At 37.0% G+C, this 61,907-nt stretch overlaps 2 protein-coding genes and 1 long non-coding RNA gene across 9 annotated transcripts; all 3 read right to left on the reverse strand.

Moving 5' to 3' along the window:
- Window positions 1-1,835: 1,835 nt before the first annotated feature.
- On the reverse strand, window positions 1,836-11,688 carry LOC133710901 (uncharacterized). 7 transcript variants are annotated; one of them, XR_009846956.1, is made up of 11 exons: window positions 11,464-11,688; window positions 10,301-10,812; window positions 9,972-10,197; window positions 8,427-9,882; window positions 7,770-8,120; window positions 6,394-7,680; window positions 5,231-5,742; window positions 4,902-5,127; window positions 3,357-4,812; window positions 2,700-3,050; window positions 1,836-2,610 (listed from the first exon to the last, which is right to left on the reverse strand). XR_009846956.1 is itself a non-coding variant. In XM_062137038.1 (6 exons), exons 4-6 carry the CDS (start codon window positions 3,928-3,930, stop codon window positions 2,095-2,097), a joined length of 1,329 nt encoding a protein of 442 aa, XP_061993022.1. In that variant the 5' UTR covers window positions 3,931-4,812; window positions 4,902-5,127; window positions 5,231-5,742; window positions 6,394-6,614; the 3' UTR covers window positions 1,836-2,094. The 7 variants fall into 7 exon arrangements, 3 of the variants coding, with proteins under 3 accessions (XP_061993022.1, XP_061993023.1, XP_061993024.1); XR_009846954.1 differs by having other exon boundaries at window positions 8,539-9,882; window positions 11,464-11,672; XR_009846957.1 differs by lacking the exons at window positions 8,427-9,882; window positions 9,972-10,197; window positions 10,301-10,812.
- Window positions 11,689-36,689: 25,001 nt separating this feature from the next.
- Window positions 36,690-38,031, reverse strand: LOC133709524 (uncharacterized). Its single transcript, XR_009846313.1, has 3 exons — window positions 37,972-38,031; window positions 36,969-37,064; window positions 36,690-36,788 (listed from the first exon to the last, which is right to left on the reverse strand). It is a non-coding gene; the product is annotated as an uncharacterized LOC133709524 (long non-coding RNA).
- A 13,610-nt stretch (window positions 38,032-51,641) lies between these two features.
- Window positions 51,642-53,071, reverse strand: LOC133711802 (cyclic nucleotide-gated ion channel 1-like). Its single transcript, XM_062137895.1, has 4 exons — window positions 52,937-53,071; window positions 52,092-52,542; window positions 51,805-51,999; window positions 51,642-51,695 (listed from the first exon to the last, which is right to left on the reverse strand). Exons 1-4 carry the CDS (start codon window positions 52,975-52,977, stop codon window positions 51,642-51,644), a joined length of 741 nt encoding a protein of 246 aa, XP_061993879.1. The 5' UTR covers window positions 52,978-53,071.
- Window positions 53,072-61,907: the final 8,836 nt, after the last annotated feature.

Here is a 61,907-nt window from a genome sequence, read left to right on the forward strand (position 1 = left end):
TTGTCTTTGTCGCGCCGTCGCATCTCAAGAAACAGAGTGAGCTCTTCGTCTCTGTCGCTGACATTGACCACCTTCCCAAAGCTTCTTTCTATTTCAGTCTAATCAATCCAAGCAAGCAATCAACACAGAAGTAGGAGAAGAGGACACGAGCTCCTTAATTATTCGGTGAGCTAGAATTTCAGAAGGCCGGTAATCTAATTTCACACCGGAACTGCCTCGATCCTCACCGCTTTGCTTCTGCTCTTCCTCACCATCGTGAACTGACGGGACCCTCAAACTCGCGGCGGCGATGGCAACATATAAATCAAGATCAGAAACCTTGAAAACCAAGACCCACAATCAATCAATCAAGCAAGCAAAACCCTAAGAAATTGAGTATGCGAAATTTGGGATTCACCTTTTGAGAATCAACTGTGAATCAGCGGTTTTCGCCAGCGCCTGAGATTTCTTCAACGGACCAGTGCATGTGGCCCCTGGGACGTTGTCTTGGTTCACAGAAACCATCGCCGTCTGAGATCTTAGAGAGAGAGAAGAGAAAGAGATGGGAGAGAGGGTTGAGGGTTGGGTTTAAAAAACTGCGGGTTTGGGTTGGTGACGGACCTCTTCACCTTCTCATCTTCGATCCATGGTTTCCCGACCCAGAAAACCAAAGCAAAAAAAAAATAACTTTCTAAAGGTGAATAGTCAAGTGACAGCTTTACCCTTCAAAATATGTGAGGTGGCATGCCAACTAATGGAGTTATTGACGGCGTGTACCAAAAGTGGGTCGGGATTTATAGTCCAGGTACCAAAATGTAATTAGTGTAAAGTGAGGAACGTTAATTCACAGTGACATTTAGTACAGGTACTGTACAAAAAATTCTCCCTTAATAATAATAAGAAAGAAAAAAAAATATTTAGATTTAATTATCTAACCCAATATTTAAATTTACTTATCTAACCCAATTTCATTTCTCAAAACACGTATCCTCATCCTCTCAAAAAGAAAAATAAAACACGCACCCTCATATGAAATCTCTATTGAGAAATAATTAATTATATAAAAGTTTTCCAACAAACGAGAATATGATTTATTGTTTTTCATTTTCTTTTTCACTTCCAATGTTTGGCTATTTTAATCTAAATAAATTTGAAAGTAAAAAAATTAAAATCAACGAAAAAGATGATAATTTTTTGGTTCTTCAAACAGGACGATTTCTCACACAGTCACACCAAATGAACTAAATTCAGATTTCGGTTGAGTCTGGAGAAGAAGATTAACAATATTGTCCAATAAAAAAAAAATTGAGTAGTCTTTAATTAAAAACTATCAAATGGCAGGACGTTTATCTAAATTTCTGCAAACACAAGGCTTCACGCTACAGGTGATTGTTTAGTTATTTGGGAGACATCAAAGTTAAACAAGTGATCTCTTCAAAAAAAGTTAAACAAGTGATCGAATCAGGTGATTTCTGTTTCATTTTCGATGAGGTTACATCAAACCATGCGTATTTTTGTGACGAACGGTAGCATAATACGAGTTGACATCGTAAAAGCTAAACGGATAAGCAGCTCGGTCCAAAATAAAAAAACTGGTAGGTCCCCATGTTGCGTCAGTTGAACAATTAATACAGGAAATAATTAAACCTCAAGGCTATGTTTGTTACATGGGACTATTATCCCCAAGCTTATTTCATATAATAGTCCAGGACTCTTCTAGCCTGGGATATGCTATGTTAATACATGACCCATGTTTGGTACTGCTTAGGACTAAAGAGCAGAATAGTGAAAATAGTCATATCCCATGTTTGTTAGTGTATTGGACTAAAAGTTGGTAATTTGCAGCAAAGTTCACATACAGCAAAATAATCATAGATTGAGAAGAGCAACCACAATCTACATACTTTGTAGTTAGTTTTTACACATCAACAAGTCCACCTATTAATACAACACAGTGATACACTGATTTAACATTCCACATGCTAATAATGTTCCATCTAGCAATTACAAAAATGAATGTTAATCTAGCAAAAGAAGGAACTTGTCCAACATGTGTTAAGGCAGCAACTGTTGTAGTTGTCCAAACAAAAAAAAGAACATATCTTGCAACAGCAGCTAGGTAGATCCTCTAGCAGTGCCCGCAAGCAAGTTCTCGACATACACTTTCCTCACTTCATCATCTAAGGACATGAACACAGATATGTTTTGGGGCTTATCCAAAATGATTTTCAATGCCTCAATTTGGTCTAGAACAGAAAGTCCCATTTTCTTAAGTTCCTTAGCAATATCAGATCGATCTTCATTACCTTTCACTATGGCATCAGTCACTGCTTGCATTCTTTTTCCAGATTCTTCAAACAATTTATCCAATGCAAGCATAATTTTATCTTCATCATTTCTTTTCCTCTTTTTCTGACTGACCTGAGATTGTCCAGTGCTATCTTGCCTCATTGACATGGGGCTTGTGTCATTCCCAATGCCTATATCATCTTCATTGTTGCTCTGCTCCTCCATCATATCAGCAGGGACCTCAGCCCCATTTCCAGTAGCACGGTCACTCCCAAAGATGGTAGCTAGTCTATCAAATAATGGATACTTCTTGTTTCTCCATCCCTTTGCCTTTTTGTTGTGCTATGACAGAAACAGAAAATGAATCGATCAAAGTGCAGCAATGAAATAAGTTAGCTTAAAAATCAAACTCAATGAAACTTCCTCATTACCTGCAAATACGTTTCCCATACTTCATTACTATCAACTTCAATGCACTTTTTGATATCATTCCATGCAAATCCACTCTTGTTCATCATGTCATAGATTATGCTATAATCTTTCTTAAGTTTCTTCAACTTTGACTCAATATGTGGACTTGCCTTCAGATTGGAATTGGGACATAAAAGATTTAAAGCATTCTCTATTTTGATTAAAGTACCAGATTTGAAACTACCAGTGTCGCAGCGTTGTCCTCCAGCAATAATTCCGTCAAGAACATTCAACAAAGACTCTTCTTCAAAGCTGGTCCATACACGTCTTGACTTCCCTTGCTCTGTATTTTCATCACCACTTTCCATTTTCTAAAAAAATCAACATGACATGGTCAAGGAAACATAAACATGATTATCTAAAGAGCATAAGTGGTAAATGGCTGTGTCTAGGTTCCTCTTAGGTAAGAAAAAGGATTGTAACAAAAACTTCGTCAAGAACTAATTGATTTAATTCTTACCACCAAAATCAAATCCTTCTGAATTTGCATTTTCAGTACAGTTACTAAAGAAGGATTTGTGCATCAATTCAAAATGTGGAAATTAGAAGATCAATATTGAGATTTTTCTTGCCTAAGTCGAGACACAGCAATTCACATCAACTTGGACATCACATACCTACAGAAAAGCTATATCTCATACGCATATAGACTCAAATAATACACTCATACGCATATAGACTCAAAGCTTAGAGTAGCATCTATTATTGTAAAGCATAGTACAAGCACACATTGTCTCTAGGCTCCCCGTCTTGCTCCACCAATAAGAGCAACATAATTTGCCTTCGATCCATATCTAAGATTTCACAGTAACATCCAAAATCAATGAAAACAACCAGAAGAAGTTTTTTGGAGCAAGTTTTCACAGTAGCATCTGTTATTGTAAAGCAATTAATATGCGTAGAAAAAACATATAGAGGAAAGGGAAAAGGAAGACAACAAAAGGTAAAAGGGAGACAGCAAAAGGAGAAAGGAGAAAAGCAAAAGAGGAAAAAGAGGGAAGCAAAACGGAAAAGAGGGAAAAGAAGGAGACAGCAAAAAGGAGAAAGGAGAAAAACAAAAGAGGAAAAAGAGGGAAGTAAAACGGAAAAGAGGGAAAAGAAGGAGACAGCAAAAAGGAGAAAGTGCAAAAAGAGTGGTTGCACTGCATCCATTCGAACAATCCACAATATAGAAATGCAATCACTCCCCATTATGCAGCATAGTAGATTCCCAAACAATTGAACACGCAGATTGTTTCTCTCTTTACAGAAGATAACAATAACATCACCAAGCTACATATCACGAGAGTAGATTTACAAAAGAAACTCAATAAACAAACCCATGTTTATTCTCAAGTAGAAAAACACTCAACAGATGGTTGAAGCAACTGGAATTGATCCTTAGTACTTAGTAGAAAAACACTCCTAAGAATTAAAATGCATTAGTGTTCACAACAAATCAAAAACTATATAAATAATGATCCTTAGTACTTATTAGATGTATTTAAAGCATTCCGTCAATGATTTATTCTCTTGAAGCTCTTGCATCCCTTGCAGCCCTTGCATCCCTTGCATCCCTTGCAGCTCTTGCATCCCTTGCAGCCCTTGCAGCAGCACCTGAAACCCCTGTATCTCCGGCAGCCCTTACAACCCTTCTTCCCGTCCATTCATTATGCATTTGTGAAGCTAATTCATTCCTCCAAGTAGTCCATTGATTAGACGCTTCAACCGTGCCAACTACATCAACTTCTTCCCCATTTTGAGCATCTAATTCACATACTGCATACTCCATCGGATCAATGGACATTTCTCTTCTAATAAAATTATGTAAAAGACAACAAACCGTAATTATGCGGCATTGTGTCTTTATTGGATAAAATGATGGACTCCTTAGTATTCCCCACCTTCCTTTTAGCATTCCAAAACACCGTTCTATGACATTTCTTGCCTTCGAATGCTTCATGTTAAAATATTCCACATGATCCCTAGGCATATTTCTTTCATCCCATTCTGATAAATGATACCTTGTTCCTCTATATGGTGCAAGAAATCCTTCACCATTTGTGTAACCCCCATCTACAAGGTAATAATAACCTAATAGCCAAAATAAAAATTCCTATTAGTGTGTGAAAGGCACATAAACTGCATTAATTTAATCTACACAACTAATCCAATAGCCTTACCAGTGGGAACTCTTAATCCATTCGGCCTAGTCACTGCATCGTGAAGAACTCTAGAGTCCGATGCCGATCCCTCCCAACCCGGTAAGACAAATATGAACTGCATATCACGAGAACAAGCAGCTAACACATTTGTAGCAACTTCACCCTTTCTTGTACGGTATCTTGGCTTGTCAATTGCAGGTACACGCACTCTAATGTAAGTTCCATCTAGTGCCCCCAAGCAATTCTATTACAAAATATATATATTCATGAAGTTTATAAACTGCATATATAGAGATGAACCTTTAACAATCAGAAAAGGCATAACTGGAGTCCCTAAAAAAACTAACCTTAAAGCACTTCCATCTACGATCTGTGCAGTCAGCAAGTACCGGATCAGGTACCCTCAACAAACTACCTTGCAATCGTAAAACACCTTGTAGTATAGAATGGAAATACCTACTAATAGTCTCTCCAGATCGAAAAAATCTACCTCTAATAGTACGATTCTTCACATGATGTGAAAGTATATGTAAAAACATACATACTTGCTCTTCCACAGACACCAAACCATCACTCTTTATCTTTCCATCTGTGCGAAGCAGTTCACACAAAAGGCCAAAAGCCCTTCTATCCATTCTTAATTCGTGTACACATTCAGTGTCACTATTACCTATAATACTATCTAGATAACTCAAACGAGTCTCACGTCTAACGAATGAACGATTATTTAGAGCATGTCTTTCAGCACGTCTTCGTCTCAAATTAAACATCAGTAGCACAAGCATAGTACAAGCACACATTGTCTCTAGGTGCCACAACTCCACCAATAAGAGCAACATAATTTGCCTTCGATCCATATCTAAGATTTCACAGTAACATCCAAAATCAATGAAAACAACCAACCAAAGAAGAAGTTTTTTGGAGCAAGTTTTCACAGTAGCGTCTGTTATTGTAAAGCAATTAATATGTGTAGAAAATACATATCTGATGGAGCAAGTTTTTCCTTCTTTTATCTGAATTAAATTAATCTTTTACAAGAAGGAGAAAACATATAGACGGAAGGGAAAAGGAAGACAACAAAAGGTAAAAGGGAGACAACAAAAGGAGAAAGGAGAAAAACAAAAGAGGAAAAAGAGGGAAGCAAAACGGAAAAGAGGGAAAAGAAGGAGACAGCAAAAAGGAGAGAAAAACAAAAGAGGAAAAAGAGGGAAGCAAAACGGAAAAGAGGGAAAAGAAGAAGGCAGCAAAAAGGAGAAAGGAGAAAAATAAAACACAGACGTTGTTAAAAGAAGAAGAAAAAACCAGTCTTGAAATTGATCAATTCTTAGCAAATCAAGCTACCCAGACACCAATTGTTAGAACCCATAAACAATTGTTCATAGAAAATCAATCCATAGTTTTCAATTTAACAAATCACAGTAGATACACAAGAAGAAGAAGCTAGAAGGGGTCGAAGGGAAGAGGGAATCAGAATCAAAGCAAAAGGAGCATGAGAGAGAAGAAATTGAACCTGGATGAGCAGTTCAAGGAGGATGAAGCTTGATCGAGAGTGAAGAGATGAGGCTGAAGCGCGAAAGAGATGGAGAGGCGAGGCTGAAGCGCGCGAAAGGGATGGAGAGACTAATGAGCGTTGTTGAAGCCCTTGCTTCCACAGTCCGGTGAGATTTGGGGGTTCTATGTAAGAAGGTTGGGAGCTGATGCGGGGACTCCACAATCTCATTTAATTGGGTCCTCATGTGTGCCAAACATGGGATAAGTCTTACTTAATAAAATAAGCTACTCCAATCCAGTCCAATCCCACGTAACAAACATAGCCAAGGCTATGTTTGTTACATGGGACTATTATCCCCAAGCTTATTTCATATAATAGTCCAGGACTCTTCTAGCCTGGGATATGCTATGTTAATACATGACCCATGTTTGGTACTGCTTAGGACTAAAGAGCAGAATAGTGAAAATAGTCATATCCCATGTTTGTTAGTGTATTGGACTAAAAGTTGGTAATTTGCAGCAAAGTTCACATACAGCAAAATAATCATAGATTGAGAAGAGCAACCACAATCTACATACTTTGTAGTTAGTTTTTACACATCAACAAGTCCACCTATTAATACAACACAGTGATACACTGATTTAACATTCCACATGCTAATAATGTTCCATCTAGCAATTACAAAAATGAATGTTAATCTAGCAAAAGAAGGAACTTGTCCAACATGTGTTAAGGCAGCAACTGTTGTAGTTGTCCAAACAAAAAAAAGAACATATCTTGCAACAGCAGCTAGGTAGATCCTCTAGCAGTGCCCGCAAGCAAGTTCTCGACATACACTTTCCTCACTTCATCATCTAAGGACATGAACACAGATATGTTTTGGGGCTTATCCAAAATGATTTTCAATGCCTCAATTTGGTCTAGAACAGAAAGTCCCATTTTCTTAAGTTCCTTAGCAATATCAGATCGATCTTCATTACCTTTCACTATGGCATCAGTCACTGCTTGCATTCTTTTTCCAGATTCTTCAAACAATTTATCCAATGCAAGCATAATTTTATCTTCATCATTTCTTTTCCTCTTTTTCTGACTGACCTGAGATTGTCCAGTGCTATCTTGCCTCATTGACATGGGGCTTGTGTCATTCCCAATGCCTATATCATCTTCATTGTTGCTCTGCTCCTCCATCATATCAGCAGGGACCTCAGCCCCATTTCCAGTAGCACGGTCACTCCCAAAGATGGTAGCTAGTCTATCAAATAATGGATACTTCTTGTTTCTCCATCCCTTTGCCTTTTTGTTGTGCTATGACAGAAACAGAAAATGAATCGATCAAAGTGCAGCAATGAAATAAGTTAGCTTAAAAATCAAACTCAATGAAACTTCCTCATTACCTGCAAATACGTTTCCCATACTTCATTACTATCAACTTCAATGCACTTTTTGATATCATTCCATGCAAATCCACTCTTGTTCATCATGTCATAGATTATGCTATAATCTTTCTTAAGTTTCTTCAACTTTGACTCAATATGTGGACTTGCCTTCAGATTGGAATTGGGACATAAAAGATTTAAAGCATTCTCTATTTTGATTAAAGTACCAGATTTGAAACTACCAGTGTCGCAGCGTTGTCCTCCAGCAATAATTCCGTCAAGAACATTCAACAAAGACTCTTCTTCAAAGCTGGTCCATACACGTCTTGACTTCCCTTGCTCTGTATTTTCATCACCACTTTCCATTTTCTAAAAAAATCAACATGACATGGTCAAGGAAACATAAACATGATTATCTAAAGAGCATAAGTGGTAAATGGCTGTGTCTAGGTTCCTCTTAGGTAAGAAAAAGGATTGTAACAAAAACTTCGTCAAGAACTAATTGATTTAATTCTTACCACCAAAATCAAATCCTTCTGAATTTGCATTTTCAGTACAGTTACTAAAGAAGGATTTGTGCATCAATTCAAAATGTGGAAATTAGAAGATCAATATTGAGATTTTTCTTGCCTAAGTCGAGACACAGCAATTCACATCAACTTGGACATCACATACCTACAGAAAAGCTATATCTCATACGCATATAGACTCAAATAATACACTCATACGCATATAGACTCAAAGCTTAGAGTAGCATCTATTATTGTAAAGCATAGTACAAGCACACATTGTCTCTAGGCTCCCCGTCTTGCTCCACCAATAAGAGCAACATAATTTGCCTTCGATCCATATCTAAGATTTCACAGTAACATCCAAAATCAATGAAAACAACCAGAAGAAGTTTTTTGGAGCAAGTTTTCACAGTAGCATCTGTTATTGTAAAGCAATTAATATGCGTAGAAAAAACATATAGAGGAAAGGGAAAAGGAAGACAACAAAAGGTAAAAGGGAGACAGCAAAAGGAGAAAGGAGAAAAGCAAAAGAGGAAAAAGAGGGAAGCAAAACGGAAAAGAGGGAAAAGAAGGAGACAGCAAAAAGGAGAAAGGAGAAAAACAAAAGAGGAAAAAGAGGGAAGTAAAACGGAAAAGAGGGAAAAGAAGGAGACAGCAAAAAGGAGAAAGTGCAAAAAGAGTGGTTGCACTGCATCCATTCGAACAATCCACAATATAGAAATGCAATCACTCCCCATTATGCAGCATAGTAGATTCCCAAACAATTGAACACGCAGATTGTTTCTCTCTTTACAGAAGATAACAATAACATCACCAAGCTACATATCACGAGAGTAGATTTACAAAAGAAACTCAATAAACAAACCCATGTTTATTCTCAAGTAGAAAAACACTCAACAGATGGTTGAAGCAACTGGAATTGATCCTTAGTACTTAGTAGAAAAACACTCCTAAGAATTAAAATGCATTAGTGTTCACAACAAATCAAAAACTATATAAATAATGATCCTTAGTACTTATTAGATGTATTTAAAGCATTCCGTCAATGATTTATTCTCTTGAAGCTCTTGCATCCCTTGCAGCCCTTGCATCCCTTGCATCCCTTGCAGCTCTTGCATCCCTTGCAGCCCTTGCAGCAGCACCTGAAACCCCTGTATCTCCGGCAGCCCTTACAACCCTTCTTCCCGTCCATTCATTATGCATTTGTGAAGCTAATTCATTCCTCCAAGTAGTCCATTGATTAGACGCTTCAACCGTGCCAACTACATCAACTTCTTCCCCATTTTGAGCATCTAATTCACATACTGCATACTCCATCGGATCAATGGACATTTCTCTTCTAATAAAATTATGTAAAAGACAACAAACCGTAATTATGCGGCATTGTGTCTTTATTGGATAAAATGATGGACTCCTTAGTATTCCCCACCTTCCTTTTAGCATTCCAAAACACCGTTCTATGACATTTCTTGCCTTCGAATGCTTCATGTTAAAATATTCCACATGATCCCTAGGCATATTTCTTTCATCCCATTCTGATAAATGATACCTTGTTCCTCTATATGGTGCAAGAAATCCTTCACCATTTGTGTAACCCCCATCTACAAGGTAATAATAACCTAATAGCCAAAATAAAAATTCCTATTAGTGTGTGAAAGGCACATAAACTGCATTAATTTAATCTACACAACTAATCCAATAGCCTTACCAGTGGGAACTCTTAATCCATTCGGCCTAGTCACTGCATCGTGAAGAACTCTAGAGTCCGATGCCGATCCCTCCCAACCCGGTAAGACAAATATGAACTGCATATCACGAGAACAAGCAGCTAACACATTTGTAGCAACTTCACCCTTTCTTGTACGGTATCTTGGCTTGTCAATTGCAGGTACACGCACTCTAATGTAAGTTCCATCTAGTGCCCCCAAGCAATTCTATTACAAAATATATATATTCATGAAGTTTATAAACTGCATATATAGAGATGAACCTTTAACAATCAGAAAAGGCATAACTGGAGTCCCTAAAAAAACTAACCTTAAAGCACTTCCATCTACGATCTGTGCAGTCAGCAAGTACCGGATCAGGTACCCTCAACAAACTACCTTGCAATCGTAAAACACCTTGTAGTATAGAATGGAAATACCTACTAATAGTCTCTCCAGATCGAAAAAATCTACCTCTAATAGTACGATTCTTCACATGATGTGAAAGTATATGTAAAAACATACATACTTGCTCTTCCACAGACACCAAACCATCACTCTTTATCTTTCCATCTGTGCGAAGCAGTTCACACAAAAGGCCAAAAGCCCTTCTATCCATTCTTAATTCGTGTACACATTCAGTGTCACTATTACCTATAATACTATCTAGATAACTCAAACGAGTCTCACGTCTAACGAATGAACGATTATTTAGAGCATGTCTTTCAGCACGTCTTCGTCTCAAATTAAACATCAGTAGCACAAGCATAGTACAAGCACACATTGTCTCTAGGTGCCACAACTCCACCAATAAGAGCAACATAATTTGCCTTCGATCCATATCTAAGATTTCACAGTAACATCCAAAATCAATGAAAACAACCAACCAAAGAAGAAGTTTTTTGGAGCAAGTTTTCACAGTAGCGTCTGTTATTGTAAAGCAATTAATATGTGTAGAAAATACATATCTGATGGAGCAAGTTTTTCCTTCTTTTATCTGAATTAAATTAATCTTTTACAAGAAGGAGAAAACATATAGACGGAAGGGAAAAGGAAGACAACAAAAGGTAAAAGGGAGACAACAAAAGGAGAAAGGAGAAAAACAAAAGAGGAAAAAGAGGGAAGCAAAACGGAAAAGAGGGAAAAGAAGGAGACAGCAAAAAGGAGAGAAAAACAAAAGAGGAAAAAGAGGGAAGCAAAACGGAAAAGAGGGAAAAGAAGAAGGCAGCAAAAAGGAGAAAGGAGAAAAATAAAACACAGACGTTGTTAAAAGAAGAAGAAAAAACCAGTCTTGAAATTGATCAATTCTTAGCAAATCAAGCTACCCAGACACCAATTGTTAGAACCCATAAACAATTGTTCATAGAAAATCAATCCATAGTTTTCAATTTAACAAATCACAGTAGATACACAAGAAGAAGAAGCTAGAAGGGGTCGAAGGGAAGAGGGAATCAGAATCAAAGCAAAAGGAGCATGAGAGAGAAGAAATTGAACCTGGATGAGCAGTTCAAGGAGGATGAAGCTTGATCGAGAGTGAAGAGATGAGGCTGAAGCGCGAAAGAGATGGAGAGGCGAGGCTGAAGCGCGCGAAAGGGATGGAGAGACTAATGAGCGTTGTTGAAGCCCTTGCTTCCACAGTCCGGTGAGATTTGGGGGTTCTATGTAAGAAGGTTGGGAGCTGATGCGGGGACTCCACAATCTCATTTAATTGGGTCCTCATGTGTGCCAAACATGGGATAAGTCTTACTTAATAAAATAAGCTACTCCAATCCAGTCCAATCCCACGTAACAAACATAGCCCAAGTGTACTGTGTACGTGTAAGAATTAATTACAACTGAATCATGCAAGTTGCTAATTGACTATAATCAATACTACATTTAAGAGAAGAGTATTGGGTATGAAATTAGATATAGATCCTTACATCATATATTCATTTGAAATTATATTTAAAAATTAAGGAATAAGAAGATAAATAACAAAATTAAAATTAAAAAAGCAAAGAAAAAGATTTCACTTCTCTACGGGCAACTTCCATTATCTGCAGTAACTCTACATGCACTTTTTGTGATAAGTTTTCTCACATTCATTTAATTAGTTATCCACACCCATCCGATGCGTTCTTTTGTACAAGAATGAAAGGTGGGAGTTGAGTCCACCAAATCAAGCTCATAGAAATAGAACTAAAATTCTCTAATGCATCTTCAATTTGATTTACACTTAAGAAATTTGTGTGAGAAGAACAAAAATTGATTTAAGAAATACAATAAAACAATTACGTCACTCAATGCAAAATGATTATGAAACTAAATTAGGACAGCAAAGAAAATTAAGAATGAGGAAAAAGTCCACTTCCAACAAAATACTTAACTACCAGCTGATTGTGAAATGGAATATGCTATAGTCATTTCATATTCCTAAACACGCAAAAGATTGCTGCTAATGTTGAGTGTCTGTTCTATATTCTGAATATATAAACTTGTATATATATCCTTATATAGAATAACTTTTCGGTGCATTTGATTTCATTGACTCCAGTTAGAGAGTTATATAAAACAATGCACGACCATCTCAACTATAAAATTTCTAGAAAGAGGGCATGCTTATGGACGCTACTGCTGATCGATGTTTGCTTGTAGCCATGTAAAGCTAATTTAATTATCTGGGAGTTGTTATATATTAACGGCTATTTGCTGTACTGTTTCTATTTTGTTGAAGAGTAAATTCTTGGATTTCCAACGAAGTCGTTAGCAGGGACGTAGCCAGGAATCGAAAATGGGTTGGGTTAGTTTAAGCTATATAAAAATTTTGCGAGTTTCCAACACTACCACCGTCTGCATTACAAAAGCAAGGTATTCAATTAGCCAACCTTACGACCTCATTAACAAAATTTTTTAGCATGTTTTGGAACTATTAAAACAGATTGATACCATTGTGGGCACAAGTCAACAAAAACAATCATAAAAGGAACAAACTCTTATTTTCATGTAAAGCTAGTACAGCTTTCAGGGCTAATCAGGCTTAGAGGAATGAGGTCGTAGAAACTGGAGGAATCGATGAAGGTATTCAATAGTTCAATTAATGTATTCAATTCGTCTAAACCTAAGGTACAGGGTAAACCCACAAAACTCAAAACTAAATGGGAAGCCAAAAAGACAAAGAGCGAAACGAGAAGATCATACGAAGGTTGATCAAATGGTAAACCCACAAACTCGAAATGAAATCTGAACCTGTAACTCGAAACGAAAACGGAAAACAATCGAATTAAGAAGACCTTGATGGCACAGCTCAATGGTTTCTTCCTTGATTAATGTAAAGAGATCATGATCTTATCCTTAATTCCTTATGAGTTATGAAAACTAAACAGAGCACTTGTGATTCGACATATACAAGAAAAAGAAAGCAAGAACATCTACATAATCTGAACTTCTGAAGTTGATTGTACCTGAGATTCTAGTTGTGGCTTTGGCTGGAGTAGTAGAATTGAAACAAACTGAGATTCTAGTTGCTGGCAATGGTAGTGAACAACCCAACAACTGAACTGCGGCGGCGGCGAGACTGCGGGAGTGATTCAGACGGTGCGAGTGTGAGACTCTCAGATCCATATATTCTCCTTGATGGACTAACTGATCATTAATGAATGTGGGAGTGGTCAAATTCTGCTGGGCCCGCAATTAAAGCGATTAATTCCGTAGTTAGTATGACGTTAAATTTCAGTCATGAATGCGGCGATTATTAAGACAATAACTACGCACAATGATTATGATTATAAGTGCGCAATGAATGACTATCATAAATACGCAATGAATGACGGTCATAAGTACACAATGATTAACTGTTATTAGTGCAGCAATAATTGTCATCATAAAATGTGTAAATAAATGCAGCCATAAAATCCGGAATAATGACGGCTTGCTCCCTAAGTAAGTCATCGCCTATATAAAGGAGGCTCGACGTCCAGGTAATCCATCGAATTCCAATTCTCTCTGCTCCATTACTAAGAAACATACTGACTTAGGCATCAGAGAGTTTTCTGCAGGTACCCCCCCTTCTCCTCGAGCCGACGGTCAAACTCCAGGTCAACGCTCGAGGGAAGCTTCTCGATCGTTCCCGGTCAGCTCCCACTCCAGTCCGCATTCATTGGTGAGTCAAACTCCTCTACGGAATTTTTCTGCACCAACAATGAACTTGGTATAATTTTTTTTTTTTGGGCTGATACCTATGCTGGGCAATTTTTTAGCCCAAATCTCCCTTAGGCTATAGCCCAAGTAGCCTTGGCTGTAGCTAAGTCCCTGGTCGTTAGAAACGAGTTGCCAAGTGGACCAAGTGATAAAGTAATCTGGGGTTCACATCCAAAATCAATTGGCAATTGATAGAGTGGCCCAAACTCTTACAAACCCACAAGCAATGTCCCATTTTTCCCATGTGGGATGTTTATATTCTCAACACGCCCCTGCACGTGTGGCGAATTTTCAAGTCATACATGTGGACAACTTTGGGTGACATGGAGCCCGTGTGGCCATGAGGCATGCACACGTGGATAACCCGCTCTGATACCATGATAAAGTAATTTGGATTTCACATCCAAAACAAATTGGCAATGGATAGAGTGACCCAAACTCTTATAAACCCACAAGCAAGGTCCCATTCAGAGCCGGCCCTGAAGGTTGCAACCTGAGGCAATCGGCTCAGGCCACCGATCTCCGGCAGGGCTCCGATCTAGATTTTTCTTAATTTGGCAACACTATTATATCTAATTTCTTCCCCTAATACAACATTTGCGGAACTTGCTTAGTGGTTAATTTGGCGTCTTAGAATTCCCAAGTTCGATTCTCGCTGGTGTATTTTGCATTTTGACTTGTTTTCTTCTATTTCTTTTGGTAGTTGACCCCTTGTATTCTTCTTTTTACATATTTTATTTTTTTTTATTACATTGCTTACTTGTTTTTTTTTTTTTTTTTTCTCTTTTCCTTTTGGTATTTGAGACTTTTTATTCTCATTATTTTCAACCTTTTTGATAAATTTTATGAGAAATTTTAAATACACACTCCAAACTACTTAATACACATCCCTATTATTTTATATTTCAAATCAGATTTTATAGGCAGATTAAATTACCAAAATAGACATCTCTGTATTAGAACAAAAATAATAATAATCATATCTTCCTTATATTATTCTATAATTATAAACACAATGAATTTCTATTCATGGCATCCTCATTTAAAACAAAAATAAAGTTAGAAACCATCTAACTTAAATTTTCCTTAAATAAATTGTAATTAAATGGGGTGATAGACCATATAATTTAGAATTTCAAAATCAATGGCATTAAATGTTTTTAAACATATTTCTTTACTCCCACTTTTTAGTTAATTTTTTTCTTTCTAAAAGTTATGATTAGTCAATTTATTATCTAATATAAAACATCACAGGTATAAAACTTTGTAATTGTTAATTTGTTTGACCATCCAATGACAACTTCGTAGTTCCACCATTATGGAGAAACAACTGATACAGTTTTGGTTGAATGTTCGACTCAAAATTTTTTACTTGATCAATAGGGTGTTTGGTGAATGAGAACTCAAATAATACAAAACCTATTTCTAAGCATCTATTTGAAGGGAACAATAATGAATGCTTATGAATTTCCCAATAACTAACACAAATAATCAATATGGTCAATTATATATAGTAATCAAATTAAATAGTAGCCTTAATGTAGTTAAATAATAGTGTATTTCATGGTTTTTTAGTTTAAGGATATTTTAGGTAATTTGGGTTGTGTATTTAGTAAAATATTATAATAAAAAATTAAATGGGAGGTGTATTGAGTAAGGAGTGTGTATTAAGTAATTAGGGGTGTGTATCTAAAACTTCTCAAATTTTATATGTAGTTATTTAGAAAACGTAATTCTAAATAGTAGTTTTTAGTTTCATGTGAAGCTACATTTTCATTGTGTGCCTCATGCCTCTAAAAAGTCAGGACCGACGCTAGTCCTATTTTTCCCATGTGGGATGTTGAGAATCACCAAGTGCATCAACAAATATTTTCTATCTATCAACAACTACGAAGTCAAATTCGTGCGATGCCTTGGCGGCTTAAATCTTGGTATTGATTTCAATAGGATGGCCTAAATTTTGGGTTGCACATAAGCTCTCATGTAGGCATTACTAGCAAAACAAGCATTACATACATATTTTTTTGACACTGACTTTCATACAGGAGGCACTCCTGAGCCTACATACAGGAGATCAAATCCTCACTACAAAACCTCTCTTTTGAAAAGTAAACCTAGTCGCCTAGAGACCGCAATTGGTGTACAACTAGAGAGAACTAAGAAGCAAGTAGTAAAAGACGCAAAGTCAAGTACTTGGCAAGGAGACCCGGGAACCAAAAGCTTCCCATGCCCTTGTCTCGAGAATCCTTCGTCGTAACGACTCAAGAGGATTTGCTAGAGGCACGAAAGTGCGTAGTTCCCTAACAAAACTAGAGAGTAATACAAACCTAGGATTCCCAAAGCAAGGAAAGACTAAAGAAAGCTAGATAAAAGGCAGGGCCCACAGACCCCAACCCAAACTTCAGCCCTTAATAGGCCCACAGCCACTGCCAAAGCCCAGAGAAAGCAAACCCAGAAGATGGCCATCCCCAACCCTTCCCGGCCCTAGACCAGCCTCGCCGCACCTCCACCCTGTCTCCACCACTGATGTCGGACAGAAAGACGTCGTCACCGCCGGACCACCAGCGAGAAACACCACCAATCTGTTAGAATATACATAAAGTTGTCACAAGATCATTCACAAGAATATAGACACAATTGTATATACATCCATGATAAATAAATTAAAATTGATACATGTACCTGTATGATCGATTGAACTGATTGAAGCAGCCACGAGCACAAGTCTTCTACAATTCTCTAGGTTTGAGCTTCTTATGAATGGGGCAAGAACTTATGCTCTTAGTCATAGAGGTTGCAGGGACTTATACATCCTTATATATGAGTTAGGTTTAGCCTTGAACCCCTCCCATAAAGGAAGTTCAATAGGACTCAACCTTCACTCTTAAGAATCCTTATGATATCATATCTTTGTAATTAAGTTAATAATCCAATAAATAGATTTCTATCCCTTACCAATAGATATACACATTGATTAGGTTACTAGAATTGAGTTCTATTTCCATATTCATATTATTTAGTCTAAATCATTTATCAATTGTTGTTTACTCTAATAAACATGTGATATGTCCATAAATTTTCTTACACAATCATCATTCCAATCCCACACCAGGCCGCACCCTGAACTCTGCGCTATAACCAAGCCGGCAACCCGATCACCGTCGACAACCAGTCAAGCCAACATCTGAAACAATCCGTCGAAGTGGCCCTCCGAATGCCGACCGTCACCCAAAGCCACTACTCCCCAGCAGAGCCCCGAGTCCACTCCGATCCAATCTGCAACCACGGCTCGACTACACCATCCACCGAGAAGGGAGGGTAGGACATCCCCGGATCTCCTCCTCCAAGCCTGAAGCACAGCCTTAATTACCTGTCCGGCCGCACCCAACATGCGTTGGCTAGGCCAGAAGCCGTCGCCATTACCGGGGCGTAGCCGGACAGGCGCTAGCACAGTTGTCAGCGGCTAGAGTGACAGAATAGCCGCTAGGGTTTCTAGATAGAGTAGTGAGTACTCAAAGAAGGATTTTTTTTTTAAAGAAGAGGTCGAGCAAGTAATGCAGTTATATAATTTTTTTTTTTAATGATTGAAACAATAACATTTTATTTAAGTATATTCTTTATTAAAGAAAAAACAACAAACATAGAGTTTGAGGTCGAAGCAACCCGAACTTAGAGAGGGAAAATGATATTCAAAGTTAAATAAAATGTCCATGAAATATTTTTACTTCATATTTTTGTAATTAATGTAGTTTGTTTATTTATGTATTTCGAAGTCTAAGTATCGTAGTTTATTAAAAAAAAAAAAAAGATAAACACAAAACAAAATAAAAAAAAATTAAAAACTAATATGTATTTTGAGGTCTTTTTAAAATATTGTAATTATGAAAAAAAAAAAAAAAGAAGAAGAAGATTCCGACGTTGTCGTAGTTCGAACCCACATCAGGTAGTGCATGATTATGTGCATCTACCGTTGTACCAAATACAGTTGAAGAGAAATATTGCTTCCTTTCCATATATAACGCAGCTCTCTGATTATCAGATTCCACGATGCCCAGAAATACCCAGGAACTTTTCCTCTCTTCTTCGACGACTTCCTTCAACTTGAAGGTCCATGGGACAAGTTATACTGCTCCGATCTGAATATCAGTGGGATTGAATTGCGATTGTTGTCATCATCGCCTTGACCGCCGCCAGCTCCGACTAAGTCTGCGGCCCATGATAGCAATCCCGCCATAATTCACTCTCTCTGTGAATTTGCAGTGTTGGGTTTTTGAAATTGAAACCAGAAAGAGAGCAATTCGTGCATTCCCAAAACCTCAAATATAATGATATCACCGGTCGACTGTTCTACTCCCTCTCTGTTGGTTTAATTCGCCGTCGACGGTCGACCCACTGTTCTACTCCTCTCTCTCTCTGTTGGTTTCAAGCCAAAACTTACCATAGTTTTTACTCTTTCGATAAATTTTACCTTCTTGACTTTTATTTTTATTTTTTATTCAATCTTAGCAAAGTTAACATCTGTTAGTAAAAATTTTGCGTGTATAGACGGCTCAGATTACATAGATAACCGAGCCTGCAATTGAATGGCTGTGATTATTTTTTAATATTAAAATATTCGTCAGTGCAAGTGCACTGTCGGTGCATAGAATCCTCTTCCTAGTTCACACAGCTATCCATGTGATTACCTTATGTTATCGAAATCTGTTTGCAATGTTTTGATAAAAAGTTGCATTGATAATTGCAAAAATGCAATTGACATAGATAACAGTGTCTTTTTCAGTCCGCACGGACATCTGTGTTTATGTCAATATACAAATGACACTGTAAAATGTATGAATTGAAAACTGATCTCAATATAACTTAAACTTGTAAAATAAATTCATTCTCAGCTGAACTTCCTATGGATTTTCTCTCTTGAGTTCTCTGTTCTCCGATCTTCGACAACTCACCCATCTTTAGATCTTGGTCTCCTCTTCCAAGAGTTTAGACAGCAACTCCGGGTGATTGTCATATGGATATATGATTTGGGTGTTTCTTATGAATATTCTTTTTCACTTTCAGGATTCAGATTGCTTTTTTTCGTTTTTTTAACTTAAAACTTTGTCAAATTGATTTACTAACACCCAAGGTACTAGTGCTTTACTCTGGAATCTTCAAGATTAGTTAGTTCATGAGAACCATATCACGAAGCTAACTATATATCTCTTTCATCGACAACAGAGACGACATCGCTGCTAGAAGTCATTGCCGGAGCCTCGGAATCCGACTTGGGAGTGGATCGATTTGGAGTCGACGGCGGCGTTGTCGGGTTCTATTCCGGCGCTTCAATATAGATGAAGTTGAGGTGGTCGACGACTGGAAGTCGCTGGGTCTGGTTTGACTTGGTTTTGGTTCAAGTCCAATCTCTTGTCGGAATGGAATTTGGGTTGAATGTCAACCGTGTTTGAAGAATTTGGTTCGTTGATGTCGGCGTTTGAAGATGGTTCACGATCTGCTCTGATGCATCGACGAGATCTGGATAATAGTACTCATCGGCCTTTGATGAGGAGCTTGATGTTTAGGTTGGCTTCTGGACCTATATCCTCTTCAAATTCAACCATGTCTTCCTGACACAGTGTTCTCGTCTATTCCCATAAAAGCTGTAAGTTTCTGTTTACAATAGCAGATCTGCACCTTCTACTGAGTTTTTATTATGGTTTAATTGCTTTAGGCAATGTTTGGATAGGGGATTTGAAGGTCCCAAGGAATTTCAAGGTGATGGGATTTTAAGGTGAAGGGATTATGAGATGATGAGATCTTGAAGTGAAGGGATATAAGTGGTGGATTATACAAATGACTTGTTTGAGTAATTTTTTTTAGGGATTTTGTCCATTTACCCCATTTCTAGGGATTTTTTTCCCACTTACCCCATTAAGTTTTTTTAATTCCCTCTTACCCAAAACACTCTAAGGGGTCTTCCCTAATACCCCATTAAGTTTTTTTTTTTGTTTTTCATTTTTTTTAAATACCATTTTACCGTCACCTCTTTGTTACTTAAAGAGAGAGAGAGAGAGAAAATGGAAAAGAGAGAAACCATAGGAGACTTCGCCGGAGCCGGTCACCCGCCGCCGGATTTCGATCACCGGCTGCCACCCACCGGACTTTTCTAAAAACCTCTATTGCCCCCAATAGACGACTATTGTCGCCCAATAGAGGGCCAATAGACGTCTATTGCATATGTAAGATCTCGGAAATTTGTTATTAATTCCTAAATGTTTCCTGAGATTAGTAAGGTGTTCGTTTGTACGATTTTGTGGCTCGAGGGTGGAGTGGAATTATTTTCGGACGAATAATTATTCGAAGTGCACGTTTTAGGGGGGTTATGAAGTTTGACTTTTTATACGTTTAGATTCTGTGAGAACTTCCTTCATGAAAGTTGTAGAGCGCGTCGATACGAGTTCGTGAACATGTGGAACGCGAGAATCGGAGTTCGTATGAAGAAGTTATCAGTGATTAAAATTTGGGGAAATTTATATAAATATGAGAAAATTCCGGATTTTTCATTAAATCCCAAAAGTTTCCTTTTTCTCATTTTCCTCCCCAAACTCTCCGTTCTCTCTCCTCTCCCACGCGGCAGACCCGCTCGACCCGACCCGACCCGACGCCAGCGGCGCAGTCGCGTGTCCTCCGGCCGCGGACCCGGCACAGACCGACTCGGCTCGGCCTGTTGGTCCTCTCTGTGGTGTCAGCTCACCCCGCCGCCTCCCCCAGACAGAGATCGAAGCTACCCAAACGCGGGATCGGGACCCGACCGGTTTTGCGTGCTCCGGCGACTTCCCGGCGGATTTCTTCACGGTTTTGGGTTGTCCTCCTTCTCCTGATCATCCCCATATAGGCCTTGCATCAAGATTTTGAGTGTGGAGCGAAAGATCAAGGTTTGAAATTTTGGACGTCCCTGATTCGATCTAGGATCTGATCAGACGCACGAGATTAATCCAACTTCCAAGCTTGATCTAGGACGATCTAGACCGAATCTCACTTAGCTCCATGTATGAAAGTGGCTCATCTCTTCATTTTGAACATGTTTTTAGTTGGTCACTTTGCCATCGGAGGTGGCTGACCCGGCGTTGACCGCCTGCTGACCCGTCGCTTGTGGTGGCGCGTCAGACCATATTTTTGTGTTCTGTTTTCAGTTTATGCATCTACGCATCGATATGGTCATTTTGATATATTATAAGGTTATTTTGGAGAAAGTTGATGCATGTTAGGGTTTTAGGGTTTTCGATTCGTTTCGGTTTTTGATCAGTGAACATTTGGCCGTCCGATCGACTTGTAGTTTTGATTTGTTGATCGTAGAGCTGTTTCGATGACTTTGTGTGGTCACGGATGAGGATCCAACCGTTGGATCGTCGTTTAAGTGTGTTTATTGAATCAATTGCTAAGTTAGGATCGTATTTTGATTAGGTGATTGATGGAGTGTGTTCAGTACTTTATCTCTGCTGTAAGAGAAGACGCAGCGGGATTTGGAGGTGAGTAAATCTCACGTGGTTCATTTACGAACGGATTTATTTATTACTCGGAATTACTTGTTTAATTGTTAAATCATTTTCGAAACAAATTATTTGTTTTAAAATATATGAACTTGATCGACAACGGTTTATGGGTAGGTGAAAACAATGTTTTGATATAAAATGATTTTCGAGTAGTTAATTTATAAAACTATAGTTGGTATTAGTGGTCATTCCTGCGTGAATGACTACGTATATATATATTTACGTGGAATATATATATGGATGGAGTGGCTTTGTGATATGTATATGTTTGATGGTTATATTGTTGAAAGAGTGAATTGAAAATGTGTTGTGACATGAATAGTGAACTGTCTGGTATTGTCTTTACTCGAAATCTTCATATGGATCTTGACTATCTTGGTAATCAGCCCATTTGACTGGTTTACCAGGAGTGCCTGGATGACTGTGATGACTGCGAGATGAGGATGAGGAGAAGGAAGAGACTTCTTCTTCTTCTTCTTCTTCTTCATCGTTACTGAGGTTAGCAGCTTGTTTTAAGAGTTTCTTGGCTAACTCTTTCAATTCTTCTGATTTGGAGGATGTATCGGATTTCGCTTTCCCCTTGGATTTTGAAGAGGAAGGTAACTTGTGCGATTGTGGCTTTGGCTGAGAAGTGGATTCCAGTTGAGTTGGCATTGGAGTGACTGGGGATCTTGACTGAGAAGGTTGTGCTGGAGTGACTGGAAATTCTTCATTGAATTGGGAAAGAATTCTGTCTGTTTTGAATTTATCCCACCATTTGACTAGGAGATGTCTGGATGCTACCTGTTCTTTGACTTCATAATGCCATTTAAAGATCCAGGGGAGTTTGTATTTGGACATGAAATGAAGTGTGACTGGGAAGTTCAAATCATAATTTGTGAACTTCATGACTGTTGAGAAACAGGTACTGCATTTTTTAATTCTTGTGGGAGGATATCAAATGGGCATCCATGTGACCTCCACCATCCAAGAAACCATAGTGAGAATTGTCGATTGAATACTTTATCAAAATTTAGGAACCAGGAGTGACTGGAATCTTCAGTTTGGTGAAGGAATATTGTATTCCATGCTTCTTTATAATCATAATAATTAAATGATAAGTTTCCCATTTGGTGATAGGTATATGGAGGATCACCCCATTGGGAGAGAGAAATAATGCGTACTATATATAGAGAATGATATAAGATCTTGGTTGGATCTTTTGTGTCCGGAATGGGTTTAATGGTGACTGATTTGGTGTCAAAGAGAATATCTCTATAAAATTTCAATGACTTGGTAGGGTGACTAGGTAAAAAGTGAAAACCAGGAGGGTAATAGGCTTTGACTAGGGACATTGGATTTTTTAGGTGACTCATGGTTGGTTCAATATAGAAGAGTTCATAATGAAATTGCTGGATATAGCCATATAGGGAGAGGTCTTTTTGTAATGTGTTTGAGATTCAGTTTTGAATGGGTCATATTGATTGACTAGGGCTGACTGGTAATTGGGACGATTAGTACCAAGGGTGCTACCAATGGTATTGAATCTATTATTGGGTGGTAATGGTAGTGGTGGATGTCCAGCATATGGGACAAGACTAGAGGATGACTCTTGTTTGACTGGGGTTGAGGATTCTGTTTTGACTGAATTTTTTGGTGCACCTGGGCAAATATCAAAAGGATCTTCTGTATTTGAGGGATTTCTCCCTATGGATGATCGAGTCTTCATGTTTTGGAACCCTGTAGAAATTCTCTGGTTAGAAAGTCTGGAATGTGATTGTCACTGCCTTTAATGAATGCAATTTCAAAATCAAAAATACTTAAAATTGCTTGCCATCTGGCAAAGATTTGTTTACTAGCAATATTTTGAACATCTTTTTCTAGAACATCTTTTGCACTTTTGCAATCAACTCGAACTAAAAATTTTTGATTTAATAAATCATCTTGAAATTTACTAATACATAAAACAATAGATAAAATTTCTTTTTTGATAGTACTGTAATTGCTTTGTGATTGGTTCCAAACTCCGGAATAGTATCTAACGATTTGCTCAGGATGAGTAGGAGAGATTTGTTGTTTTAAGACACCTCCATAACCAACTTCAGAAGCATCGGTTTCAACAATTTTGAAGGAATTGGCGAGGGGAATGCCTAGACATGGAAGGGTTTTGACATAACTTTTGATTTCTTTGACTAAAGAAGTATGAACTGGTGACCAAGGAGGGGGGTTGGTTTGTAACCTATCAAATAAAGGTTTGCATTTTTTCCTTAGATTTTGGTAGAAGTCTGCCACATAATTTAATGATCCTAAGAACCTTTGCAATTGATTTTTGTCTAGGATGACATCAGGGAATTTGTCAGCAAACTGGATTACTCGATCTATTGGACTAATTTGGAGATGATGGATATTGAATCCTAAAAATCTAATATTAGTTTGAAAGAGTTTAATTTTGGAAGCAGAGACTACTAGACCATTGTTTTTTATGATGGTGAAGAATTGGTGCAAATGTTTCCAATGTTGATCGATTGATTGTGAGAAAATAAGGACATCATCAATGTAGACTATGGAAAAATGACTATATGGATTGAAAATGTCATTCATAATATTTTGGAATTCACTGGGGGCATTTTTAAGACCGAATGGCATGACATTCCATTCATAATGACCGAAAGGGGTGACAAAAGCAGTTTTGTATTTGTCTTCTTCACTAATTTGTATTTGCCAGAAACCAGATTTCATATCAAATTTGGAGAAAATGACAGCATTATTTAATCTGTTAATGAGATCTCGTTTATTGGGGATAGGATATCGAATCCATTCTAAAACTGTATTGAGAGGTTTGTAATTGAAGACTAAGTGTGGAGTTCCTCTTTCTAATTCGGCATTTTTCTGCACATAGAAGGCAGGACATGACCATGGGGATTTACTTTGTCTTATGATTCCTTTGTGAAGTAAATCTTTAATTTCTGTTTTGCAGAATTCCATGACTTCTTGATTCATTTGAATTGGACGGGCTTTGGTAGGAATGTTTTTCTCATTGAATCCCTTAACATAAGGGAGAGTGACAATATGTTTTTTCCTATGCCAAAAGGCAGTAGGAATATCTGAACATAATTCGTTATGTTATAAAGTAGGAAGAATATGAAGAGAGAATAGTTGGGAGGAAGTAGAAGTGTTATCCTTCAGTCTCATTAGCCTCATTTATATAGAGGTAGGGTTTACATCAAAGTACATAACTAATGAGTATTTACATGGACATCCACATAGATAATAATATTTACAACACTCTCCTTTGGATGTCCACCAATGAATGATGGTATTTGACGCGCTTATTGTTGCCTCGTTAAAAACCTTGCCAGGTAACAAAAACCCAGTGGGACAAAAATAACTCTGGTCGAAGGACAAAAAGAGTACAACGCGCATATGTCCTAGGTAGCATGCTTCTGGATGCTCCCCCTAATGAGAATCTCCCCCTGATTGTTGCAAGCCTCATTCATGTATGCGATAAGCTACATGTACCATGTATAGTAGTTTGATGTGTCTATCACTGAAGTGAGACCATGTGTGCTTTGCATATAGGAGCTCATCACAAAATTTCATACCTGCAAAGTTAAAGCAATACTAACAAAGCTGGACGATTTTCAATAAGCCTTACCTCATATAATAAGGTTAGAAAACAATCTCATATGCTCAAAATCATACACAAAGTAATAGCTAAACAATATAAAGAAATTGACACATTTAAATTTGTATAGTTTAAAACATTGAAAAATCATCATGGCATACCTAGCCATACACATCAATATCTTTGTGTATTGATATGTCTCATATAAGCTCTTCAAGAGCTCTAAGTAATTCATAACTTTGCGAAAGATAGAATATGTTGCAACATTATATTCATAATTCAAATTCGATAGTAGTCTCTTCATAGTACTCATTAAGGCAATTTAGATCTCGTTGACTAGAACGAAATGAGTACATATGAGCTACCTTAAGACTCTTTGATTCCATGAGTGAGCTTCAGGCTCTTTCGACCTTTCATGGACTTGTATTTGAATTATTCATGTATTTGAATCCCTTGAGGATTTGATAAGCAATACGCTTACAATGACACTTTACTTTTGAGATTTTGCTTTTAGCAATGTGTCTTTAAGATCTTCATAATATATGATGACAAAATGCCATAAATCTCTCGTCAATATAACAGCTATATGTAACACTGTACTTATAGAAAATTGTCATTCGTATAAGGGAAGATATTCATAATCTCATGTCTCGATAAATAGACATTGTGTCATAGTGATTTTTCTTCACTTTTGATAAATACCCTTTTGTACCATGTAGGGTTAAAGGTCCAAGTATTTCATCACGTTTAAAGATTCATTTCATTGGAATTGCCTCTTTCCAATTTGGCCAATAATATACTTTGTCGACATTCATAATGAAACGTGGTATAGCATCAATACAGCCCTTAATGATTTTTGGTAGCTACCATATGTAAATTATCATCGATGATCATTAATCATAGATCCCACACATTCTTATATGCATGCATTAGCTATAATGAGCTTATTGATATTTGGTACCCATGCCACTTCTGGGGCATACGTTGTCACTTCCAGGACAATCATCTCTCATAGATGAATTATGTAGAATGTGGATTTTTTTACGTATAATCTCATGTCGAGCACTATAGGGCTTGTATGATCTTCCCTTTTTGGGAACTTAAAACTTTTAGACCTGGTGGGTATAATCCACATAAATTCACACCGTTATTCAAATGACAGTACTCTTTCCTCCCCCTAATGGCGGGAAAACTGTCTTATTTTGACCATGCTTAAAAGATGCGTTCAAAAATCTATCACTTTCTTTGGAGTAAAGATGTTCATTGGCTGGTGGCGAACCCAAACCAAGTTTTAGGTCAAAAATGTTTTGTCCATTAGCATCAACCATATTGATTTATTATTGTATCACTAAGACATCATTTCCTAATGGCGTTCTTACATCCTTTGTATGTGTAGCCATATTAGGAGCTTTGATATTGTTTAATGACATTCTCTTCCGGAGAACCATGTCACTTGGATATACATGCATCCCACAAATCAAATGAGGTCTAGATTGTTTGTGCTAATATGGTTGGTTTTAGGGACTTTAACCCAAGCAAGCATATGCCTTTGCATTAAGCATATAATTGTCACTTTGTTTTATCAATTCACTAACTTAGGTATTTCTCAAAATCAAAATGAGACGGTGGATAAATATCTCACACAAATTCATATCGTTCTTCAGGAACAATATTTTTCCCTCTCATTGCAGGAGGATTATCTCATTAAAGTGACAAATCAAAAATATGCAGTAAATAAACAATTTGCTTGTGAGTAAGGTTAGCAGTCATCAAAACTTGTAAGTGATTCCATGCAACATGGTCAACAAAAGATGACGTAACCGGTCAAGCCAAAATAGTTTATTTGGTTCAATGAACTTCTGATTCATGACATTATATGCTTAAATTTACTGTATAAATTTGACACAGTATATATCAGATAGCAAAAAAAATCTTCTCCAACCATATTTAAGGTACTTTGTACATCAATATTTCAAATTTGGTAACATGATAGTAGCTCATTCGGAGCGATAAATCAAGATCTACAACTCTTGATATAAATGTTACCTTACCTTTAGTAAACATCAATTGTGAAATATTGATAATTGGAATGGACCAAATTCATTTTGACTGCTGGTCAGAATGATATACTCAAAATTTTGAGTTGAAGACTACAATCCATAATAAAAGAATAACTTTATCACGTGGAGAACCTCAAGTTCACTGTCACGTATATATTTGTGTAGTCATAAAGAGGAGGGACTTCAGGCCCTCATACAATTGGAGATCCAAGAAACTTGATGTTTCAATTTTTTCAATTTATAACCTCTTAAGGAACATCAGGTTCCTAGATAATCAGACTAAGAAACATTTAGTTTCAATGGGAACTCAAGAGGTTACAATAAATCTGAGGAATAACACAATAGTACTTTCAACTTTGCTTATTATAAGCAAAAGACGTCAGGCATGTGAGATGAATCTCAATGTTCTTATTAGTCAATGCAATTTAATATGAACAATGCCTTTTTGAAAGTGGCTTGAGAAAAATCCACCATATAGTATACCATAGACACACGCCCATTTCTCAATTTCCTCACATGTGTGAATGCTAGGGCAGTATTTGCATTGACTCATGATTTCTCTCTTGCCATGATCCACTTCTGGTGGCATTTCATGGTGTAGCCATGTCAATCGGCTTTCTCACCATACAATGAGATCCATGAGAGGGAGAGATTATACATCTCTGGTAATATTGGAGGCACAGGATGCAAAGAGACAATAATATGTGCTCTTCTGGAGCCATCAATCAGATATGTAAGATCTGAGATGTTGTTATATTAGCCTCATAAGCATAAGCCTTAATAATATTTTCTGGACACCATGGATAAAATTGCATTGCCTGAAAGTCACTCAAAACATAAATTTGAAGATGACACAAATCAAATTTGTAAGAATTGAACAGTGGATCTCGTAGGATATACACGAAGCTTTTGGTCCGTGTTATACAGGTAAAACATGACGTTCAATTATTGTATTGTTGTTTGATGTAGATTAACATCAAATGCATTTTGAACTTCTGGCCAAAATAATATACTCAAAATGTCGAGTTTAAACTTCATGACCAAATTAAGCTTATGAGTGAAGGACTTTAGATGGTCATCTAGTTAGTATGATCATTGAGGAACTTCAGGTCCTCATGTAATTAAGGATCAAGGAACTACAAGTTCTGATCTCTTTTAATTACAAAAGTCACGATCACAAATTTTGGGGTATACTCATATGCATTCGTCATAAACCAACAGATAAATATCTGCTTACTTTTAAATTGGTGTCAATATAATGCCCTCAAAACTTCAGGTTTGAGGTTGACCGAGATTAAAACTCTTCGATAAATTGTCCATATACACGAAACTTACGGCCCGAGTCTGCACAATTAGAACTTCAGGTTCTAAGGTGGAATGCTTTAAGCAAGCATAAAGAAGAATGTATCAATCGACATATGAAAATTTACTCGAAACTTCTAGTTCGAGTTGACATAAAGTCAAATAAACTATGAATGAATTACATGTGAAATCGAAGCTTCAGGTTCGAATTTTTTTTTTTATGAACTGCAAGTTCTAAAATTTCATAATTTGAACTTCGGGTTCAAATAAATTTGGTGCTCGAAACTTCAGGCTCAAGGTGACTAAAGTGAAGCTTCAAGTTCACTTTTAACTAATTTATATTTTGTACTCGAAGCTTCGGGTTCGAGTTTTTACTGTTAGAACTTCGGGTTCTACCATGGTACTTTGAACTTCTGGTTCAAAAATATTACATTCAAAATTCATATGTTCGAGGTATAGGACTGCTGGTCCGTATGAGTAACAAAAAAAATTAATTTAAAAGATAAGTACTGTAACGAAAGTACATAACAAAATAGAAAAATTGCAGGGAAGAAAAATAAATAGATAAACTATGCAATAAAATTAACTGTGGAAACTTCTGGTTCCATTAATGAAGAAATTACACAGAACTTCTGGTCTGCTTAACTTCACAAAATGATAATCTTTTTTCTCTCCTCTAATCACACAAGAACATAATTTTATCTTGTGGAGAACGTAGCTGCTAGCTATAGCCAAGTGCTCAAAATTGAACTTCAAATTCACATTGTCGTACGGAGGAGGGAACCCCAATTCTAAAATAATTTGAGGAACTTCCGGCCCTCTTATATTGGGGATCAAAAATATGGGAGTTCATATACTCAATTTTATAGGTACAAGGATCTTCTGGCCCTCGTTAATTGCATAAACTTTGACGAACATCATGTCGCAATCTCTGAGGAACTTCAGGTCCTCTTGTAACTGGATCAAGAAACTTCAGGTCTCGATCAATTTTGATTACAAAATTCAGAATTATATATAAAAATTTGTTATTCTAACAACCACAGTAAATTGACAAGATTGAACAACACAAATTCGAACACAATGGAAATCATACCTGCATTCAATATTTAACTTGAAATATCTAGTAGCTTCAAGGAAATCGTTGCTACAGTACGTATAAGATCTAATGATCCATTACTGTGCATAAATAGAAGGGTATTCATATGCAAGTCTAATTACATGTATTCTATTAATCATTGAGCATAAAACAAAAGACCATATGAGTATCAAAGAATGGACAGTGACTCATATATAATGTGAAAGGATTATGCCTATATGAATATGGCACAGAATGATCATGATGGTATGATAAATATACAATTATACATGGCATGGCATCTCGAAATCAAAGGGAGTTTTAGGTATGATTGATGTATATCTAAAACACGACATCTACATCCTTTACAATCTAATGAACAACAACAGTAGATATATAAAAGGATTCGCAAATTATGTTGCTGTGAGAAAGGATCTCAATACAAGGAACTCATAGATCGTGAGAGATGGTCAGAAGCAATAAAGTTGCACCATAAGACTCATAGATCATCATAGAGTTATAGGAAAATAGAGCAAGCGTGCTGATAACGTGTTATAAAGTAAGAAGAATATGAAGAGAGAATAGTTGGGAGGAAGTAGAAGTGTTATCATTTAGTCTCATTAGCCTCCTTTATATAGAGGTAGGGTTTACATCAAAGTACATAACTAATGAGTATTTACATGGACATCCACATAGATAATAATATTTACAACACGTTAATGATTTTTCCTTCGAATGTTTTGATTTTTTGTTGGAGAAAAGGTTCTTGGAGTTGAGTATCGATTCGTTTAAAATTGATTTCTTCTTTAAGAAAGGTGATCTGCTTATATTTTGCCTGAATACAATTCAGTGTTTTTGAAATAGAATTTTCTTGGAAAGCCTTTAGGGTATGTATTTCAGGATTGGATAGAAAGGTAAATTTTACTGGTTCACCAAATGGATAGGTGATAATCCCATCATATTCTGTGGTAAAAGGATAAATTAAAGTAATGAAAGGAAGTCCTAAAATTACTTTGTCGGTTAAGTTTTTGACTAAAACAAATGGTGTTTTGAAGCATACATTATTTTGACAGACATGTGCTTTAGGGATTTCGTATTTTATATCCATTTTGGTTCCGTTAGTTGACCTTAATGATTCTTTTGTTTTTTTCAAAGTATTTAGAAGGTATTAGGCCTTCTTGGATACAGTTGAGATCTGCACCAGAATCAATGAACGTTGTTGTTACTAACTGGAAGTCATTGATTTTAAGTTGTACTATGGTATACCATTTTTTTAGTTGGATTTGGCGAATGATACTAATAGTGTTTTGTTCTGATGTTTCTACATCATTTTGCTCAGGTGGATCGTTATTAGGAGGGTTGTCATTAGGATGCTGTAATTTAAGGAATTGATGTTCTATTTTGAGAATAGTTAAGTCATGTTTGATTTCTTTATTGTCATGACTGATTTCTAAATTTGTTTTTTTGTAAAGATTGTATTTGTGTTTTAATTGTTTTTATTTCTTGTTGTAAATCTTGGATTGTTATTTCTTTTTTACTAGTTTTAAATTTGTCAAAGGTTGAAGTAAGACAAATTTTTTCCTGATGGATATTAACAACGTTTTCTTGTGTGATTAATTTTTTCAATTTCTTAAGATATTCTGATTTTAATTCTTGGTTATTGATTTTGCCTATTAGATCAATTAATAACTCTTCCAGCCTGTTCTTCTTGTTTAGAAAGAACATTTATGGTTTTGCAACAAGTATCTTTGCACCCGAAACAGATATCTGGTGAAGAGTGTTCATCAGAATCAGTTGAGGTGGAAGATTCTATTGGCATAAAATCATTTTCACTATGTTCATTTTCTGAGTCAGTGTTTCTTAATTCTAAAAGTCGGATAAGATTTTCTTGTTCTTCTTTACTGATTTTTAATTGTTTAATAGTATTTTTTACTGGGCAAGTATTTGCAAAGTGGCCAGTTTTGTTACATTTATAGCATTTGGTTTTGCTTTTGTCAAAAGCCTTTTTTGAATGATGATTTGTTTTTCTGGGCCATGGTTTTCGAAATTTGTTTTTAGAGTAAAATTTGTTTGGTTCAAAATCATTTTTGTTTCTTGAGTAAAATTTATTGCGGTTAAATTTTCTTCTTGTATGATGGTAGTCAAATTCATTATTTTTCTTTTTATGTCGTCGGGAATGAGGTAAATATGGGAGACCATATTGTTCACAAAAATTGCCTAATTCATATTTGGCTGTTTTCTTATCGGATTTGAGTTGAGAGTTTAATTTCATGTCTATACACATTTTTAATCCTTCTTTTTGGATAATGGTAATAATGTTTCCATATGTAAGAGTATCATAATTAATGTGTCCTGTTTCATTACTTAAGACTTGTCTAATTTTGTGGGCAAAAGGTTTAGGCAAATCATTTATAAATTTTTCTTTCCAAAAGGGTTGGTTACTATCATCTCTAAGCATAACTCTAGAAATAAAAACATCTTTATACCATTTAAAATCGCTTAAGGTGGGACATCTGAGATTACTAAGTTGATCATGGATTCTATAGGTAATGTGACTAGGTGTGCCTATGAAATGTTGAATAATTGTATAAAATAAAGTATTGACAGCATCAGAGATTCCCATTCCGATGTGTTCATCAAAGATTGGAATTCCAACTTCGTCATGTTTAACTGCTTGTTTAATGGCTGCTCTGGAATCAGGAGTGAGATGTTTTTCCCATCAGGAATGAAGCATTCCTGTGAATCCTGTGGAGAGGATATCAATAATTTCAGGCTGGCTGAAATTATGATTGGTGACATAACTATTGGCTGTCATGGATAGGGGTCATCATGGGCCGGGCTAGGGCCGGCCCTACCCTAAATTTTAGGGCTTAGGGTCGGGCCGGGCCGGGCCTAGTCAAAGTCAACAAAATTTAGGGCCGGGTAGGGTCGGGCCAGGGCTTAAATATGCTAACCCTTACCCGCCCGAAAAGCCCGATCCGTTAGGGCCGAAAGGGCCGGGTCGGGCCGGCCCTCAAATATGGCCAAATAGGGCCAAAATGGGCCAAAAAAGGGCCTTATTTTGTTTAACAAAAAAAAAAACATTATTTTTTTCTTCTCAAAATATGGCTTAATGGTATATATTGGTAATAAAAGACTCATTGTTTTTTATTGAACATATTTAATACACACACCGAAGGTGGAAGTCACTGAAATTTTTACCACTACCATATATTCATATACGGACGACATCCAACGGTGCATTTTAAAAAAATTCCATTTCGTCCCCCATTTTGCTCATGGAGGATAACAAGCCTAATAAACGAGTTATACTACATTAATAGGCATATAAGGATTATGTGCGATCCAAAAATTTTGAAATGGAAATCGACCAATCTGAAAATTCTCATATGTTTATACAACATTGATAGGTATTGTGTAAAAAAATTAGGCCGATCTGCCATGAATAAGGCGCCCAACGTAGCGGTCAACGCTTTGCACAAGCAAACTTCCCTAAGGGGAGCGGCACCATGCGCGGACAAACGTTGCGGAATTTTGACATCCGTAAGTAGACCCCCTACTCATGAGAGTGTGGGAGCTGAAAGATCGAAAAAAGTGAATTGCCAAGGACCGGTTAAGAGCATATTTGTTTTATGTTCTATTTAGGGTATTGAGTTGACCGGGTAGATCAAGGTCCAACCGAATGCGGAAATTGTTGAAATTTCTACCACTAACATATATTCATATGCAAACAACATCCAGCGGTTCATTTTAAAAAATTCCATTTCGTCCCCCATTTTGCTCATGGAGGGTAACAAGCCTAATAAACTAGTTATACTACATTACAAGACATATAAGGATTATGTGCGATCCAAAAAATTTGAAATGAAAATCGATCAATCGGAAAATTCTCATATGTTTATACAATAGTGATAGGTATTGTGTAAAGAAATTAGGCCGATCCGCCGTGAATAAGGCACCTAACGGAGCGGTCAACGCTTTGCACAAGCAAACTTCCCTAAGGGGAGCGGCACCATGCGCGGACAAACGTTGCGGAATTTTGACATCCATAAGTAGACCCCCTACCCATGAGAGTGTGGGATCTGAAAGATCGAAAAAAGTGAATTGCCAAGGACCGGTTAAGAGCATATTTGTTTTATGTTCTATTTAGGGTATTGAGTTGACCGGGTAGATCAAGGTCCAACCGAATGTGGAAATTGTTGAAATTTCTACCACTAACATATATTCATATGAAAACAACATCCAGCGGTTCATTTTAAAAAATTCCATTTCGTCCCCCATTTTGCTCATGGAGGGTAACAAGCCTAATAAACTAGTTATACTACATTAATAGGCATATAAGGATTATGTGCGATCCAAAGATTTTGAAATGAAAATCGATCAATCGGAAAATTCTTATATGTTTATACAAAAGTGATAGGTATTGTGTAAAGAAATTAGGCCGATCCGCCGTGAATAAGGCACCTAACGGAGCGGTCAACGCTTTGCACAAGCAAATTAACTTCCCTAAGGGGAGCGGCACCATGCGTGGACAAACGTTGCGGAATTTTGACATCCATAAGTAGACCCCCTACCCATGAGAGTGTGGGAGCTGAAAGATCGAAAAAAGTGAATTGCCAAGGACCGGTTAAGAGCATATTTGTTTTATGTTCTATTTAGGGTATTGAGTTGACCGGGTAGATCGAGGTCCAAACGAAGGCGGAAATTGCTGAAATTTCTACCACTAACATATATTCATATGCAAATAACATCCAACGGTGCATTTTAAAAAATTCCATTTCGTCCCCCATTTTGCTCATTAAGAAGTTAACATTACATTGGTAAAATGGTTTCAACTCGACCAATTGATTATTTTTAGTTATGTTGATTACTTGATTTATTTCAAAATTGGTATTACATGAATATATTGTACAATTTGAAATAATAGCTTTGTAATTATTACAGTTAATTAGTTAACAGTAATTATTGGTAAATATTAAAATACTCATAAGATTATATTAAAACGGCGGCGTTTTTGCCGAATTAACGGTTAATTCTTTAAAATAAATTATTTTTTTCTTCTCAAAATATGGCTCAATTTAAAAGACTCATTTCCTAATATGGCAGATTGAAATAATTTTCTACACTTCCATAGTTTTATACATATAACACATGTAATAGAAAATAACAAAAATAAAATATAAATTTTAGGGCCGGGTTAGGGCCGGGCCGGGCCTAGCCCTTACGGGTTCAATCGGGTCGGGCCGTAGGGTAGGGCCGGGCTTTATTTGTGTGACCCATACCCTACCCTAAATAAAAAAGGGTCGGGCCGGCCCGCCCTAATGGAAGGGCCGGGCGGGCTTAGGGCCCAAGGGCCATATGATGAGGCCTAGTCATGGACATGTGATGTAATTTGTTTAATATTTCTTGTTCTGATAAATTATCAATATTCCATTCGTACGTTTTATCAGAAGAGACTGAAAACTGATTACTAGGATAATTAGTGGGTTGAATATCTAATGGTAAATGGCGTTCTGTCCAATTTTTGAAATGCCGTTTTTTTGGGTGAACTATCCTATGTAATTGGAGTTCTTGAAATGTTTGATTTATCTGAGAAATGGTATCAGAATCATTATCAGAGGAGGAGTCTGAGGAGGATTCGTGGGTATGGATGACTGCAATTCTACTGGGTTCAGCTTTGAGTTCTCTGAGCATTTGCTCAATTTTTTGTGTAGTGGAATGGGCTTGAGATTAGGTTTATTTATTTCTCCAAAGTGGATTAAAGGTGTCTCTGATCGTGGTTGGGGTAGAATGCTTACTTTTGAAAAAATGTTATCTACTTTTGTTTAGGGCTGGGCATTTAAGCCCAAAAACCCGTAAACCCAGACCGGCCTGTCAAGGCCCGACCCGTACGGTCCGGGCCCATTTTTTTTATTATCAAAACGGTTCGGGCCGGGCCTTAACTTTCAAAATACGGTTCGGGCCCGGGCCTGCACTTTCAGAAATTAAAAAGCCCGTCAGGCCCGTTTTACATAAAAAGAGACATGTGTCTATATTATTGGCTATAAAATAGGGCTCATACTTTTATATTGTAGACCTCCCCACACCAAATCATTCTCTCTAATATTAATTCCTCACCCTACTCTCTCTCTCTCTCCTCTCTTCTCTTTTCTGTCAGCCGCATAACTCCATTTCTCTCTTCTTCTTCCTTTTGGTTACAGAACTCCATTTTTCTCTCTTCTTGAAACTTCTCATCTTTGAAATCCAGAACCTTTCTCAAGGCCACCATCTCACCACTACTACAAAAAAAGCATTTAAGGACGTTCGAAAAACGTCTTTAAAAACTTTAGATAACACACAAAAAAAACGTCATCTATCAAGGAGTCATTGTAAGTCATTTTTTAGGACGTTTAAAAAACGTCCTAAAATGTCTATTAGGACACTTAAAAAACGTCCTTGTAGCTCTAAAAGAATGTCATCTAATGTCTACTAAGACGTCACAAAAGCGTCCTTAAAACTCAAAAAAACGTCATGTAAAGTTTACTAGGACACATTTTAAGTGTCCTTAAATCTTCAAAAAAATGTCCTCAAATATTTACTAGGAAATTTTGGAAATGTCCTCTTAGCTAAAAAAGATGTCATTGTACATATTGGAGGACTAGCAAAAGATGTCTTTATAAGGTAAAAAAGCTGTCATATATTACATACGAGGACACGCAATGTGTGTCCTTAAATTAAAAAAAAAACGTCATTGTAGACATTATATGATTTAAAAAAAAAAGGGCAAATTAATGTCCTCCATTAACTATCAGAACACACTATTTTTGTCATGGAGATTCCAAGCAATGTGTACAAATTATCCCAAGACTCGTGGCATCCAAAATACATATTGCCAACCGCAAGTCTTGGTGAGATTAGATTACATGTACTTCTAGTGCTTACAAGAACAAAAACTCAGCTTAATATGTACTTTGCAAAATATACCAACCAAACTATTCTACATCATCTTGGAGTAATGTTTCAACAAGGTCAGCCCACTCTACTCGAACATCATCTATCTCTTCTTGATTGTAACTTTGGTTGTTGAACTGCAACAACAATCAATATAAAGCAATAAATTTCCTTTTATTATTTGTTTCCACAAGTAATACCAGCAAGCATGTACAATATATATATATAGTCTTGTTATTTTTACCAAAACTAGCATAGAAACAATTTTTAATTGCAATAGGAATTATGCTAGCTATTCTGATCATTTAAGAGCTAACCTTGCTTCTTGTTAATATGGTTGGATCCTCAATGATTGCTTTCATGAACTTCATTACATAATATCCACATTCCACTTTTCCAGGTTGAGTAGGACACTACAAAGTTCAGTTAAGTAAATCGTAATAAGTAAGCATATCATTAATGGAACATCTCCTGTCAATTGATCATTCCACATATAAGCAACAAACTATATAAATCAATTATATAACATGGTCCTTGCATATTTTGGCATTTATTATCCATCTGATCACATTTGCATTTGCTCACAATAACAATAATAGATTCAACAGTCAGGTGCTATAACGACACATTTAAAACTGAAAGAAACAAGCATTTGAAGAGAGAGAGAGAGAGAGAGAGAGAGAGGTGTATTAGTCTAAGGCACTTCAGCTTAAAAACTGAACTGAAACTGCAACAGTCAATGTAGAGGTCATAATTTGAACAGATTACCTATATGATTTTCCAAATAGCATTTTTTCGATTCCTTCCTTTTTGGGCATTAAACATCCTTAGAGCACTGCACACGTGTATATGAACACAATCCCACAATCCAAACACGGACAACGAATCTAGTTAGGATCACTTGCATGACGACTAACAAAATCTAAGAACATGTCAACCCCGACCTCATACTCAGGTGATCTCCAATCCATTTTGATCCAAGCTCTATTCATTCTAAGACAAGTAATGAACAAACTAATTATTAAGACCAACTCTAACTCTTAGTAGTAAGGGGATCAATACATGCTGCAGAGTTATGACTATTTTACCTTTTCATTTGACCAAGTTTTGAATGATTATAATCTATTACATATATATCAGAAAACAACATATATGAAATGGCAGAAAGTACATTCAAGTAAGGCAAAAATAAGGGATGCAATATCAACTATGTACAATATATATTGAATTCTTCTAATATTAAAGATTATATAAGCCAATCAGGTAAACTGTATATATAGTATATTGAATTAGTACATATAGTATATTAAATTAGCATACCTTTCCAATCCAATCAAAGTTTGCTCCAGAAAATGTTATGGAAAGATTCTCGTAATCTAAGTTCTTCTTAATGCCACCGACCTGTTATCATAAGCAACAAGACTAATCATAATCTTACTATATTACATTCAAGAACAATAAGGCCATAAACAAGTGTACAGAACTTATCTATTTACAAAAATAGTAGTAAAATTTACATGTATGGACGTACTTCCTTTTTTGGGCAAAAGCAACTCAGAACCTTCTCTATAATGTCATGTGTTCTGAAAACTTAATCAAGGATAGTTAATTAGGAAATCTTCTCGAGGTTGATTCAAATGAGGAGGAATCTCCTCGATGAAGATTTAAGTGAGTAGAAATCTCCTTGAGCTTGATATAAGTAAGGAGAAAGCTGAAAGCTCTTCGAGAAAGATTCGAGTGAGATGAAACCTCCTCGAGAAAAATCCTAGTGAGGTGCAATCCCTTCTAGGCTGATCCTAGTAGAAGAAAAAAATCTCTTTAGACCTCATCCTGTTTTATTGGATTCAAAAGAAACTCTTCGAGGAGAAATCTTCTCGAGAGAGATCCGAGTGAGGGGAAATCTTCTTGAGGTTGATTCAAATGAGGAGAAATTTCCCTGATATAGATCCTAGTGAGGAGAAATCTCCTAGAGCTTTTAAGTAAGGAGAAATCTCTTCGATGAGGCAAGGTATCTAAGATGAGGCAGCTGCATGCACCAATTAATGCTCACGTTGATAAGGAAACCTCATGCTGTCACTACAAAAGACTTGCTTCCTTTGTACTTGTTTATTTTTGGCCAAAAGCTAGCTCAAATTTTCAGTATCCTAGCATGAAATGTGAAGCATGACATTTTGACTTAAAAACACAACAAGACCTGAGAGTGCATTCTTATTTCCCATATTTTCATGAACCTTACTTCTTTAGTTATATATATACAACAAACTAGTTGGACCATTCATAGAGGAAAAAAAAATAACAAATCCCAAACTCCATAAGAAATATAACAGCCAGTAGCTTAACCAGGCTTACAGCAATAAAAAGAAAAGCATGAAGAAAACACTCCTATCTCTTTCAACATACTATTTGGGCCGTCTCGCAAGGGATGCATATATAGTACATAAAATGAAAGCGTTTCTTGAGTATGTATCCCCAGTCAAAATTTACACCTCAATCAAACTCCAAGAAAGGAACCTATGTAACAAAATAACAAAATTCAAACCTTACACAAAACTCCATGCTGAATATGTCTACTTTAAATCAAGGAACCCCATTGCACAAAATAACAAATCCCTAAACTCTATTCCATAAGATTGCTATCTTATAATTGATATTGAAACTGAAATGTTGTCCTAGAAGCAGTGAAATTTAACATGATGACTGTAAATTTTCTAAATGGATCATCTCAGAATAGAAGAAGAAAAGAAAATGTCTTTAGCTGCCATATTTCCATGAGAAGAGAAGACACTTACCAAGATGCAATTTCAAAATTGATCTCACAAACTACTTCATCTTTCTACGCGTGTTCACCAGTTCTCAACAATCAAGTCATCTGTAGATATTAATTGCAGAGTCAATATCAATTCCCAAACAAACAAAACAGTAATGAAATTTAATAAAACCTAAAACGAAGATGGAGAAAAGTAAAAACAAACTCAAAATACCCAATCCAAATCATGAATAAATCCAAGAGATAAACAACCCAGAAATAGATTCAAGGCAATTACTTAAACAATAGAGAAATTGGGAACTCGGTACCTGACGATAACTTTACCTACTCAAAACGGAGGTAACCCGGAGGCTTGGATAATCGGTGTTCGTATGATCAGAGAGGAACACAAGTTTTTTTCTTTTCTGCTCGCAAATATGAATGTTAGGTTTGCTAAAGTGAATAGGATTAGAGGGAAAGTGAATTTGGTATATTGCCATTTGGGTACAAATCTCAAGTGTTGCAGAGAGAAGATTTGGGGATACTCAAAAATTGTAGAGGGAAACTTTAGATGAACAGGGAACATTTGGCGCTGAGAAGTTTTCAAAACTTTTAGATATGTAGGGGGAATCGAACTCTAGACCTCAAGCCTAGTGAGATATCAGCGTGTTTTGCTCATTTTAAATGTTTCAAGACTATCATTACTTTGTCCTTATACATATATAAGGACGTTGACTTTGGTTCAAGGAGTGAGAGCCTTTGCTTTAACCATAGGGCAAATAGCCTATCATGTCGTTGTAGACATGTAAAGACATTTTTCAAATTATGTGTCCTTGTAAAAATTAAGTGGGTGTCCCGAATCAAGATTTCTGTAGTAGTGCACCGATCTCATCGCCCCGTCTTCCCTCGTCCCCTACCTTTCGCTTTGGCTCGCTCAAAATTTCAGAACCTCTTTCTCTCTCCAACTAGATCATCCCCTTCCATGGATCCCACGGTCCGCTCTTCCTCTCCTGCCCGCCGTGGAAACGCAGTCCGCTACTCGTGACCCAACTCAGCACCCCCCGATCAAGATATTTCTTCATCGGGAACTTGGGGGACTCCATACGGGCACAATATCTGCCAAACCTTGTGCCAGAACTTATCAAGTCCCCATCCAAGAAACATCTTGAACGAGAACTTGGGGGACTTGTACATACCAGTAAATACTTGACTGTCACAAGGTTTGGTACTACCACCAAGACCTCGCAAGACCACCTACATGCCAAACCATGGGTCGAGGCTAGCACCCAGCTGGACGGCGCTCACAATGCTCGGCACTTGGGACAATACGGGTCACTACTCTCCCCAGTGCGACTAGTCAAGGTACAGACCAGAAGGCTGTATTAGCTTGCAACCTGCGGACCTGCATCCCACATCGAAGAGATGGGAAACCTCTTTCCCATGCTCAAGTATATAAGCTAAACTCAACCACATTCATAAGGGTAATAACTCCTCCTCTATTACTGTTACTCTATCAAATTACTTACGTAGCCTGACTTCAGCATCAAAGAGGTATAAACCGTCTGGTACGGTCTATACCCCTGACGTTGTGTGTTATGTGACAGGGCCTCGGAGGTATCTCGGTATCTGACCAACGGGTATAGCATTCGGTGTGATAGTCCTTGGGAAATCACCAGAAACATTAACTCTGGTGCATCTGATCACATAACTAATCAGTCATCTATATTACATGATTTAAAAAAAATATCCTAACCTTCCCATGTTTCTGTTGCTAATGGTCTAGGTGTTCCAGTACTTGGTAAAGGAAAATTAAAGTTGCTTTCTAATACCATAGAGTCCTTTGTACTTGCATTTTCTTTCTAACTCTTGTCTGTCAGTAGGATAACCAAATCCCTAAATTGTCTTGTAATTTTCTCTGAAAATCATGTTGTGTTTCAGGACCGAACTACCAAGAAGATGATTGGTGAAGGGTTCTTCCTAAACAGATTATACTATCTGTCAAAATCTTTTGCAGTTCCTCAAGCTTTTTGTGTAAATTCAAGTCTAGTTGTAAATGAGCAGCTGTGGCACCAGCGCCTTGCCCATCCTTCGAAGCAAGTTTTGTCTACTCTTTTTCCAAACTTTTGTAAAGCTGCTCATTAGTGTGAAATTTGTGTTCCATCCAAATTTGCAAGACTACCTTTTAGTGTATCCCAGTCTAGAGCAAGCAAGTGTTTTGAGTTGGTTCACTCCGATATTTAGGGACCAGCTCCAGTTGAGTCAATTGATGGATACAAGTATTATGCTGTGTTCATTGATGACTTCTCTAGAGTAACTTGGTTGTTTTTGTTAAAGTTCAAAAGTGAATTAATGTCAGTTTTCAAAGATTTTCACAACATTGTTGTTAACTAGTTTTCTTCTAAGATCCATGTTTTGAGGTCAGATAATGGGGCTGAATACACATCTAACACTATGTCTGAATACTTGAGTTCTCATGGTATCCTTCATGAGACAAGTTGTATTGGTACTCCTGAACAGAATGGAATTGCCGAGAGGAAAAATAGAGATTTGCTTGAGAAGGTGTTCCAAATGAATGTTCCCAAAGTCTTCTGATCACAAGATGTTCTTACTACAACTTGTATCATCAATAGATTGCCTAGCAGAGTGTTGAACTCCAAATCACCTTGGGAAACTCTAAAGGGCAAGAAAATTGATATATCTCGCCTCAAGGTCTTTGGTTGTATCTGTTTTGCTCGTGTTCAGACAATTTACAGAGACAAACTTGATCCCCATGTTGATAAATGTGTTTTTATGGGATATTCTTCAACTCAGAAGGGTTACAGGTGCTATAACCCAAAAACCAAAAAAAATGTTTGTTTCTCGTGATGTTAAATTTGATGAGGCTACACCATTCTTTCAGAAGCCATTGAGTTTTGAAATTATGAGGGAGCTTGCTGTTGGTGAATTTCCTTTACCAACACCAATTGAACTTGGTGATCAAAACACTTCTATCTCAAATACTTCAGAAGTAACTAATTTCAGAGATGGTGTAGCACCAACCGTTCCAGAAGTTTGCAATTCTGAACCTTATGTTGAAGATCAGGACCAAGTTCATCATGTAGTGCCTAGATGCAATCCTACATGTACCAGAAGAAATCCTCCTTCCAGACTAAAACACTATGTGACTTATGTCACTAGACATCCTATGGCTAACTTTGTCTGCTACAACAAAGTCCCTCTTGGTCACAAAGCTTTTCTCAATCACTTGTCCAATGTTAATGATCCGGGAACATTTCAGGAAGCTCTTCAATTTCCTGAATGGAGAGCTGCCATGGAAGATGAACTCAAAGCCCTTGCTGACAATGGCACTTGGAGCATGGTGCCTCTTCCAAAAGGCAAGAAAGTACTAGGAAGCAGGTGGATCTATAAAACTAAGTCTCTGTCAGATGGATCAATTGAGAGATGCAAAGCATGATTAGTGGCTCAAGGATTTACTCAAACATATGGCGTTGATTACAAAGAGACTTTTGCACCAATAGCTAAGATGAACATTGTAAGAGTCCTGCTATCTGTTGCCGTTAATCAGTCATGGCCTTTGAATTGTATCAAATGGACGTGCTGTCTTGCATGGAAACCTTGAAGAAGAAGTTTATATGAAGCTTCCCCCATGCCATCCTCAAGGAATTGAATCACACTTGGTGTGAAGGTTACACAAAGCTATCTATGGACTCAAGCAGTCCCCTAGGGCTTGGTACTCCAAACTGAGTTATGTACTTCTTACAGCTAGCTTTGAAAGGATCTACTCAGAGTGGGAATTGCAAGAACCTTGGTAGTTCTCATTTATGTTGTTGATTTGATCATCACAGGGGACAACTCGAACGAGATTGTATCTCTCAAAGCTGACTTGAGGGATAGATTTGCCATCAAAGATTTAGGCATTTTGAAATATATTATGGGAATTGAGGTTGCAACTTCTAGAAAGGGGTTATTTTTAAACCAACGAAAAATACACTATTGATCTCTTAGAGGATGCTAGAATGACTGATTACTAATCATCAAAAACTCCGTTAGATGTGAAGATGAAGTTAACTGATAAAGGGTGATCCTTTGTCTAACATCAGCTCTTATCAGAGATTGGTGGGAAAATTGATTTATCTCACCATCACCAGACCAAACATTGCATTTGCAGTGAGTCTGGTTAACCAATTCATGCATGCCCCTACAACTGAACACCTCAAGCTTATCACCAAAGCGCTATCTCAAAGGTTCAGTTGGTAGAGCAATTCACATGAAGAAGCATAATCACTGTGAAATTCTTGGCTATACTGGTGCTGATTGGACAGGGAATGCACTTGATCGAAAATCAACCACAGGATATTACACGTTTGTTGGGGGTAATGCTGTCACATGAAAAAGCAAGAAACAAGCTGTGGTTGCAAAGTCTAGTGCTGAAGCTGAGTATCGAGCTATGGAGCCTGTGAACTTATCTGGTTAAAAGCTCTCCTCTCAGAGTTAGGGTTCAAGAGAAATTGTCCCATGTCCATGTATTGTGATAACCAGACTGCTATGCATATTGCGGCTAACCCCGTGTTTCATGAATGGACTAAGCATATAGAGGTTGATTGTCACTTTCTCAGAGATCAAGTCCATTCTAATGTGATTCCTGGCAGCCAAGATCAAATCGCAGACATCTTCACGAAAGCTCTCCCCACTACTCAATTTCACAGATTTCTCTCCAAGCTTGGATCAGTCAATCTGCTTGATCCAGCTTGAGGGGGCATGTTGAATTGTGTTATCTAGTCATTAATGGTTGTATCTGCCTTCTTCTTCTAGCTATGCAGGGATGTGGCTACAACCTCTGACACGTTATCTTTCCCTTGATTTAAGGGATTAGATATGGCTGCCTTGTAATTAGAATTGGTTCAGCTTAGATTGTGGAGGAGATGGCTGCAAGTTGCCTGTTAGCTTCTCGTTCAACCTTCCTCTCTCTATGTTAGATGTGGTGTTAGCTCAATGGTTAGAGCACCATGGGGGTAGGAGTGAAATCCTTTGATCATCTTTTTTTTATTAAAATAAAAAAATAAAAACAACTTTCCTCTCTCTATAGAGTCAGGCCCTCTTTTGTACATTTATTAATCAAATTAAATAAACAAAGAAAATTTACTCTCTCAAAAATTCTTCATTGAAGAATTGAAAGGAACTTAATTCTATTACAAAATGACTTGACACTAATTCTACTAGTGCACTAATCAGTTCCTACAAAGCACTTGCACCCGAGAGAATCTCACATACACAACGTACAGTATTTTTTTTTTTTTTGGGCCAGATAGAGGGATAAGAGAGCAATGAACCTCCTTAGCGCCTCAAAATTTATTTAAAGAAAGATAAAAGAGATACAAGGAGAGGGGGACTAAGCCAATACGTCCCACACAAGGTACAATGTTTATTATAAAGCAGGTACAGTTGACCCAATCTCGCACACAATATGGGACATTTCAGTTGTTTGAATCTTGAATATCTGTTTTCTCATCCCCGCCCTCTGTGCCTGGCCGTGGAGTAGGATTAATGCGGTTACGACGATTCATTGATGTTCCTCTTGATATAGAACGTTCCACCTCCACCAGATGGCTGGAACTATTGTAATTCCCTTGGAACTTGTACACGGAGAATACATTTTTCAAGTCCTTGGCAGTGAGAACAAAGCCTTCTACTTCTGAAAGGCATTTTGCATTTTCGGTCAAGATAGGAAGGTCTGCATAAGAGACACAGGACATGTCGGGTGGTGATGCCCAACTCAGAAGTTGTTCTTCTCCATAAACATCACTGCTCTCGAGGGACCCATGGATTTTTGATGGGGAACGTATATTTGCTCTTCCAACTTGATGATCAGTTGTAGTAGTAGTAGTAGTAGTAGGACTAGTCGGGTAGATCAACATAATACCTTCCATGATAAAAAGCATGCTATCAAGTGGTTCTCCCATTCGAAAAGCAATTGTTTTCTCAGTGTAGGTCACTGGCTTGAGATAGTGGCAGATCAGTCTCAATCCTCTTTCATCCATATTTTCGAGCCTTTGTACCTGTACACATACACAGTTGCCTCGTTCAAACTTTATATTGCGGCACACTAGTTAATATTGATCAAACACTAGTTAAGATTGATCAATATGGAAGAACAAAATTTAATTGTTAGAAAATCCTAGCTGGAAGAGCCATTTGAGGAACATACTTTCTTTAGCATACTCATGCAGATAGAAAGTTTGAGATCTTTTACGGTATAACAGGGAAGAAGAGAGAACAGGTTCTGTACTTCAGCATTTTTGTCATCTTTCAAGTCTTCTGTTATCTTTTTCATGATCTCTTTCCTCAACTTCTCAGCGTCTTTGCCCAACTTCCCAGGGAGACCATTTTTGTCCATCCATTCTTGTAGTTCTTGCTCTTTCATTTGAACCTTATCAGTTGCCACTTTCTTTTCCTCCGAGGATTGCATACACTCCAATTCATGGTCGATATTATGAGTTTATGACCAAGAATTAAGCTTAAATTTGACGGTGGTCTGCTTCTTAATCTTATAATTATAGATGAAAGTTAGGGAAAGTCTTTACCAACCTGCATATTTCCAATGAGAAAAGCAAATAGCACCAGGCCAATACCAGAAACAAGAATTGCAAAGCAATTTTCCCAAATAAACTCACTTGTATCAATGCCTGTACCATAGTTACTGCAATAAATTTAACAGTTGGGAACAAGAATATGTGAGATACATAATCTTCTTCAAGTTGAATATTATCATCTGGGAAAAAAATAAAAGAGAACCAATTGGCCTTACCTTAGATTTTTAAGTCCCCACCACACAAAGTAAAATAACTTTTCGCGGAATCTTGTAGGTCCTGTGTAGCCGGCTTGAACTGTCTTCAGAAATGATCCAAACTCAAATAAATCTTCTCCCGTTGCATTTAGAGGTAAGTTGCATGAATGTTCTCACCATTGATTTGAGATAGAGGAGAGTCATCACATTGGAAAGTGACATTTCCTTCCAAGGCCATGTTCTAACTGTTGGCATGAGTCATGCCATGTAATTAGGATTGTGAATATTGTGTATTATTAGGATTATTCTGTTGTAATTAGTTTCCTAATAGGTCTTGATGTATCTTGTATATATACTTCGTTCTTGGAGAAGGTAAATTATATCAGAAAATTCTCAATCTCTTATTCCTTTGTTCTGTTTGACTTGGTATCAGAGCCGAGATCCATTCGGACTCGGTTTGTTCTTTCCGCTGCGAATATAGGGTTCTTTTGATTCGGTCCTTTTTTGATTTGGTTGAATTGGTTCTTTTGGTCGGTTGATTCTCTTGCCTTGGTTCTTTTTGTCGAATTGGTTCCTTTGCTTCTGCAAGTCGTGAATTGGTTCTTTTGCTTCTACAAGTTGATTTCATCCTTTGTCCATCAGTTCATCCTTTTTGTTCTTGTGTCCGTCCATATCCATCCTGGTTCTTTGGTATTCTTTTTGTTACAATTTGTAGGGTCTGAAAAAAAAAAAAAAAAAAAAAAAGATGGTGGATTTGACTCTTACCGACGGGAATACTGGAGGATCTCATAATGGAGAGGTGAACTCTGTGGCCCATGAGGTTGTGATTGTTCAGAATGTGACAGATAATTCAAGTTTTGGTGTAAAGCTCGATGACACCAATTATCAGTTATGGTAGAGGCTTATGAAGATCCATATTCAGGGGATTGGAAAGTGGAGTTATGTTACCGGTAGTGTAGCAAGACCTGTTGCAGGACCAAAAGCCGATGAATGGGATACGACAAATACTAATGTGATGGGAATTCTTCTCAAGGCTATGGCTCCGGAGGTAATGAGATTGTTTGCTAACTATGATTCTCCCAAAGCCATTTGGGATTCTGTTGCTGCTACATATTATGATGGGAGTGACTTTGCTCGTGTTCATGAATTGAATGTCAAAGCTTTCAAAATAACTCAGAGTGGACAGCCTGTTGCAACCTTTTATGCGAATTTGAAGACAATTTGGCAGGAGCTTGATCAGAGAAACCCTAATCCTATGACTTGTGAAGTTGATATTAATTCCTATCGGACTGAGCAGGACAAGATGTGTGTCCATATTTTTCTTGTTGGCCTGGACCCTCACTTTGAAGGGGCAAAGAATGAGTTATTGCGTCTTGCAACTCCACCTACATTGGAACAAGCTTTTGCCTATATCCGAAGAGATGAAGGTAATAAGGCTGCCGCTCAGAACCTTCATACTGAAATTTCTGGTTTAGCAATCCGTGCTACACCTCCACCTCAACCTCAGATTGGGAATTCTACCCTAGTTCCATCTCAGAGTCAGTCTCAGCCACGGAATCAGGGATATCAGCAGAACCAGAATTATAATCAAATGGCTTGCAACTATTGCAAGGAAGTTGGCCATTTCAAGAATCAATGTCCTAAGCTGCGAAGGTTTAATTACAACAACTCTGGTTGGAGAGGAGGCAATAATACTGGAGGACGTGGAGGACGTGGTGGTGGTCAAAGAGGCAAAGCGGCAGTCCAATTGGTGCCAGAACCTGACTTCTACGACATTGCAGGGCAAGATCCCTCACAGGGTAATGTTTCCTTGACTAAGGGAACTCGAGGTAAAATTGGTGTTGCTTTACATGTTTCTGACTTTACTGGTAGTGATACATGGATAATTGATTCTGGTGCGTCTGACCATATGACCTATGATAAGTCATTCTTTATGTCTATGTCATCCCCTTCTATATCCCATGTTTCTAATGCGAATGGTGCGTCTTTTCCAGTCTTAGGTATTGGGTCTGTTCAGGTTACACCATCCATTGTATTGCATGATGTGCTTTATGTACCCTCATTGTCTCATCATCTTTTGTCTGTATCCCAGTTGGGGTCACAAAATAAATGCTCTGTAACCTTTTATCCAATGTATGTTATTTTTCAGAATCTGTGCACCAGGGTGATCATGGGCAAGGGAGACCTGAGGGGGAGACTGTTTCACTTGGATTGCATGTACGCAGAGCCAACACAAGCACTGGAACAACCTTTAGCCCTGACATTGAATTCTGACAGATTAAGTGAGCTATGGTTGTGGCATAGGCGTTTGGGTCATCCATCTTTTGGAGTTATGAAGAAGTCCATGCCTTCATTGTTTCTGGGAGTTAGTGAGTCTAGCCTACATTGTGAAACTTGTGCTTTGGCTAAGAGTCATAGGTCTAGTTATCCTTCGAGTTTTCATTCTAGTACTATGCCTTTTGAGTTAATTCATTCAGATGTATGGGGTCCTTCTAAACATTCTACCCTTTCTGGAATGCGATATTTTGTGTTATTCATTGATGACTTTACTCGATTATCCTGGGTGGTTTTACTTAAGTCCAAAGATTCTGTTTTCTCTGCTTTTACAGCATTCCATAAGCTTGTTCGTACTCAATATGATGCTCATGTTAAGGTCTTTCGTTCCGATAATGGGGGTGAGTTTGTCAATCTTTCATTTCATGAATATTTCCAACACCATGGCATCATACATCAAACTTCATGCCCACAGACACCTGAGCAAAATGGGGTGTCTGAACGGAAAAATCGTCATCTTCTGGACATGGCTCGGTCTCTTCTACTTAGTGCTAACATGCCCAAGTATCTTTGGGGAGAGGCCGTATTGTGTGCTTCTCATCTAATCAATCGTCTTCCGTCTGTCCCTCTTCAAGGTCGTGTCCCACTTGAGGTCCTGTCTAACTATGTTTCTATTCCATCTTCTAATACTCTTCCTGCTCGTGTCTTTGGTTGTATTGCTTATGTTCATCTATATAAGAATCAGAGGTCAAAGTTGGATGCTAGAGCCCTTAAGTGTGTGTTTGTGGGGTATGGTTCTCATCAGAAAGGTTACAATGTTATCATCCTCAATCCCAGAAGTTTTATATCACCATAGATGTTACGTTCAGTGAAGATGCATGTTATTTTTTGCCTCCTGTGACTCCTCGTCAGGGGGAGAAGTCGTGTTATTATGAAGATTTGTTTAGTGGGCAAGATGGGAGACTAGCATCCGAGTTCTCAAGGCTGGAGTGTTTTGGAACGGAACTTGAAAAAGAGGATAGCAGCCCACCGAATGGAGAAGAGAATTTGGGGAGTAAGCTACTGACCAGTCTACCGGATCAATCTGACCGGTCGGTTGAAGAGGAAGTGTCTGATTCTGTTTCCGATGAAATTCCCGATGTCACCAATGCCGTTTTGAACAGTTCTTCTGTCTCTCCCTCACCTTCAGTGGTCTCGCCTGCTCAATCATCACCCGAGGTATGTTCTAATCCTTCTTTATCTAATACTCCTTCTGTGTCAACTAGTGTTCCTTCTTCTGTGTTAGATATTGTTCCCACCAAAACTCTGCCTAGTCGTTCCACCCGTGGTCAGCCCCCGAAGCACTATCAACCTACTCTAAATGCCAAAGCTAAATACCCCGTTGCTAATTATGTGTCGACCCATAGGCTGTCTAAACCGTATGTAGCCTTTGTGAATCAATTATCTTCTGTGTCTCTCCCTAGTAAAGTGCAGGATGCAATGAGGGATGAGAAGTGGATGCAAGCAATGACAGTCGAAATGGATGCTCTTGAGAAGAATTGTACGTGGGAGCTAGTATCATTACCACCCGGGAAGAAGACAGTTGGTTGTCGGTGGGTGTATACTGTGAAACACAATTCAGATGGATCGGTGGACAGGTACAAGGCAAGACTAGTGGCTAAAGGCTATACTCAGAAGTATGGAGTGGATTATGATGAGACATTTGCACCAGTGGCCAAAATTAACACAATTCGGGTACTTCTTTCGTTAGCTGCTAATCTTGATTGGCCTTTACAACAGTTTGATGTTAAGAATGCATTCTTGCATGGTGATTTGCATGAAGAGGTTTATATGGATTTGCCTCCTGGATATGGTACTTCTACTGGAGAGCAGGTGGTGTGCAGATTGAAAAAATCTCTTTATGGTTTGAAGCAGTCTCCCAGAGCTTGGTTTGGCAGGTTCACCAAGTTCATGAAGAAAATTGGCTACCGGCAAAGCAATTCAGATCACACCTTGTTCCTTAAACATCGGTGTGGTAAAGTGACTACCTTGATTATTTATGTTGATGACATGGTTGTGACAGGTGATGACTTTGAGGAGATTCAAAGGTTACAAGGTCAGTTATCTTTAGAATTTGAGATGAAAGATTTGGGTAATTTGAAATATTTCTTGGGAATTGAAGTTGCTCGTGGGAAGGATTGTATTGTGTTGAGTCAGAGGAAGTATGTTCTCGACTTGCTAGCAGAAACAGGTATGCTTGACTGTCAACCTGTTGATACTCCTATTGAGCAAAACCATCGGTTAGCAGAGTACTTGGATCAAGTACCTACGAATAAAGCAAGATACCAGAGGTTAGTTGGCCGGTTGATTTATTTATCCCACACTAGACCAGATTTAGCCTATGCTGTACGTTAGTGTGGTGATCAGTCAGTTTATGCATAATCCCAGTAAGACTCATATGGATGCTGTATTTCGTATTTTGCGGTATTTAAAGTCTGCTCCAAGGAAGGGATTACTCTTTTCAAAACACAGTCACTTGGATGTTTCCGGGTACACAGACGCGGAATGGGCAGGTAATATTACAGATCGCAGGTCTACTTCGGGCTACTTCACATTTGTGGGTGGTAACTTGGTTACTTGGAAGAGCAAGAAACAAAAGGTGGTGGCTCGTTCTAGTGCAGAAGCAGAGTATAGAGGAATGACCCGAGGACTTTGTGAGTTGTTGTGGTTGAGAAATTTGTTGAGGGATTTGGGGTTCAGGCAGGAAAAGGCTATGCCGCTTTATTGTGATAATAAGGCTGCAATTGAAATTGCTCACAATCCTGTTCAGCATGATCGCACGAAGCATGTGGAGGTAGATCGACACTTCATTGAAGAGAAGCTGGATGGACAGATCATTATGTTTCCTTTCGTTCCTACTAAAGAACAGTTGGCGGATATTCTTACAAAGGTTCTCTCGAGTAAAGCCTTCTATGACTCACTTGACAAGTTGGGCATCCGTGATCTGTATGCACCAACTTGAGGGGGAGTGTTGGCGTGAGTCATGCCATGTAATTAGGATTGTGAATATTGTGTATTATTAGGATTATTCTGTTGTAATTAGTTTCCTAATAGGTCTTGATGTATCTTGTATGTATACTCCGTTCTTGGAGAAGGTAAATTATATCAGAAAATTCTCAATCTCTTATTCCTTTGTTCTGTTTGACTCTAACATACTGCCTCGATTTGAACAGAACTAAAGTACCAAAAGGCTCCAATTACCTAAAGTTAACAAAGAGTTAGTTATTGATACAAGAGAAGAAACCTAGCCAAGAAAATGAAATTGCAAACCAAAAAGGATGAGAAACTGTGTATTTAAATTTTAACTTACATGACTTGAGAGGATGTACATAAAAAAATAGAATGCAGCTTTGACCCACATGCTACTATTTTTTCTAAACAGCTTAGACGAGGTGAAGATCCGATACATTCTTGGAACATATTGTGCGAGAAGCATGTAATTCAAAGTCATTTTGTTCTCTGAAAATCCATAATTGGGAGCATAAAAGAGAGCTAATATTAGCACCTGTGTGGACAAAATAAACAACAAGAGTTAGAAATCCTCCATTAATTAATCACCGCACTGAAAAAAAATAATGTCTAATTTCTGTTACATACGTGAGGAATTGGAAGAATAGCGAAAATGTCAGTTAGGAAAGAGCTCCATGACAACTTCTTAGCTATTGCCTTGGCGTATCCAAACCAGTTGAAGAGATTTGAGTTGCCTCTCTGTACCAGCTTGGGCTTGGACACAGAGGCCACTGCTTTCACAGCTTCACGAAGTTGATACACAATATGAAACAGGAACGTGAAATCTGTGAGTGATCGCGTGATGAGGACTACAGTCCTCAGCCTTTTGTCCGTTCCGAGGCACACTTTATCACGATCAAGAAATGCAATGTAAAAAAACAAAGGATCGATTGAGACTGCAATCATACATGCAAGCACAGATATCTTATTCCAAAATGAAACTGAAAGCAGCATTCTTTCCCATTTCTTCTTTGTTACATTTACTTCTCCGGCTTGCACGTTAGCATTTTCGACAGCATGATCTATATCTTGGTGAGAGCTGATAAAAGAAAAGAAAAAAAAATTATTTTCAGAAAGGGAATCAAGAAACAAAATGGATATACTAACAAAAGGAATTAATGATAGCTCTTTCAAGTAAATATTAAGGATAACACAAAGACTTTCTTGCCTTGAGAAGCAAGCAAGAAAAGATTTTAGAGCATATCTGCACTCCTTTTGAAATCTGTCCTCAAATTTGTACGGGGAAAAAATGACAAAAATAGAGAGAGCTCCTCCGCAAGTAAGACTTATTTGCCAAAACATGTATATACCCAAGGAACATAAGGAAAATATGAGAACTTTTTTGCCCTAAATGGGTTGAGTTATGGGCATCGGCCCCAATAAATTGCGATGAAATCAATGAAAAGAAACAATACTGGATTCATGAAGCTAACCTCATTTCGATGTAGTTTTCCTCCTCCTTTGAGTGATTCATGATGTACGCCTTTTTTTATCCAATATAAAGTCTCCCAAAAGCTTAATAGCCAACCAAGATTCTCAGAGTTACCAGAAGATTCTCAATAATGATCGTGAAAACTGCAGAAGAACTGTAATACCCCGAAAAATCCAAATTAAATTCTGTGGATTTTTAGAAATGATTTCACGATAGTGGGAGCGAGTACGAGGCTCGGAGGAATTGTGGAATTAGTTCGAACGATTAATTTTCGAAAAACGAACGTTATTTAGGGGGTCTCAAAAAGTGACTTTTTATACATTGGGAATTTGGGAAAACTTCCTTCATGAAAGTTGTAGAGGACATTAAACCGAGTGCGTGCATATGTGGTACGTAAAAATCGGAGTTTGTATGCGAAAGTTATAAGCAAAATATGAAAGTTACTGTTTATGGTAGATTGGTATAAATTTGAAATGTTACTGTAGCCAGGTAACTTTTCTTTCTTTTCTCTCTCCTTCCCCCGTGCTCTCTCAGTCTCTCTCTTCTGCAACTCTCTCTTTCTCTCTTCTGCAACCTCCTCTTTCACCACCTCTAGACCACCAAATGGCGAGCTGCGAGCATCGATAGACTCGTCTCTTCCTCCTTATCACGCATGTGGGAGTTGTTTACGACGATTTGGCCGGAAATGTGGAGATCGAAGCCAACATTTTTACTGTAGCAAATTAGTCAACGCCGATTTCCGGCCACCTCCAGTCATAAACCCAGGTCCATTAGAAGCGCCTTAAGCCGCTCTTCATGCTCGCCAAGTCTCATAACCCAGATCGAAGCATGGAGGAAGAAAGCATAATTGGAAAATTTCACTGTACATCGGAGTGCTTAATTGTTCGGCTACTTCAAGGTATTTTCTGACTTTGTCACAGTTGAGAAAGTGATTGGAAATGTTGAGATGATGCTGTGGATGAAATTTGGTGGCCAGAGGAGGTGGTTGACCGCCGCGTTGACCGCCGTTGACCGCCCACTGACCGCCGCTTGTGGCGGCGTATTCGACCATATTTTGAGTTTTTATTATCTAGGTGATGATCTACGCATCCTTACGAGCGTTTTGATATATTACAAGGTCATTTTAGAAAACGTTGATAAATAGTGAATTTATGTTTTGACGTTACTATTTAACGTTTTTACGTTTTATCTTCGGTTTACGATCTGTGAGGATCTGACCATCGGTTTTACTTCAAATTTGGATATGATGATCTTATGACTGTCCCAGTGGCTTTGTGTGGTCATGGGCGAAGATCCGACCGTTGGATCTTCGTATAAATGTAAAACAATGATTCGGAAGGCGATTCGTGAGAATCCGACCGTCAGATTTTCGTATAATTTTATGGAGATGTTTGTTAGAGTGATTCAAGAAGATCTGACCATTGGATCTTTGTGATAATTTTGGAGGATGATCCTAAGGGCGATCCGTGAGGATCCGACCGTTGGATCATCGTATAATTAGGATCCGACCGTTGGATCATCGTATAAATTCGATCTGACCGTTGGATCATCATTAAATTAGAATCCGACCGTTGGATTTCCGTATATGTGTTGTTTATGAATGATTGCTAAGTTAAGATCGTATCTGACTAGGTGATTGACGGTTTGAGTTGGTGGACGATTGTGGATCGTATTTTGAGCTGAATTGAAGACGCAGCGGGATTATCGAGGTGAGTAAACCTCACGTGGTTCATATTACGAACCCAATACAATTAATTGCTTATTTTGTTGCAATCATATGAACTATTGTTGGTATTACTAGACATTCCTGTGTGAATGTCTGTATATATATTATTACGTGAAATAATATGTATTGTTGGAGTTGTGTTGAGTTTATTGTTGAGAAACAATATATTGTGAGAGGTATTGAGTTTATTGTTGAGAAACAATATATTGTGAGAGGTGTTGAGTTTTATTGTTGAGGAACAATAAATTGTTGTGATCTGTGGAGATCACTAGGTCACGAGGTGACCATGGCATCTATTAGTGAATCACGCTCTCGTACCGGGCTGGTGGTTATTAATAGTATTAAATCGTAATCACGTCTGTGGCCGGACGAGTGGTTACGTTCAGTTAGAGCTCTAGTCTGTCTGCCAAATGTGGAGTGACCTTATGAGTGAATTTGAGAGTAACTCATAAGTGTCAATATATATATGGTAACCTTATGAGGGAAATTGAGAGTAACTCATAAGGGTCTATATATATATATGAGTCTGTCTACCAAATGTTGGGAAATCTTATGAGCGAATTTGAGAGTAACTCATAAGTGTCTATATATATATATGAGAGTGAGTGATCTTATGAGCTAAATTGAGAGTAACTCATAAGTGTCTACATATATATATGAGAGTGAGTGATCTTATGAGCTAAATTGAGAGTAACTCATAAGTGTCTATATATATATATGAGAGTGAGAAAGTAACGTGGGTTTGTGGTAGTCTTGAAATCTAATAAATCAACAGTTCTTTCTTGTTTACTCATACTGGCTGTAAAAAGCTTACCGGGTTTTGTGTTGTTGCAACTCCCGGTACACTATTCAAATTGTGTAGCGGGTAATCCTACAGGACAGGAGAACCAGGACGGTGATCGCGCGGTTAGAGCAATTGTTAGAGTTTTACAACAATTGTAAGTTGTGAGGTGTGTTATGCTCATTTGAGCTTTATAATATATTGTGAGAGTGAATTGTAATAATGAACTCGAAGTTTCGAGATTTGGATTTTGTAATTGTAATTATTCAGGTTTCGGATTTGAATTTATCATTCAAAATCCGGGGCGTGACAAGAACAGTAAGAAGCAGGTCAACCCTGCATATCGTTACTTAATTAAATTAAGATTAACCCCTTCAAACAAGGAGACAAGCTAGTGTACTGGTGGGTATGAGATACCCTCATTTACAACTATTTGAATCAAAATTACAACATTGAGAACAAAAGTTATCATATTCATTTACACTATTTACATATAGTTAAACAAAAATTACAACATTGACAACAAATTTGTTCAAAAGCTTGTAAAAATGTCGTAATAGGTGTAATTACCATTATTAGAACTAAGATTACAACATAGACAATGATCGAATTTGTTTAAAAACTTGTAAAATGTCGTAAGAGGTGTAAATACCATTATTAGAACTAAGATTACACAAAGTAGGACTCAAATTACAACTTTGACAACAAAATTTGTTCTCACTTTTGTAAATGTGGGTATGAGATACCCACCACTACACTATAATTTCCCTCAAACAAGTGTCAACATGAACCGTAAACATTAACAAAAAGTTCTGTGAAGTGCAATCTCCGATAAGAATACTTACTTCAGGGAATTAAGCATGCATGAATTGGTATGGAACTGATAGGAGCGTAATTGTACATTATTTATATCAAATTCCTTTATATTTTCATTGTTAGTTCTTGATATTTTCTAGTTATTTATTTTTTTTATATGTTTTGTAGGTATTTTAGAGCAAAGAAGAAGAAAAGAAGCAAAAGAGAGATTGAAAGCCAAAATCAGCAAATCTGCCTGTGCAGATCAGTCAACTTCGACAGAGTACTGAGAGCAGCTCAGAACGATCCAGATAATGATCTTTATATTGATGGAAAGCATCGGATGTCTAGTTTCCAAAGCTTTTTACGGTTCGTGAATATGATTTTTCTAGAAGAAGTTATGACCGATTTAGTAGAAGGAGGTCAGGCTGCTCATGAATCTGAGTCCAAACAAGGAAAGGTTGTCTCCTAGAGCTATAAGGGAAGAAGAATTAAAAGTCCTTCTTTAATTAGAGATCAAATTCCTTAGTTCTTGGAGGAGAAGAAGTCTTGACGCAATAACTATATAAAAAGGAGTCTAGGGCATCATTGTAAACATCTTTGGACGCACAACATCAGTCCATTGCCGCCATCCTCTCCTTCCTCTCTTTTCTTATTTTTATTTCTTTTATGTCTTGCTAATAGTTTTCCATAGTTAGGGGTTGCTTTCAGCCCTAGACATGATGTAATTTATGATATTGGTGTTTATTAATATGTTTCTTGAATTTTGGTTGTTTATTGGTTCATTGGTTTATCATTGATTAATCTTGTATGTCTGTTAGTGGTGGCCAACATTAGTAAGCATGCTAGTTTGTATTGCTATGAATGTGTGTATGATCATCCATGTCTATATGCATTCAAGAGTAGTGATTGAATGACTTGAGACCTGTTCTTATGAACCAATATCTAGGTAGATTAGGACAACATCAGTACCGAAATTGCCTAGCCTTATTCATAATCTTTTTGACCTTAATGACTTCTAGGTGAGAGCTGTGCGAGAACATCACTCTAGGTTCCATTCTAGAAGCTAGGTTAAGTTGAAGACATCATTCTCTTAACATACCAAGTAAGAAAGATTGATAGGCTAAGATCAACACATCATTGACTTAGCTTGGGTAAGGACATCCGAATGAATTGAAACAAGTTGGTAAACATATCATAGGTGTAATCATTGTCTAGTGGTGAGAAGTAGTTCCTAGCTAGCCTTTTATCATTTATTTCAAAACCCTAAAATAAAAACCCAAAAACAATTCTTTATTTTCGTCACTTTCTGTTCTCTGTTTTCTTTTATTTATTTAGTATAGTAAATCAACTCCGATTACCCCCAACTTTTGTGTGAGTCGTTCTTATTGTGTCTAGTTCGTGTCTGTAAATTTTCATAATTTTTCGTTCTGTCTAGATAGGGCTTTTAATTTCGTCTTTATTAGAGGTCAGTTTTAGTGTTTTGTCTGTTTTCGAGTCTAGATTTGCATATTAAGCACAATCCTCTGCGGGAGACCCCTTCTTTCCTATACTACGATTGACTAATATTTGTGATTGCAGGGTTAAATTATTATGCCTATTTTAGATGTACCAGGAACACAGCATTCTTCGAATTCAATTTATAGACTTCAGAATGCAGTAGCATGGCACTACTCCATAATAATATAATCTTTTGATAAGCTAATAATGATAATATAATCAGGGGATTTAAAAAAGAAAATAAAAATAAAGGAAGACCTAGGTGGTTAGGCTAATATATAAACCCAGAACATGATACTCGTGGTGCCTGTTTTATACATTTAATTCGACCTACGTACTAAGTACCAACCATATATGTTGATGGCTGCTACTGGTTCAAGCTTTGTGACTGCAAAACCATATATCTGTATTACGAAAGTGCCATGATGTTTCATTCAAGTGGCCGGAGTTGTTGACAATATCAATCCTACATAGAAAAATGGAGACTCTACAGATGTGTTTATAAAGATTTAGGGCACTCCAACCCTTATCAATTCGTTTTGGTTATAAAGTTTCTATTACTTTATTATGGTATAAAAATTAAGTTAATCCACATGTGAATTCATCGCTGTCACACATACTTAACGTGATTATATATAAGTTTTCTATGTGTATGGATTAAAATTTTACCACAGGGGCATGTTGAGAATATGATTCTCATCACATGAAAAAATAGGAACCTTGAAAATGTATTTGTACGAATTTTGGTCACGTCAAACATTACCAATTGATTCTAATTGTGAAATCCACATTATTGAGTAAATTGATGTCAGTAAATTAGACTATCTAATTAATAACGAAGCTTTGGTTGATATATATAGGGAAAATTACTGGTCCCCCCTTTAACTTTTGGTGCGTCGACAGTTCAGTCCCTGTTATTCCAATTTTAACAGATACTCCCCAAACATTCAAATTTCACACAATTTAATCCAAAATTACCATTTTACCCCTCACTTATTTTTTTTTGTTTTTTTTTATTCTTCTCTCTCTCTCTTTTATACATATGTATATATATGTGTGTGTGTGTGTGTATATATATATTTTTTATTCTTCTCTCTCTCTTTATATATATATGTATGTGTGTGTGTGTGTGAGTATATATGTATGTATGTATGTATGTATGTATGTATGTATATATGTATGTATATGTGTGTGTATATTTTTATTCTTCTCTCTCTCTTTTTATATATATTTATATGTATATGTGTGTGTGTACATATACATATGCAGATATATACATGGGTAAAATCCTCAAATGGTACCCAAACAATTACGAAATGCACTTTTTGGTACCTACAAATTTTCAGAGAGTCTAGTAGTACCTGTAGTATCTCTCCGTTAACCCTTTTAGTACTTCCGTCAATTATTCCGTTAAAGTAGGGATAAAATTGTAAAAACCCTATTTTTTTTACAATTTTTTTTATAAAACTAAATTAAACTTGCACGTCCAAAAAAAATTAAACTTGGTTTAAAAAAAAAACAAAAGAGCTAGAATTGAATTTAATTAGTGAATATCTACATTTACCATTTACTTACTACTTCCATTGGTTAATCCTATTAATTGTTTGAGAAAAAATTATCTCATTAGTTGACCAAATAAATATATATTAATTTTTATAAAAAATAACTAAACACAAACAAAATACTTAAATTAATTACCCCAAGTAACCCGAGAATAGGGAAGAACGGATTGGGTATTATTTTTATTTTTTATGTGTCAAATTACTTTTTAATTATAGACCTTCAATATATTATAATACTATAATTCTATATATGAATGAAAATACTATTTTACCCTTGTTATTTTACTCACATGAGTCTCACATGGCCGCCACGTAGGCATTTTTAACGGAATAATGGACGGAGGTACCATAGGGGCTAACGGAGGAATAGTGTAGGTACCACTAGACTCTCTAAAAATTTATAGGTACTAAAAAGTGCATTTGGTGATAATTCGGGTACCATTTGAGGATTTTACCCTATATACATATATATCTAATGTGTTTATGTATTTGGTAAGTCTATATACTATGTTTATGTTTCATATTATAAAAAAAATTCACAACTTTTATATATCTAATGTGTGTGTGTATATCTATATATATATATATATATATATATATATATATATATATATATATATATATATGTATGTATATGTATATGTAGATATATAAATATATGTATAATTTTATACATATGTGTGTGTATATATATAATGTATGTGTGTGTGTGTGTGTGTGTGTGTGTATATATGTATATGTAGATATATATATATATATATATATATATATATATATATATATATATATATATATATATATATATATATGTATGTATGTATGTATGTATATGTAGATATATGTATATATGTGTGTGTGTGTGTGTGAAAAAAGGAAGTGAGGGGTCAAATGGTAATTTTGGATCAAATTGTGTGAAATTTGAATGTTTGGGGAGTTATCTGTTAAAATTGGAATAACAGGGACTGAACTGTCGACGCACCAAAAGTTAAAGGGGGGACCAGTAATTTCCCCATATATATAATACCGGAACAATGATTGATTAATTGGGCAAACTAGTAACGAAACTTGAAAATCTATCAGCAATTTGGAGCTCGCACTTTTACAAATAGATCAGTTTGGGATCTCCATTAAAAACCATCACAAGGGCATCATGTGAGATCTATATCTTTTTCAATGAGATTTACGTATGCGGGTTTTTGAAACAAATGGTACGTCTCACATTCTCAACATAGCCTTTACTTAATTATCATAATAACTTAGGAATGACGTTCTAAAGAGAAAATTGTAAGCAACACCTGGAGTTGTTCACATTAAACAATCAAAACCCAACAAAAACGTAAACATAACATGATTTTACTAGTTGCTGATTGACCATAACTTACTAAACATGTAGGTGACAACTCACCAACTAGTAAATTAGTAATCATTTGCACGATTGAGATAGGAAAAATTATGCCTCAAGTGCATGTACTTACGTACATGTAGGAATAACGTTGTTAATTAAATTTTGCAAGTTGCTAATTGACTATAATCTTAATTAAGAGTACTAATCAGGACTTCAGGAGTCTTGAAGAAATAATGAGGCATCAATAATGGAGGACGACTGACTTTTGACTAATGTTTTTTTTTTTTAATGCTTCTTCTAAATTAGCCGTCTTCAGACCAATCAATTCTAAGCAGTTCTTAACTACCAGAATGCTCCTTTTAAATTAGCTATCTTCAGACCGATCAATTCAAACCAGTTTTTAACTACCAGCTGATAATGAAATTGAGACATGCGCGCTGATGATCATTTCTTATTCCATGTCCACGCAAAATACTAAAGTACCACCCGTGCTAATTGAAAGACTAATTAAGCTGTATTGGTACTATATATATAGTATATAAAAGTATAACTCCAAAGATTTTGTACGTTTCTTTCCTTTTTGTTTTGCCAAACGATATAACTCGATCAAAGATGTAATGAGCTACTGGAGGATACAAAATTGAAAGATATAAGACAGAGAATAAATTTCAAGTATTTAGGGTTCCAACTAATATTCTTTGACTTAAACCACGAGAATATATTAGAAATGCAGTTGATACAAGCTAACTACATGCAAGCTAACAAACATTAGTTAGTTGTTATCAAGCTCATCATAAGGTAAGAATGCGGTCATGCGGAGTGTTTTAAACACATTGAATACATAATTTTATATGTGTGTTTCTATAAAGCTTCAAATTGATTTTAGTTTGATGTACGTTTGGCTTTTTTATGGTATAAGGTTAGCCTACTGTAAAGCCTAGCTAATAGCCATTCGTGCCTATATCTGAGCTTTTATGATTTTGGGCCTCTCTACCTATTATAAATTAGAAAAAAATTCAGAATATGTTAATATATGATCGACACACATATACTTACTGTTTCTAAAACTTGATTACTCAACAATAACCCCGTTTACTTAAATGAGGGTTTTTTGCACAAACAGTGTCTGAAGACTTGGGTGACTGACAATATGATACCCGAACTTACAAAGTTATCAAAGTAATACCCAGACTCAATTTTTCTTATCAACATAGTACCTGCGGTCGATTTCTGTCACGTCGCCGTTAATCTTGACCACGTGTG

The sequence above is a fragment of the Rosa rugosa genome, chromosome 5 (assembly GCF_958449725.1).
Source record: "Rosa rugosa chromosome 5, drRosRugo1.1, whole genome shotgun sequence".
Classification (NCBI taxonomy): Eukaryota; Viridiplantae; Streptophyta; class Magnoliopsida; order Rosales; family Rosaceae; genus Rosa; species Rosa rugosa.

Excerpts from the sequence above, each read along its gene's own strand:
- LOC133711802 (XM_062137895.1), bottom strand. The coding sequence starts at position 52,977 with ATGAATCACTCAAAGGAGGAGGAAAACTACATCGAAATGAG. Across the intron at positions 52,000-52,091 it reads CTATTCTTCCAATTCCTCAC|GTGCTAATATTAGCTCTCTT; the intron begins GTATGTAACAGA and ends TTGTCCACACAG. Across the intron at positions 51,696-51,804 it reads TGTACATCCTCTCAAGTCAT|GTAATTGGAGCCTTTTGGTA; the intron begins GTAAGTTAAAAT and ends TGTTAACTTTAG.
- LOC133710901 (XM_062137038.1), bottom strand. The coding sequence starts at position 3,930 with ATGGGGAGTGATTGCATTTCTATATTGTGGATTGTTCGAATGGATGCA. Across the intron at positions 3,051-3,468 it reads ACGGGGAGCCTAGAGACAAT|AAAATGGAAAGTGGTGATGA; the intron begins GTGTGCTTGTAC and ends TGATTTTTTTAG. Across the intron at positions 2,611-2,699 it reads TATGGGAAACGTATTTGCAG|CACAACAAAAAGGCAAAGGG; the intron begins GTAATGAGGAAG and ends TTTCTGTCATAG.